Here is a 72,089-nt window from a genome sequence, read left to right as displayed (position 1 = left end):
ACGCCTCGACACCGGAACAACAGACTGATCTAGACCAGGCGAGTTCGACGTTGGCAACGACGGGACTGGGCACGTGTTATGTTCTCTGATGAGAGCAGATTCCTCATCTTCAAAAACGATGGACGGCAGCTTGTATACCGACAATTTGGTGAACGTTTGGCGCCTAACTTTATCCAACAGGTCCGGTCGTTTGGAGGTGGAGGTTTAATGGTTAAGGGTGGCATATGTGGTGACGTCAAAACGAGGCTTGTCGTAATTCGTGGAAACCTGAATGCACAGCGTTATATTGATGACATCCTACGGCCTGTTGTGGTGCCCTTTATTCAGCAACAGCCTCGTGGACTCCTTTTCCAACATGACAATGCAAGGCCACACACAGCAAGATTGACACAGAACTTCCTTGCCAACGCAAACGTACAGGTTTTGCCATGGCCCGCATGTTCACCGGACATGAATCCCATCGAGCACTTATGGGACCACCTCGATCGGCAAATCCAACTTTGCCGTGTGCCTCCAGTCAACGTCCAAGATTTGGAACGATGTCTTCTCGAGGAATGGCAACGAATCACTCCCAACGTCATCAGACGTTTGACGGCATCAGTCCGTAGGCGTGTTCTGGCATGTATTGATGCTCACGGTGGACATACCCGCTATTGACTTGACTTTGTGACGTGTGGTGTGACATTTCCCGTTGTTTCTGTGATCAGTGCTCTAACGAAATGTTCTTTTTTCGACCCCACCCATCTTTAAAGGCTTGTCATATTGGTTGTACGGATTTTATTGAAATGAAATTTTTGTACAGATGTTGTGAAAGGATTTCTCAAAAGCATAACACCAATCCTAAACTTCTGCATTGTTTAGTTTTTCTTTTATGTCGTTGCAAACAGGTGGTATCGTTTCTTTTGGACACTAGTTTATATAAGTTACATACATGTAAATCAAAGTCCTTGTATATTATACTATTGAAATGGAGATTGTGGTAATAGATTAAAGAGAGTGATAAGAGAAAGAGATATATACAAAGATAAGTGAGTGGTACCATGGGTCGTCTAGTAGACATGAGCAATCTTAGAAAATAGTAAAATAATCAAGTGAACAAAGAGATGCATCGTATGCCGTTTTTGTGGTATCAAACTAGTGTTTGTATACAGTGGTGTAACCTATTTTCGTGGATATAAGGATTCAACACCGAATTTCGTTAAAATGTTAAGAAAAGGTTAAAAAAAACGAAATTTTTTTTTTTATGTCTTAGATATTTCCTCAGATATTCTACAAAATAATTAAAATTGGTTTATTTCGATTTTCTTTATGAATCCTTCACTTTGACCCATATTTCACGAGCAACCAACTCGGCAACGGCGGCAGAATGCGTCACCTATTTTCGTGTACAATGATCTATAAATAAGTCGAGAAAAACATGTTGTATAGATACCCAGTGGTATAATTAACTTATCTTAGTATTTATCTTTAATATCAATTCATGATAACTAGTGACAATTTCTTCAAAGAACCACAATTTAAAAAAAATAGTGACTGGCAAAATAAGATACGTAGCGTGATTTATTGCTAAAAGTCACTGAAACAACATAAGAATATGGTCCACTTTGTTCCATAGAAATTGTCTGCTGACACGGAATCCGCTAGTTGATCACGTGACTTCATTTGTTGGACTACATTCTAGCAGACGACACTTGGAATTCCGATTACCGCTTGATGATAAGAAAATTCGGCCGATAAAAAATGGTTACGTTTGGTAATAACCGCCATTTTGTATTTGTCAAAGTATACATTAATACATTTTACCTTGCTTGAAACTACTGAATTCATTCTACTAGCTGACATTGTACAGAAAACCCATGTTTATCAAAACAAACTAAAGCGGAGGTCGCGCAAGGTCGCTCATGTAAATTATTATTCCTTTCCGGAAATCCACGAATAATAGGTTCCACGAAATTAGGTTACTTGACTGTATATCAAACTTGTATTTATTGGTATCGAACTGGTAGTAGTAATGTATCAAACTGGATGGTAAGTATCAAACTAGTAGTGGTAAGTATCAAACTAGTAGTGGTAAGTATCAAACTAGTAGTAGTAAGTATCAAGCTAGTAGTTGTATGGTGTCAGACTAGTAGTGGTAAGTATCAAACTGGTAGTGATAAGTATCAAGCTAGGAGTTGTATGGTGTCAGACTAGTAGTGGTGAATATCAAGCTAGTAGTTGTATGGTGTCAGACTAGTAGTTGCGAGTATCAGGCTAGTAGTTGTATGGTGTCAGACTAGTAGTGGTGAGTATCAAGCTGGTAGTGGTGAGTATCAAGCTAGTAGTGGTGAGTATCAAACTAGTAGTGGTGAGTATCAAGCTAGTAGTTGTATGGTGTCAGACTAGTAGTGGTAAGTATCAAACTAGTAGTGGTAAGTATCAAGCTAGTAGTTGTATGGTGTCAGACTAGTAGTGGTAAGTATCAGGCTAGTAGTTGTATGGCGTCAGACTAGTAGTGGTAAGTATCAAACTAGTAGTAGTAAGTATCAAGCTAGTAGTGGTAAGTATCAAACTTTTGTTGGTGGTATATATCAAGCTAGTATTTGTATGGTGTCAGACTAGTAGTGGTAAGTATCAAATTAGTATTAGTAAGTATCAAGCTAGTAGACTAACAATTGTGGGAATTTACAAAGTACCTTAGTGATGTGTACGAGACCTATGATAATATCTTGAAGCGTTTTGATTTAATAATGAATTCGTGTACCACTTTAAATATAGTTTCGATTTCAAATGTGGGGAGGCCTTGGTCACCAGAAAGGAGGATATGAATTTGTTTTTTCGAATTGTCAAGGTTTCCAATTGTGTTTTTCCTGACGTCGTGGTATAGTAAGAAGTTTTCAGCATCTTCAAGTAAATGGCCGCATAAACACCTGGGGTCATCAGATGTGAACATTGCAAACTTACGGGCATTGAGATCACTCTTTGAGTGCCTAAGACGGCAGTGTATTATCTGTGGGAATCTATTCCCAAAATAAAAATAGGGTGGTACCTTGCAGTCGTTATCAGTCAGATTTTGCTTTAGTACAGGGATTGTGGGGGCTAATTTGATATTGTTTGGTTGTTTATTCCATAGGTCAACTGCTGAGGGTAGGAAAGAATTGGAGGAAAGAGTTTTCGTATTGGACTGAATTTGTTGCAATTCTCTTTAATTCGTCTTGATTGCGGACGGGGTATGGGTTGACATCGGACACTATTGGTGGAACAAGAAGACTTAGATAAGGAGGAACATGTTTGTGGACCATTTTTATAAAACAGTATTATTTTATGACGTCTGCGTCTTTCTGTTAGAGGAATATATCCTGATTCATTGTAGAGAGGAGCGTGCGATGTGCCCCGAACAAGCCCGGTGATAGTCCGCAGGGCGTCGTGTTGCAAGTTTTCCAGTTTATCGCTGTCCGTTTTGGAGCAGTTATCCCAAATGACATCTGCATAATCAAACGTTGGCAAGATGAAGGATTTGTATATAGTATTTAGAGATCGGCGGGAAAGTAGTCAATCATTTTAATTGCATTTTATACTACGTGAGAAATATGTCTTGTCCATGATCCCGAGATGTCGAAGATTAAACCTAAATGTTTGTGGTGATTTGCTGATGTCGCAGAATATTGCTTTGACCTCAGTGCCACCATCAAGATTTTTTAGAATATAATCACTGATATCGATCAATTGCTGCATGGAAGAGTCATTGTGTCTAAAACCTGATTGGAACGATATTAGGATGTTATTTTCAAGCAGAAAGTTATAGATGTACTTAAACATGCATTTCTCAAAAACTTTAAGTGAACTTGGCAAGGAGATTGGTCTGTAATTTGAGCATGAGCAAGTGACCCCTTTTTTGTGGATAGGGATGACGTTAGCATATTTCCATTCGTTTGGGAAGATGGATGACGAATGTAGGACATTAAACAGTCTCGAGAGGGGCTCTGCCAGAGAGCAAAGTTTCAGAATTCGGTTATTAATGTGATTGGGCCCGTTTGCCTTTTTGTTTTTTAATGTATTTAAAACCGTTTCAACTTCTTGCTTAGTGTAAACTGGTTGTGCTATTTCGTTGGCATTAAAGGGTAAGGGTGAGGGGTTGTCGTTAGGATTGTTAAGGTTTTGACTGGTTGGTGAAATAATTAATGAGAAGATTAGCTTTTTCTTGATCACCAAAGAACAGTTCATTTTCCGACAATAGAGGTGGAAGCGTTGAATGAACATTTCCACGGTTTAAGGCATGAGATTTTAATATAGTTTCCATCAATCTTTTTCTCCAAAGCAGTTGCTGTTGATGTTAGAATCAAGCTTTTCATTGTATTGGAGTTTGGCCTTTCTTATCTCAGATGTTACGTGATTTCGGAAAGATGCAAAAGCTTTCCAGTCTGCTAATGCTCGCGATAACTTATATTTCTTATATTTCCTATTTCTTTGGCGGATTAGTTTGCGGAGATGTCCGTTGAACCGCAGGGGATCTTTGGGGCGGATTGTCACTCTTTTGTTGGGTATATACGTGTTGATCCCTTTGATGATAACATCTGAGATTTCTTTTGCTATAGTTTCAGGGCAGTGGGAAAGGAATATAGAGTTCCAGTATCTTGATAGAAAGTTGTTAGCTCTGCAACATTAACCTCTGAGTATTTCCATACATGCCTTTTGTAGGACTTGTCAGTTGTTTGTTTGAATTGGACATTGACACGAGTTGAAGAATGATCACTGATTCCATGGTCATTTACATCGACAGATTGGATTAAGTTTGGACAACTGACAATGATAAGATCTAGATAGGTAGCAGAATGATCTGTGATTCTGGTGGGCTCATTAATAAGTTGTGTGAGGTTGAAGTGGCTTATGATGTTGTGTAATCCACTGTTATGGGTGATTAGGAAATTAACATTAAAATCACCGAGGATGATTATATGCTTGTTTAAATTCTTGGCTTTTGAAACACTGTCTTCAATCTTAGTTCAGTACTCAGATGGGGCGTGTGCAGTCCGATAAAAGGAACCAACAAGAAAGTTTTCGTTTTTATTCTTAATTTCAACCCATACCGCTTCCAATCCTGCTGATTGGAGTTCAAGGCGATGTTCAAGGAAAAGACGTTTATTGACGTAAACTAATGCTCAAAAGAAAGTACCCACCTATATAATTTACATTACGATTAACAAAAATTAAAATAAAGTGATTAAACCACTGTAATACATCTCACACACGGTCAACACAAAATTTCACATGAAAAAATGTTGAAAAAAGTGAACGAATTACGCAAACGACGCTAAAAATAAAAAGCGACAAATTCTGATGTTGCACGAAATGCACGTGCATGATGAGGGTATAAATCAGTTTACTGGACAAGTTAGCAACAGAGGATAAAGAAAAACACAAAAAGTATGCCACGTTTGAGCCGGATTGAACGAGAAAGAGCTGTGGGAATGGCGCAACATGGAGCAAACATCACCTTGATCGCAAGAACCTTCGGCTGCTCCAGAAAAACTGTAACAAATTGATGCAGCGTTTGAGGCAAACAGGCAATACATCAGACAGGCCTAGGAGTGGTCGACCACGTGTCACAACGCCAGGTGAGGACCGCCACATCAGGACAATTCATCTGAGGAATCGTTTCGTTACTGCAACAGCAACGGCGTCGGCGGCATTGGGGCATCGTATCAGTCGACACACAGTGTACCGGCGACTGAGGGAACGTGGTATCCGAGCACGTCGCCCCTACCGAGGAGTGCACATGACACTTCAACACCGACGTCGTCGATTGACATGGTCCAGGAGAGTTCGGCGATGGCAGATTCGTGATTGGCAATGTGTGATGTTCACGGACGAGAGTAGGTTTTGTCTTTACAAAAATGATATTCGTGCTCGTGTTTACAGACGTATAGGTGAGTGTTTAAGACCAAATTGTGTTCAGGAAGTCAGAGCGTTTGGAGGCGGTAGTGTGATGGTGTGGGGAGGGATCTGCGATGATAGGAAAACACCACTTGTGACTATTCGTGGCAACCTTAATGCTCAAAGGTACAGAGACGAGATTTTGCGACCAGTTGTTCTACCATTTATCCGGCAACAACCCCGTGGCATTGTCTTTCAACACGATAATGCAAGGCCACATACAGCATGATTGACAAATGACTTTCTTCAAAACGCCAACGTCGTTGTTTTACCGTAGCCAGCTTGTTCTCCCGACATGAATCCGATTGAACACCTATGGGATTACCTCGATCGGCAAATCCGAAATCGACCGACGCAACCTGTCACTGCTCAACAGCTGGAACAATGTCTCGTAGAAGAATGGCAAAGAATAACGCCTAACGTCATCCAACGTCTTACATCATCAATGCGTCGACGTGTTGTCGCCTGCATTGCTGCTAATGGGAGTCACACTTGCTATTAATTAATTAATTGATAAATAAATATTGATTATTTTTTAAAGACAATTTGCTTTCTGAATTTCTGTAAAAGTAAACCCGACCCCCCTTGTCTTTGTGTGCCGGTCGAACAGTAAACACGGCTGACTGTTACTTAAATTTGTGTAAATTTGTTGTAGAAATGAATATTCTATTGGAATTACATAGTTGTTCATTTCTATCTGCTTTTGTTTTCTCCTAACAATTGGTCAAACCTAGTGGGTACTTTCTTTTGAGCATTAGTTTAGATTGTAACGCCCCCACCTAAGGTATTGGATCTGCTACAGAGGATGGGGAGATGGAAGTTTTTTACGGAAATTTCTTCTGGATCGGTGCTCAGATTTAGCCAGGTTTCCACTGACAATTGTGAAGGAAAGCTAGCTCTAGAGCTAGCTTTATTGCCGAACACGTTGCGTTTACACTGAGTTTTTCTGGTTCCCGAACGACTTTGGTCTCGATCATAAAGTTGCACATTATTGACAGCACGCGATGTACAAGACTATCGTTAAATCGGAAGTACATTATTGCGCATGATCAGTTAAGGTAAACAAAGCAATAATGGCGGCCAATTCGATGTTAACTTATAAATTATTTTTAAGTAGACCTTTTTGTCTCTGATGGTTCCATCCAACAAGGCTTGAATATCCTCTCTGCCCCAAATTTCTAAAAGGGAGAGAGTCTCTTCGTCTGTCCATCCGTTTGCTATGGAAGCTGCCATTTTTAAAGTTGCGCGCGCTGCCGGAAAAACAAGTACGCCCCCTATTGCCGAACGAGAAAAAGCCGGCTCTTTGTGTTTCCACTGAATAAACGAAAGCCGGCTTTCATTTGGCCCCCGATAAATTGCCGAACGAGAAAAGCTTCAATTGCCGAACCGTTACGGTTCCCGAAGGCTAACGGTTCGGCAATTTGTCAGTGGAAACACAAAAAAGCCGGCTTAGAGCCGGCTTTTTATGTCAGTGGAAACTCAGTTAATGTCATGAAAGGCTGCCTCGATCTGGCGAAGGTTATCCCAAAAAGTGCGGAAATGTACAAGTACGTTTGATTATTTTGAAAAGGACGGATACGTCCAACAATAAGCTTTGAGAAGAAAGCAAAGGACTGAATCCATAATATCTAGTCTGTGGAAGTCGAGAGAAGAAGATCAAAGAAAATCTGCAACGATTCAATGTTTGCAGCAAATATGTAATTGACTTAATGGTCTTGTCATTATCGTTGATTATAAAATCTGACACCATGCATTATATAGGAGTCTTTCTTCTAGAAACTTGAGTCTTTTAATATAAAATATAGAAACGAAATAAATGATGTTATTTCGTTTAAACGAATTAATTATTTCGTTTAAACGAAATAATTATTTCGTTTAAACGAAATAATAAATAAATATGTTTACAATTGCGCCTTAGGGGCTCCGTAATTTTATACTATGATTATTAATATGAAAGTCCCTATAACCATATTAAATCTGACGCCGAAGGAGAAAGATATTTTTTTGTTTATCCAACTGTTAATCTCAGAAATTATCTGACAAGTGTGGATTTTGGATGAGCTTCCCTTCGAAAACAATGTTATGTTATCTGAGAAAAATAGCAATATAAGTTGAAAAGATTTAAAACCTAAACCTACTTCCGGTTTTGTCAGGTGATAGTTATTTTACAACATAATTCATATACCTTTAGAGCCTTTTGGATCATATTCTGACACTGAATACATTGAGTGCTACATTGCAGTCCAATTGGACACCACTCACTCTCGTGTTATCTTTTTTTCTATTTTGATAAAACTTTACTTTTACACTTGATTTTGGGAAAGTGTGGATTAAGTGTATTTTAGCACCATGATGGTTTTCCCGTGCCAATGGTAGCTTACAGTATTGATTTTTCGTTTTTGAAGCATTTATAATTAAAAGAATTTAATGGAAAAAAATCAAAAGACTTCGAAAACAATAGGTTAAACACTAAGGAAATCGTTGAACCATTAAAATCGCAGTATGGAGATGTTATGATCTGAAAAGAAAATTTGATTTTATATCTGAGATTGTTTTTTCCCATTATATTTGAGAAATGGTGATAAGTGTTGTTTTGTTATTGTTTTTATATCTCAGAAGATAGACATGGTGAACAATAAATTCTATTTAGTAACATAACAAAGTAAAAATGTGCTGGCCTATAATTAAAACAATCATTTACGAACTATATCATAGCAAACTCTGATGCTGCTATATACAATCGTTTTCATCGTCTTGACTATTCAGGGATTCGTTGCAAAAACTATTCAGTCTAGGAAACAGGCCAGGGTTTTATCTTAAGCCACATTAAAAGACATAGTTGGTTATCGTCCCCGAATTTTTTATTTTTTTACAAATGCCCAAAAACGCGTGCCGAGTCTCCAAATTTCGCGCAAAAACCTAAGCAGTTCAGAATGCTTCGCGCTGTCCTAACTTACTCGAGTCTGCCTCGGTAGCACACGACTCAGTGAAAGTGCAGTCAGCATGGGTGTTTGGTATGTTTAAGGCATTTGTATGTATTTTGTCGTAGCTAGCATTGTCCATGAGGGCAATCATACCTTATTAAAGCTCTGGTGTGGAAGATGCAATGCCATTCTTTTCGAATTCTATACGCAGAATTCGCTGACGGAAAGTTTGACAACGAGCCACTACAGGAGGCATGCGTGTATTTCGACATCAATAGTTCAAATAGATCGTGTGCTCGATATATTTTTTAGATAAATATATTCGGGAGGCTTTGGTGGGCCGATAATTGTACTTCTGACAGCTATCGCTGACAGTGGTTTTGATGATTTTTCTTTTTTAAAATACAACAGACACTCATTCTTTTTTATATTTTTGACATTGAATTTATTCACATAAATAGATGTTGCCTATGAAATTGTGCATTGAAATGGTGTCCCCTGCACATCTACACCAGCAGGGCGTATATGGAGCAGTACTTCCAGCATTTCATAGACACCAACGACTCTTTCTTTTATGCTGGTCTCCCGTAAAAAAAAAAGAAACTAAAAAAACTGCCCCACTCCTACCAGCCTGCTCCTAGAAGCAAGGGCGATGATCAACTAATTTTTTTAAAATTTCTTTAAGAACTTAAAGTTTCAAAGTTGTAGTCGTCACAAGCCTCTGTGAGGAACATCGTGTGATTATGTCGTCAACAGCAATTTCTTATACCGGAAAGGATTTGACAACCGAGAGGAAATTGGTCCCACTTCTTTTATGTAAGATTTAGCATCGTAATGCAAAGTGTTTCCACGACAACGTAGCTAATTGAAAATACCTTTAAGGTGCTATGTAGAAATGTCCTCTTTGTATAAAACTAGATACATTATTATATATTTGATGTTTAATGTTTATCAGACAATAGCCTGTAATGGCTTTAAAAGTCTTTAAAGTTTTTAACTATATATACTGATTATGGTCAGTTCTTAACTTCTCTAGTTAGCAGTAAAGTGTCATATACTTAAAAACAATAAAAACTCCTTAATTTAGGTTGACAAATTTCATCAATATCATTCCATACAAAATAAAATCAGCACCTTAAATTCTAAATTTAAGCTTACGATTTCGTAAGCACAAGCACACAAGGTTTCGACCGAAAACATATGCACCACGAATAGAAACATGAAATATCAATATACATAATAAGCTTCAGCAATATCAGATGTATACAAAACAATTTTTTCATTATCATGTAAACCAATCAAGGGCAATTACTCGAAAGCCTTCCATTGAACTATTGTCATTTTCGACCATGTCCTAGTTCTCACAAACATGCACATGGTGTTAAACATCTTTCGACGAAAGGCTTCCCAATCCCAATGTCGAATTCATAAATCTTATATTGATAGCTTAATCTGGATTCGTTTCAGAGAAAAGAAACAAAAAATCGGATTTCTTGCAAACATCATCACTTGAAGTAAGCTAAAATTCAAACAAGATAATGATATCATAAGCTGGTCAGGTTTTGTCAGAAATCACATTAAATGTGGGACGGGGAATAGAAAAAATACGTCTTTTGAATCCTGATGAAGCCATATATCCATATTTTGTAATCCTGTATAACAGTAACAACTGTAAATTGTCACACAATTATATAATATTTTCTTCCACGTTCACCAATGACATACCAAAAAGAGATTCATTCCATTTGTCACTTACCGCCTTGGTTCTTATAAATCTTTTAGACTCTTCTGTTCAAATTTATATATGCTTCATCAATCTAACTACAGAAAATTGTCATCGCGACATATAGTGCTCGCTAAGTGGACATGGTTGTTCATATGAATCTCATAATTCTCTTTCGTCTATGTAAATCAAATGAAGATTAAAGAATCTAAAGAAATTGGAAAATGAGGTTTCTAGTCTCCCGCTGACTGTTATATATCAAATACATCAGTTGGGAACCGAGAAACTTTCCAATTTTTATCACTAATACATAGATCACTCTCAGATAGTGTTCTCTCGTCGGACGAAGGAGTCAGGGCTACCTCATACGTCACATTGGGACGAAGTACGTTTACTCCTGTACAGACATGCAAACTTTTAAAAAACTCATTCCATAAGGAATTCAGGGGATAGATGATTGGTCAATAGTATGTGTTTTTCTGATTCCGACTTCATTGGAATTATATGTATGCTTATTTTGACACCCTTTACAAATAATTTTGCCAATTGTTTTCAGAAACAATGTCACTCTAACTCGGAACTTCAGGCATTTCCTCCGATGAACTAAAAAATTGGTAAAAACGCAAGAAAATCCAAACAAAAACGGTGTGATTCGAAAAGATCTGTTATGGACATGAGTCAACAGATATTCGTTCAGCGAGGCCAAAATCAACACGGCTAGCCATATTCCACAAGTGAAACAGTATAAAAAACACATGACCTTAGCCCGCCTTATTTGGTAAGGTATTTTAACTTTGTTTTTCTTCATTGTAGACTTGTTTGCTAACATGGTATGAGATACACGCATGGTGGACAGGAAGCTCAAAATAGTCAATGTTGTTAGTAATACAAGAACAAAAGCAGATGTCTTTGAATAATAAGCAGATACGCTACATTTTCCATCATTCCCCATCATAACTTGTAATGGAACACACAGAAGTGTGCATGAAGTCCATTTTACATATACACATAATTTCGTTGCTCTAACTGAACAATTTACTCTGTGATAAATTGGAAACATAACTGCCAGGAATCTTTCAAACGCTAACAAGAAATATCCAGATACAAATGTGAACATACAGAAAAACGTTACCGATGTACATGTGAAGCATTGTGAAGAAGGGATGGATGCGGAATCACCAACAATATACACCGCCAAAACACACGGTAAACCAACGGCACAGAACAATATATTAATAATAGAAATGTTAAACACCAAGATATCACCGACTGAAAACCTCTTGATGATTTGTCTGATTATATGGATCTGTAAGCAGTTGAGAAAGAGTCCCACAATTATAAAAACTGCGGTGACAACACTTCCAAAGACTCTGAGATAAAACATTTCTGGTCTAATAATGGTTATATCTGCTTCTTGGGTAATGTTTCTATCCATCACTGAAAGGTTTGCTAATAGACAGATATTGTTATTAACGTATCAAAGCGCGCGTCAACTTATAATCTTGTTATCATTTATAATGGATAATCGTATGTCTATTATAGTTTCAAATAAATATTGTTGTGTGCGCTATTGAAAAAGTTACATTGTCTAACACTTATAGCCGAGTGGGAGAGGGAGATAGAAAATATCTCACCGTTTAAACCTATATTTTATGAACGGTTTCTTGACGATATTTTTATCATTTGGTCCGATACTCTAGAACATTTCTGGGAATATTTCGAAATTTTAAACAACCACCACCCTTCTGTGAAATTGACAGCAAATATCAGCGAAAACAGCCTGGATTTTTTGGACACCACGGTGTTCAAAGGCAACAACTTTCTTTCTTCTAAAAAATTAGACATTAAAGTATTTTTTAAGGAAACTGATACCCACCAACTTTTATACAAAAGCTCGTTCCACTCGAAGCACACATTATCTGGAATAATTAAATCTCAAATACTAAGATTTCATATAATTTGCACCCAACAGGATGATTTTGAATCCGCCTGTAAACTAGTTTTTGACAAATTAAGGGAGAGGGGTTATTCCAAAAGGTTTTTTTCGAAAAATTAAGAATGACACGCTTTCAGACATTTTGAGAAAAGAAGACCCCCCTCCACCTTTTATTGGATTCGGTTCATTTCCCAAACATACATGTTACCCATTATTTTCAAAAATAACAAGAACGGAAATTTGTTTGCGATGAATAACCTAATTTCTTGCGGAGATCAAAATATCATATACCTAATTTCTTGTAAAAAATGCGATGTACAATATGTTGGCGAGACTCAAAATGCTATTCGAACGCGATTCAATGGCCATCGCTATGATATAGTGCATGGCAAGGATAGACCAATTGCGAATCACTTCAACCTTCCCGATCATTCCATTGATGACCTTCTCATCATGCCTATAGAAACAGTTTCTACATCACCTAGCATAAAACCTAAGCTTAGACGTCTACAACGCGAAAGTTATTGGATCGATCAACTGCAGACTGTGAGGCCAAATGGACTCAACATTCAACATGTTAACCAGATAATACCCTTTATAACGACATTTGATTCTACAGCTACCAAAGCCTCCATAATAGTCAAACGCCATTACTCGTAACTTCAGAACAAATTTCCCCATGTATACACAAAACGTTTGGTTGTAGCTTACAAAAGAAATCAAAATCTTAGCAATTTCCTCTTTCACGGTAGTCTTGAACCATTGAACAATGTCCATTCATCCTAGGAGCATAGATTTCTTAATATAAATGTATCATGTTCTATCAATAAATTAATCGATTTCTAAGTTAGATTTCAGGGAATACTTATTTCAGGACTGGTGCCATGGCTATATACAGTATATTATATAACATGCAGTGTATGTTTGTGTGGGTGACTTTTCAACTAAAATCATACTAATGACTAACTAATTTTCACATAATTAATAGACTTATCTAATTGCTCTGACCTCGGCCAGTGCTTTCATTGAGACTCGTCTCAATACACCCTAACACTAACGCCCTCCCTGTACCGGCAACCCAGACACTGTGAGTAATATGGATACCGGTACACTAATTACACTAACCATTAACCAAAGTTGGGGAACAGGCAACAAGTTAGCACAAACGAGACAAACCAGACCTTTCCTGGTGATTTTAATTTCAAGGGAGGTAATTTGTACTGGAATTTTTTAATTGCATATTCCATTAGTAGGTTAAAGTGACTAACTTAATCAGATAATATCACTGGTTATTGTTGTTTATGTGACTAAGAAAATCTGAAACCTTGAGAGACAATGGTTAAATTATATATTATATTTGTCAATTATTCGTGGTGTCGACCATATAACGTTTTGATTGAGACTATCAATCTTGAATTACATAACTCTTTACAGCTTTGGAAAGTTCCAGATCAAGACTGACGCCTCAGAACTTATTTATTCCACTTGTTTTCGTTAGTGGATTAGGCACCTGATCCAAGGTCCTTGAGAATGTCTTGAACGCACTAATTCGGTGAAATAGAAACGCCAGTAAGGACAATAGCGTTTAGATTAAGATTAATAGATTAAGCGTTTTTCAATAATTACTTATTTTTATGAATTTTCAAATTTTTCAGATTTTACAGGGATTCTGTTGTAACTTTATGATACCAGGTAAGCTAACTGATGAATATAGACTAATATTGACCTTTTCGAGAACTTAAATTTTATGTTCATTCTAAGACGTACTTAGTATCACTTTAAATATTTTTGGATCTTTTTCTTTCAAAGTAATTCATCGTTAACTTCAAGTCTTACTATGCGAAATAACTTTTCCAACAAGAAAGTGAAGCCAACCGTCGACAGAATTTTGTTAACTCGTCTACAAAAATTCTACACGAGTTAACTCGTCTACAGTATGTACCGAGTCAGCTCGTTTACTACACTACAAAAGTAAATAGTTACAAGAACAAACGTTGCGAATTTAAAGAGCAATCAAGCGACCTGATTTCCAATTCATTTAACAACGAATAATCATTTTGATTTAATGCCATTAATGGACATATCGTCACTTTACGTGGACCTCTGTTAATTCCTAACAGGGTTTGATTGAACTCACTTTATTGACGAGTCAACTGTCGACGAGTTGACATGAAGACGACCTGACCAATCACAGTGGTAAGAAGGCAGAATAACGCAGAACATCTTATGTTCATTTTTTGGCATATTCGGTTCTCGATATTACCTTGGTAGACTATTAGGTGTGTGTGGTTTTCCAGATATAATAATGGAACGTGTGCAATGTTTCTTAATCAGTGATGAGCCGTGTGCAAAAGGAACAGTTACGCGCGACAGAAAGATAGAGAGACGTGAAGAAAGAGAGGTGGGAGTTGTTTTGGGTACGTTTAATGTATTAGTTCAACGTGATTTGTATTATGAATGTAAAAATCGCTTCGCCCGTTATCATAAAATATTATTCTCGACGAATTCCCCTGTTTTGGCTTTTAAGAATGCCAATTTACTACAGAAATAAAACTGGAAATACAATCACATGTCCGTCCCATTTGCTGCGCATATTTCCTGCTCTGAATTATACCTGTAAAATTTATATTTTAGCATGTATTTATGAGCAATTTTCACGTCAATGTGCAACTAAAGGTGATCTTTGATATTACCCCATGTAAAAAATTACATGACAGCTGGAATTTTAGGTGAAGAACACTTGTATTTGATAACACAAATTACTATTATTCCTCCGTATGTTCAGGACCGCGTGTTGCCATATTGGGCTGATGCGCATGCGTATTGTTTGTTTTGGCCTATTTTAGGCCTGATAAAAAAAATAATATCCCACGCCTGATGATGGTCAGCACTACCTAGTCAACACTACTGACTGTCCTATTCTATCACATTGTTTACAGAAACATGTTTTGGCAAACGTTTTAGTATGAAGTAAAATATCAATACTGAAGTACTAAATATTATTACTACTACAGTAAACTATATAACTATTCAACCTCAATGTTTACACTTGAATTGAATGACAGTGGTGTAACCTATATATGTGCATATAGTTATTCAACACCGAATTTCGTCAATTAAAAAACAAAAGTCACTGTCAGGATGAAGTACTTCTACATCTTTATATTACTCAATTTACACTTAACAACCTTTTTTAATTGGGTTATTGTCATTTTTTAATGTTTGTCATTAAACCCTTACTAGTTTGTTAGTTGTTAAGAATAATGAAGTTATTTTGTTAAATAAGTGTCATCATTGAAATATAAATATAGACAGAAAAATTTAAAACATTGAGATGAATAATTTGAATTAGGGAAAATATAACTTGTACAGATTTCTATACCTTTCATTTGCTTTCACAAGTGATCTATCCTGCCAAATGATATTGATCTAGTTATACATGTATATTTAAATAATATAAATACATTAAGGTTAAAATGAAATAAAATATGTGATCAAATTCTCCTTCTTTACATACATATATAGGGGAGGAAACCATTAGGGTGGAAATTGAGAAGGGGGAAACCACTATGGGAGGAACTTGTAAAGGGGGAAACCACTGTAAGAATATGGCCCTCATTGTCTTCCACAGAATTTTTCAGCTGACACATCGACTGGATTATTAGGTGACCTTGTTCACTGGACATTGGAATTCCGGTTAGAGCTTGGGATTATAAGGAAATTGGTCAATAAGAAATAGTGATATTTGGTAATAACTGAAATCTTCTATTTCGTATTGGCCTGTGTTAATCATAAATAATAGATTTGACGTGGCTTTGAAACAACGAGAACAATTCTGCAGGTTGACGTTGTAGATATAACACATGAAAATCCAGTGGAAGCTGAGTCATTAATCATTTCCGAAGATGCACGAAAAATAGGTTAGCACGAAATTAGGTTACTTGACTGTATAACTTATCGCCAATTTTATGTGGATCTAGTTAAGTTCACCATGGAAATGTCAACTCAAATAAAATACTAAGCTATATAGATTGTTCTGAGGTTGATGAAAATTAATACTGTACAAAAAAATTTATTTTACTGCTAAAAAAATTTGGATTTTGCATGTTTGAAATGTTGGTGAAGTCTAAAAAAAAAAGTACCTATAATGTTATCTTTGAAAAAAGTCAAACTCGTTATTGAACTGAGTATTTAAATCAATCCAATTGTTTTTACAGAGAGGTAGAGTTTGAATTATACTATGAGTTATAGAGACGATAATAGAAGTGCCTGCTACAGATGTGGTAAAGTAGGTCATATAGCTCGGGAATGCTCGGAGTCTGGTGGAGGTGGTGACCGTTATGAAAGGCCTGAAAGATCAGAAAGGTCAGATAGAGGGGGAGATCGATACGAGAAATCAGGATACAACAGAAGACAAATAGGTCAGTATACTGCCTGAAGAACCTGTTTAATAAATTGAAAGAAAAATTGAGTTTCAGTAAATTTGATGAAGTAATCTTTTACACCAGTATACCTTTTAAGAGACTTGGAGGCATTTGTATTGTAAAAGTGACACTGTTTACATTTTGAAGTTTAGCAAATTTGAAATAGGGTTGCAGGGGTGTCATTAAGGGTCGGCAGCCGACGAAAAACGATGCTTATTTGATTCCAAATCGCTGGTTACTTTCAGAACGGTCAGAAAATAATCGGTTTGAAATTAGGACCATCACTGGGGTTAAAATAAACACAAATAATTATGAATTGTATTTGAAAGTCATCGGGAATTATACTGGTCAATATAGATAATATACACAGGTAAATATCGATAATATTCGCCAGTTTCATACACAAGTGCATTATCACCAAAAATATTACGCTAATACAATATGTTGGAGAATGAGTTCGATATGATATACCGAAAAGGGAAGGCCTATACATATATATTTTAATACCCTGCAGAAGTTGTGACGAATGGCTTGGTCGTCTACTCTGTCACATTAAAATTGATTTAAAAGTGTTGGCCATAGACCGTAGCGGACAAACGGCATCATTTCTTAGTCGAGAAGGTTGTTTGCGTATGAATCGCAATCTGGGAAGGCAAAACAAATAGATAAAGTTCAGATTTTTTGTTCTAATTTTGTACAGTACTATAAAATGGCTCTCCCAGTATTTTGTTTATCTAAAGTTTGAGTCTAATCTGAACTAGAAAGAAACGGCGTCTGCATTCGAAGATTTGAAAGACAATTTTTATTGAAACCTATCATCTGCTTCATAATTGCAGTGAAGGTCGTTTGGGCTCAAGTCAAGGTCATCTTTCTATGAATATGTAACTATTTATAGTAACATGGGGAGTGATCTACTTTGCTCCTTACAAACAAACAATTTGATTGCTCGTTCGGTTCACGCCAGAAGTGATCAAAAGGGTGCCGAAATACCGAAATGTAAGTGTTTAGGAGTAGTTCATCGGGATTAAAAAAAGATTCTGAGCAATATTGTTCTACAAACTTCCTGATTAATCCACAATCTGATGGGAACTATTTTGCATTGCCCTGATTTCATTGAAAGTCGTAGACAACCAGATATGTGCTTGAAAATTCTGACAAAATGTAGATTTATTTATGGAATATTTTCTAAAGATCGTTTTTTGGTAAGAATTAGCCTTTGTACAATGCACTGCGCTGGTAGCCACCTACTTTGGATGTATAGCCACCTACTCTGATTCTTATTGACACCCCTGGGGTTGAAGTAGTACCAAGCAAGCAGTCTTATGAAGTTGCAGGTTCTATTGTTGATCTCTGAGAGATATAAACAAGAATTTTGAACCATGCTGAAGGTAAGGAAGAACTGACAAGGAATTAAATGGCTGTATTATTTTACCTATTTATTAGATTATATTATCCATTTCATTTCATTTATAACCTTTCTGAATTTGGAATAATTTATCTCTTAACCAGTAGGACATTGATGTATGTATTGAAAATAAAATCTGGTGTGACAAAAATCTGTGAATCACTTTAATGATTACCAGACATTGAAATATTACAATCTAGACATATAATTTCATATCCATGAGTGCATTCATTAGTCTTTGTAGTTTTTGGGTATTTACACGTTTTATGTTGAACAAACTGGCACAGAGACGATAAATTATTCCATAGAATTTCTCATCTGCAATGATTAACAGTTTAAAGCTTCATCTGTTTCATATTTTTCATTTAGACATTTTAATTGTATTTAAATAGTTCATAAAATTTTGGTAAAAAATGTCCTGAAGTTTATCAAAATAGAATGAATATTGTTCAAGCTTTATTTAAAATCAAGACATTTTTTGTATATGTGCAAGACAGTATTTGTCAAATCTAAGAAATGGATTCATTTTGATCTTTAAGGTACCAGTACTAGTACTGGTGTATGTATATGAAACATGTAATTAGTATTTGAATAAAACCTAAAACCAACCAAAACAAAAGAATAACTTTTTTTATAAGCAATTGATGAAAATTGATGATTTCAGTTCATTTTGAATTATATTGACATTTATTGACTTAAAAATTGTTGTCTTGCACATTAGTGTTTCTGTGAAGGAAGACTGCTTTGTCATTGCAGAAAAATGTTACAAGTGCAACCGTCCAGGTCATTATGCATCAACATGTAGGATGCAGGCAGAAAGATGTTATAAGTGTAATGAAATGGGTCATATAGCCAAGGATTGCGAGAGGGAAATCATTCCAGGTCATACCTATTTCCTTAGTTTATAATAGTTTGATATTTTCTGACACCTTTAATTAGAATTCAGGTGGTAGTGTAGACGAAGAGATGATATTAATTGAAGAAGAAGATGAAACAACCTAAACAATATTTTCAACAAATATTATATTGGTAACTGTAATAGAGAAAGCTGAACATTTTTTTCAAGTTTCTAGAGAGGCCCAATTTCTCAATATATGATCTGTTCATTGCAGGTGCCTGCTATAACTGTGGCAAGCAAGGCCACGTTCAGAGAGACTGTACAGAGGAGAGTAATAAACATTGCTATAGATGTGGAGAGACTGGTCATTTTGCCAGAGACTGTACTGAAACTGATAAAAGAGATGAACGTAAATGTTACAATTGTGGACAAGGAGGTCATCTATTGAGAGATTGTCCTGAAGAGAATACCCGTAGTAATGACCGTAGAGAACGTGGAGGTGGAAACCGATCATGTTATAGGTAACTATACTTGTATTCCAAAGATTGACATATTTAAACGGGAGGCCCTTATCGAAATAACCTTTCGGATAAAGGCAGCTATTACAATTTGATGTGTTCAAGTCCACTGAAAAATTTATTCTGAAGGCTTTTTTATGCTGTTATTATAGATAGTTACTAAAGCATTTATTAGAGGGTATGTTTCACTGGAAGAGTGTGAACATTGCTGCCATATAAAACTGGTTTACCTAGTTGGCAGTTAACTAAACATTGACTGTCAGCTATCATTGACTTATAATTCACCAAAATAAACAGCTTGAGTTTTACAAATGGGGAGTTACTATTTACAAGGAGACTACAGTTGCATCATTTAGATCAGATCAAATCATTTCATAATGAGTGTGTTTTGTACTTTTAGATGTGGTGAGAGTAACCATATTGCTCGTGATTGTCCTAATGAGAAAGAGATTATTTGCTACAACTGTAACAAATCTGGTCATGTTGCCAAAGACTGTGATGAATAAGACTTCGATGCAGGGTTATCTTGTGAAGCGTCATCTATAAAAGGCATAGTGCCTTCATTCAATTCTTATATATTTGTTAATTTGAATGAAGGCTAGTTTTCCTCGAATATATTATTTTCTTCATTATTTGGATGCTTATGGTCAAGGATTAAGTAGTTATCTTTGTTAATTGTATTTTGAATTTCATGGAAGTTCTATTCACTTTCTGTATATTTTGTTGTGTGAAATTTGTAGTGTTCATGTAAAGCATTGTCTAATAAGGGACTTCAGATTCATGATAGTTTTGAAATATAAAATAAACTAAAATTTGAAATTATTCTAGTCATGTTTCAAAAATAATCGTCAAAATTTATCATCAGTAATACAGACTAGACTAAGGAAATGCTTGATTTAGTTATGCATCATTTCAAATTCAAGTTTCAAGTTATTCCTGATATTTCAATTCTATTTTGAACCTGAAATAAATATTCATTGCTTTATTCAACCCTGGTATATGTAGATCTCAAAGGTTGGTTCAATTTGTAAGAACCTGAACATTTTAAAAATTGCATTTCAAGTATTCATCTTTAAAAAGGCATCATCATTAGGCTTCATGATACATAGTTTTACTTTATTTGTGGAATTGTTAATAACAGAGTCAATGCCACTTTTATTTGTCATGTGGATTTTTTTATGAATGGGCCTTATCAGGTGAAAAGATTTCAAACTGGAAACTATTTATTGAGCAAGTTTAAATCCCAAATGCTTGTGGATATTTTGCTTTTTCTGTCATTGTTCTCATTCATGTTGATCAGTTAAATAGTTGAAAATTCTGTTGCAAATTCTCCCCTCATCCATTATATCTAACATTTCAAAAACAAGTATGTGAAACTAGAAAAAGATTGAAGGGTTGTGCCTTAAAAGGTTTTTTTTTGTTAAGAATAAATCATTTATCATTATCTACTGAACTGAAAATCTTTCAATTGTCATCCTTTGTTTAAAAAAAAGTTAACATTCCCTTTGATCAAAACACAAAAGAGATAGTTCTGTAATTATTCTATGTTTTGGTTGACAAACCTTCAATTTTTGTTCATTTGCAATGAAATAAACAAGATTTTGATCTCATGGGTTGTGAAAATGTAAGTTTTGTCAGCATGTCATGTGAATAATTGGAAGATTATTATCTTTTTAGTTCATGAAAAATTAATAGTTGGATAGAACATTACCTTTAATGTTTTTTAAACTGTTCTGTTATTTAACATATTAATTGTTTGAGGTTTTGAACATTTATATTTACATCAGAGTTTGTCAAGTAATAATGTTATGAATGATTTACAAGATATTCGATTAATTTTGTGTCTTGGTTGTCTGCCCGACACTAGTCTAAACATTGATATAAAGTGAAACATGTTAATGTCAATGAAGGTATATCAATGACTGTTCAAAGAAAAACATTACTTTATAAGTATATCCAAAGAACTTGCCTATGTAAATATGAATTGTTAAAACTTCATGTTCATATCACATCTGAATTTATTGTTCATCTTTGACTTTTAATTTGCATTAATTTGAAGTTGCATCCCTTTTCATCTCAATATACATGCAGAGTGGTGGATTTATGTAAAATATCATTGAATTTACATTGTTTTAATTTAAAAAAAAATTGTTGAAACATTCATGAGAGAGCGACTCTATTTTTGTATGAAAACAAATATGCTTTTATGCAATTATTACTTATGAAAATATAAAAAGTTGTGTAAAGAGGAGGAAGCTTAATAGTGCTGTTAGTAGTCAGGAGGGTCACAGTATCATTACCTCCATTAACATTGAAGTAATACATTTTATTATTCAGTTCATTTGAATATCATTTTTATAAAAACACCAGAAAATATGTGAAATATGAACCTCACTTATATCCATTACACTAAATTGTGTGGTTGTCTGCACTTACCAGCAGAGGTTTCTTTTATTCACTATTGAGTTATGCATAATTTCATTAGATTTGGTACAGTTGTGTTGAACCAAGAAAACTTGAATGTAAGGAGCAGGAGAGAAAATTAAAAGTCCTTGCAGAAACTTGTTACTCAGGGTATAATGAAATAATCTTTATGCTAAATAACAATTACCAGAGAGAAAAACATCACTTTGTTATAAAATGTTGTTTATGAAATTTAAAAAAATGTATTATCTTGAGCAAATGTATTTTACCATCAAATACACAAAATCACAATGTTGTAGCATATATTTTGATCTGTCCCATTGTTTTTAAGACTACACTATAAATAGTTGTTAATGCTCAAATCTTGTGGTTTTGTGGAGAATTTCAATGAGGAGAGGAGATTGATAGAATAGAGGATATTGTTAATTCTCTCAATTATCATTCTATAACACTTTTAAAAGGCAGCTGCTGTATTAGAGAAGGGGAGAGTTTGTATAATAAAACATTATTCAATGATCATAGTGTTTGTTTTGATTAGGAAACCTGCAAATACATGCTTGCTATTCCCTTGTTCATAAAATGCCATAGTTAAACAACCTACCTGAATATTGACTCCAGAGGGTCTTATCAAATGTGAAGTCCACTGGTCGCCGGCTGAATTGACTTTAACTACTACAAGAACACATAGAACGTCTTGGTACTTTCCGGGGTTTTAATTTCAGGCACTATCTTTTACATTACTTCCTTATCAGCCGCCTTGTTCTGTGTCCTTAAGGGAGGTAGTAGATTTGAGTTTACCAGAAATCGCCTCTTCCTGAGTAAAGTGTTGGGCTCGTTGGTTAGCTCAAATGAGAGGAGACCTTGCCCGTTGTAGTCTTGTCTTCATCATTTACTTTTCTGGTGTGGCGAAAGAGTTTCGGTCATTGGCAGACATTTTTGGTGTGTCTTTTGGTAATTTCATACTAGTATCCTAGTAGGTCATGCTAACTAGTTAATCCGACTGAGTCTTCGAGGCAACAGTTGTGGCCCTTTTTATTCGCCCGCATAAAGTGAAGGGCGTATATTGCCGTCATGTCCGTTCGTCAGTCCACAATTGCTCGTAAACACTCGACTGCTTTTGACGAAACTTGGTATGATAATGAGTGTTTGTAATCACCCAAGGATGAACCCTATTGAAAATAAGAATTTTGTTGAGTTATTACCTTTGTTCTTGAAATAAGAATTAGTTTGAGTTATTACCTTTGTTCTTGAAATGCTCGCAAACACACTAGAAGGCACCATTCTTGACGGATTTTAATGAAACTTGGTGTGAGTCTTTGTTATCACCCTATTGAAAATCAGAAAAATCGAAAAGTAATAAGTATGAGTTATTGCCCTTGTTTATGAAAACGTGTTCAAATTTAGCTCATAAACACTCTAAAAGGCACAATTCTTGACAGATTTTGACGAAACTTGGTGTGAGTGTTTGTTTTCATCCATGGTTGAACCCTATTGAATATCGTAAATTGTTTTATACGAGTTATTGACCTTTGTTCTTGAAAAAGCTTTCATGATGATGATTTTATAGAGATACTATACAAGTCTTAGAATTAACATAAAATTTAAGAATTTTAAACTTAGCGAATAAGAGCCAGTAGATATACCTGGTGTCATAAATAACATAACAGGATACTTATATAATCCGATAAATCCAAAAAAACTTAGTAATTATCCATAAATATGCAATTAACTATTGAATTATTGACTAGTTTTCAATAATTACTTAGTTATATCAATTTTCCACATTTTACAGGGATTCTGTTGTAACTTTATGACACCAGGTAATCTAACTGATGAATATAGACTAATATTGACCTTTTCGAGAACTTAAATTTTATGTTAATTCTAAGACGTAGTATCACTTTAAATATCACACAAACTCGTTGCCGTGTTTTTATCTTATACATACAGCATACACTTACTTTAATATGAGATTTCCTAACGTTTGATTCTGTGCATTTATTTCGCCTCTTCTTTCCGAATAATATAATTGGGTTAGACTGATGACCGGAAAATACTTGATGTAACATACGGTTGTTGGAGGAAATACTTGATATTAACTATTTAACTTATAGCAACTGTTGAGCAATCTTCTCAATAATAGAAGGCGCGAGTCGGCTCCTGCTCCTGAGAGGCCTACACAGGTAAATTTTTAATTATTAGATCGTCTATAGATCAAATAAAAACTGTGGAAGGAAGACAGAAATGTTTAAAAAAAAATTAATTTAAAAATGGGTCAAATAGAATTTAATCTCTCCGGACGAGGACAATGTAAAACCACCAGGACACTGCATCTGGTTATCGCTTCGAAGACTGATAACAGATGGGAATCAGTGAGGTACATAGGACGAGGGCAAAAAAATGTTTTGCACTGCAATAAGTTTAAACGTTTTGCCAAAATATGTAAATATATAAATATATAAATCAATTCTTTTTTTTCGAAAATTTTCTTGGAAGAACCCTCTCAGAGGCCCGCGACAATGACTACTCAAAAGAATTGCCGCAATTTGAATTCGGTGTCGCAAATTATATTCTGAAATATCGACTCCAACATATAACATGTCATTGTAGATTATAATGGGTTTGTTTATATAGATCTTGTAAACAATTGATAATTAGTAAATACCTGGTAATTAACACAATCATGATTAATTAGATCTTGGATGTTTGCATTCTCTTGAATAGTTTTGTGTTTCTTTGCCGACCGGTCACGTGAACTTTATAAGTATATAAAGTGAGATAGGCCAATAGATCTATATGTCCATACGATTGCGAGCAAGATATTGCAGGTAGGACGACAGGCACTAACGCGCAGCTGACAATTAATTATAACCTCGTAGCCTTCGGTGACCAGTATGACCAGGCCATTTTCATCTCAATCAGTATTGGGAAATTATTCATTTTTCAATCACGTGGCATTTTTATTAACAGCTAGAATTAGGTTCGTTTATCTCTAAACTTTTACTAAATATTACATTGGAGTTTTATAAAACTTGTTCACAAATTTTATATGAATTACATTGATAATGAGAAAATAATTTATTTCGGTCTGTAGTATATTATATTGCGAGTTATCCCCCTGTATCTCGCGTGACATTGATAACATGCGTCATCAACCAAAAAGAAAACATTGGACCTGGAAGTAATCTTGTATCGAAACTTTTACATTATGAGTGTCTGTGTCCATTAATCGTAAAAGGAACACTGTTTGTCCGGAGACAAGGTGATGTTTTACCATGTCCAAGTTGTGAAACTATGATATTGCTCGTAACCTTCAAGTATGTGTCTAATTTTATTGGAAATTTGCTTGTTTCCTTGTTTGGCTTGGTTGAATGAATGAGAAATTATTGACTGATTTTGAGGTGAATGAATAGAGATGAATGGCTCGATGGTTTTATTTGAGAAGATTTATGTATATGCTTATCTTTTCTTTATTCCTAGCTGGTTGCTTTACATACTGTATTATTTTGTGTTGTGTATTGAAAGAAAAAAAGTAACAATAAGCTTATAATAAGACCCATACAAACAAAGAATTGTTCATTCTGCTTATTCACAACACAAGCTAGCTGCACTCTGTGGCTTTTTTCTCTACTATTCATTCATACTTCATGACATTTTTTTCTTCAGATGGTTTCATTATTTGACTCCCTTTACTGAATGAGGCTGGTTTTGTGTGAACTCTATTTTGTAAGTAAGATAGCTTAGCACTGTTGTGTCAATGTTGTACTGTTTGTATATCAAGTCAAGTAGTAGTCCTAGTTTAGCATGCTTGAAATTTTTGCCTATAAATGAGTTTTTATATCTTGCATGAAGACCTTTTTTGACTTTTTTTCTATCATGTGAATGAGTTCTGTACCAGTATTTATGATTTTGATAGAAATTGACTGAAACTCTTACGTTATCTCAATGTCAAAATGCATAGAAACCATGTTTGATCCCACCAATCAAAATCTTGTCTAAAGAATGGCAAAATCAAAGTGAAGTACCATCAGGCGTTTCCAAAAGAGTAAGCAAGCTCTGCTTCGCGCAACACCCACCACTTCTACAATGGTCAAAGTTATGAGATGCAACCAGATCAATTCATGCTTGACCAAACAAATCAGCTAAAATAGGCTAATATTCAATAAGGATGGAAAATAAAAAAAGATTTAGAGGGAAACATATTACCCATTGCAACATTACCTGTATTCATATGTCCAGTCAGATAAGGATGTTAATCTCAATTAAATATTTGGTTCTAAATCAGGCCTGTGCAATCTTTCTGCAACAGCGGGTCACATTTGGGGGAGCGAATAGGCCGTGGGCCACGTAACCAACCATCAATGAATCATGGTATTAACAATGAGAAACATACAAGTCATTTATTCAGCAACATATTTCAATATGCTTGGCAAATAACACTGTAAAATCACTGCTTCACACGAGGTCAGGTCAGACCTCCTTAAGGGTTTGATTTGTTAGATTCATTTTGACATCATACTTCGATATAACAGCACGGATATAACAGCTTTCGAAATTAGAATAGGCAGTGACATGAGCAAAGAAAGTATTTTCTCTTGGGCGGCATTACCCTCAAATTTTACATGACGCCGCGGGTCGCACGAAATCATAGACCGTAGGTTGCACAGGCCTGTTCTAAATGATGAATACCATAGCAATTTTATTTTTTTGATGAACTGTTCTATGGAGTTAAAGTTAGATATGGTGTGATTTAGTTTAATGATCATATAAAGATTAAAATGTTGATGTGATGAGATTTACCCCTTATTTTGCTCCAACCAATATTTACACTTTAAAAACTTAAAAGTCATAGCTGCCCTTCACAAAATGTTAAATAGGTTGGAGCACCGTAATTTGCATTTGGGCATTATGCAATCCTGAACATTACTGAAATATTGATTCAGATAATTCTAATCATGTTGACTGGATGGGAAGCTTTATGGAAAGCAATTATTGTACTGCTGTGTATTAAAGTTTGAGTTTCTGCCAGCATTATAGAAACAGACTCTATCCTGTAGATCTCGGTGGTCAATATTATATAGATTTTCCTTGAAGTTGTGAAGTTGATTTGGGTTTTTCCATGTATAAACTTGATTTGGTGATACCTTTTTGAAAAACAGTCTGATTTTTTCTTTTTTTTTCTTTACCTTTTTGTTTTATTTACAACTCTTTCATCTTGACTTTGATATGAATAATACCATACTAGGTGCCAAAGAATGTCACAGTCAAAATCGGAATCTGGTTAAGCATTGTTTACACATTCAAACAACATTCTGCAATTTTGACAAGTATGTGGATTAGTGCTAGGAAGAGCTGGGTTTTGATTATCAAATTGAGATCTATTATGGACAGCATGTTATCAATCAATAATTCAAATGTTTTAATTAAGAAATATTCTAAATGAAAAATATTTTTGTTTTATGGAAGCATAATAAATTGAATATTCATTGCTTTAATCAGTTATACTGTGCTGAAGGGAAACTTTGTGAAAGAATATATTACAAGTAGTGGATAACTGACTTGTAACTTTCTCTTTAAGTCAATGCACAAATGCACATTGATCATCGATTCTCACCAATACTGGTATTTAATCCAGCCCTATTGTTTCGGTTCGCCAATTAAGTAAGGATGATATGGATATGTATCTCATGTATGATTAGATACATATCAGGATATGTCAAGATCACACTAAACATGTATCTATTCAGTGATACATCCTGAAAGCACTGACTTGGATATGCTCTATAACTTAAGCTTACCAAATAAGTTTTGAAGAAGCACAAGTTTAATTTTTCATGCTAGACATGAACTGGCTGAACCAGTGAAAACAAACCAGACAAATAACATTGTAACCCTGAAGTTGAACCCCCTATAGCCAAGCGTTTTATAAGCACACTTTTATAGAAACTTAATTCTTATTTAAATGTAAAAAGCCCAAGAGAAAGACAAAACCATAGTATATTTAAGTAAGTAGGAAATTGGTAGTTGATGAAAACCTTATGTGGTAGAAGATAATAAAAAAACAGATCTGATTATTGACTATCACTATTATCAGTCTGTAAGGTTTGACTAGCTCTTATCTGTTTCTGGTACAATACATGAAATTAGGTTAATAAAACAATTTGGGTATTAACTGTAGAACCAGTTATTGAAAATAATATTGATGATTGATATCTGTTGCTGGGCTACTGCCTCATGGTTCTATTGCAATCTAGGGTATAAATAGAACATTATAAGATGCAGATAGCTTAACCAATAACTACCAGTTGATGATAATTCACGTAAATGCCAGTCTGTTTACTTTTGGAATCTGGCTCTATTTCTGCTAGTCATAAAAAATGCATTGCAATCAGCAAGTTGAAAACTTGTGAACTCTGTACATTATTAAAGGATATCAGCTGCTTTGAGTTTTAGTGTGATTGGATTATGAGTTTGATATACAGCGATAATGATTTATTCATAGGTATCAAGGTCATTCTAATATACTTTTGACAGATTGATATTGTAAGTAGAATGTTGCATTTTTTGGAAGTATTAACTGATTGGTTTTATCTTTTGACGTGTTGTATATATTGTACTTGGTGCACGTAGTCACGGAAATCTAAGCTTAATGCTATATTTTCTTATAGCTTATAGTCTTGCTTTCATTAAATTGTTAATTAAAACAGGATTTTCTGTTGGAAGATAATATAAAAAATTTGTAAGCCTACTAGTATTGGTATAATTCTAAAGGTAACTGGGTGAAATAAGTTTGAATAAGTTTGAAGGTGTGGTGTGGGATTATATAATATGCACTAGAAAAGAGAAGAGGTGAATATGTGTGTAGTGCGAGTCAATGCATGATACTTACAGGCTCTTTCTTAGTATTGTGCCTAATTTTCCAGACACACGAATGGTGGAATTTTTGTCGAGACACGAACCTTGAGTAAAATCTTCACGACAAGATTTAAAAAGAGTTTGATATTTGACGCTGACTGTTTTATCGTCTTCAAGACAGGGTCATCATCCAATCAGATTCATTTTCCATTCAATTGCATGATCTGCACGTGATTCTCGACAAGTTGAAAACGGCCAACTTGCAGCCAGTCTGTGAAACTATTGACGACAAAAATCGCCGACAAAGACTGTTTGTGTGTTAGTGGACAGGATAAGACTAGTAATATTATCTGACTTCAATAAAATATATTATATGTAGTCTAGGTTTTAATTTATATAATGGTATATTATTTTCTAACTGACTCTCTCTCATTAGTTTTTCCTATCAAATTAAATGGAATCAATTACTTGATGATTTTCTTGTATTAAACCATTACCTTAACATTCTGATTGTTGTTTACCATATTACTTCATATAGAATTGAATGTAATCTAGTTTTAAATGTTGTATGCTTTTCCATTCTGTTTATTTGATTTAAGGATATTGATTGAATTTTTTTTGGTTGGTCTGTGGTTTATTTTTGGCAATGGTTTGTATAGATCATGTTACTATCTTGTGGAATTCAAATTATGTTTGGTTAGCATCCACTAATTTGAGTTAAATTGCTTTGCATTCAGGTCATAAACCCACAAAACTTTCTTCAGAAAAAATACTTTTTCAATAAAACTGTTTTTCAGCAATGAAAACTTTTCTATCACAGTGAAGTCATAAAGAATTAGATGTGAAATCCAATCTTTTAGGTCAATAGATGAAGTAATCGATTTTGGATGAACATAATGTAAAATTCATTTGGGTTAAATTGTTCAAAATCAGTCACCAGATTTCATTTCATATTTAATGTTGGAACAAACTAAATGTAAATCTTTTTAGTCCTTTTTTCTTTGAATATCAAACCTGTGTTAATTTTAACATTTGTTCAGAATAAATGAAACCAAAAGGTCACAATAATATCTCAAATTTCTCTAACCATTGCACAAATAAACATTGTATCAAATGCAAGACTGCAGACAATTTAACCTGTTTGATAAGATTGATCTATTTTATCTATTACAGGTATGATGTCCTCAACTTTAGTGGAGACAGTTTCTATCAATTATGATGATTTTAATGATAGTTTTTTAACATGTGGAACTTGTTTATGTTTATATGATAGTGTAGAGCACAACCCTAAATTACTTCCCTGTTCACATACAGTCTGTAAACATTGCTTAGAGAGAATTGTAGCTGCACAGAACTTAGATACAGGTTCCTTTAGATGCCCAATATGTCGAGAAAATATACACCTACCTCAAGGCGGAGTCATAGCTTTTCCACCCAGCTTCCTTGTCAATCAACTTTTAGACCTTATGGCTAGCCAGAGACGAGATGTTGTCCCCAAATGTTCTGTACATTCTAATCAAGAACTGTTGTTTTGTGAAACGTGTGATATAGTCTTCTGCAGTCTATGTAGTGACAACAACCATAATGGCCGAGGTGCCAGTGAACATACTGTGATACCATTTGCCATTGCGATCAAAAGGATGTCAGAAATCCTACTTTATAAAGCTCATTTGTGTATTAAGAATCTCAACGGTGCGTATGAAAATATCTCAGATGAGTTGCGATCATTGGAACAGTCTGTAGACAAAACACTTGATTCTATTAATAGATCTTTTCAAGATGTCATGACAATCATTGAAAAAAGAAGACATGAATGTTTGCAATGGGTTCGAAAGATTCGCGAGGATAAACGCACAGTCTTAAAGGAACAACTGGATTTGATCCAAGCTGAGAAGGATAAAGTTCAGTTAGATTGTGGTAATCTTGAATATCAGGTAGAAGTGAGGAATATTACCAAACGTATCAGTGATTTGAATGAGAAACTAGATTCTACCAGTAATCTGGCTGAACCCAGGGAAAATGCATTCATTAAATATGAATTCAAGCATAATGATTCTCTCAAACAAATAGAAACAGCAGTGGCTAAATTTGGCCAAATCAAAATAAGTACAACTTTTCCTGCTCTATGCACTGGTAAAATTGGAGAGGCAATTTCCCATTTGCGAAGTTCAGCGCAAGTCATGACGGTAGATTACCATGGCAACCCTCGGCTAACAGGAAGTGACCCTGTTACAGCAGATTTAAGAACTGATAAGGGCGTATTAGTCGAGAGTAAAGTTAAAGACAATGATAATGGAACTTATGATATAATTTTTGTCCCACCTACCTTGGGTCGTCTCAAACTTAGTGTGAACATATTTAACAGAGCAATCAAAAATAGTCCCTTTATGATTGAAGTCAGTGACCACATCAATCCAGTGTGGAAACTTGGCTCAAGAGGGTCAGGAATTGATAATCTCAATCAGCCAGTTCGGATAGCGTCTGGGCCTAATGGTTTGATCTTTGTTTTGGATACGGGTAACAGTCGCATAAAAATCATCAATTCTGATGGGCAAGTAGAGAAACATATAGGACCCATTGGGCTAGAAAACCAAAGTGCTACAGGACTTTGTCTTATGAATGAGGGTAACCTTGCAGTGATAAATTGGAGGAGTAAGCAAGTGTCCATCATCACTCCAGAAGGAGAACTAGTCAGACAATTTACCACAACTGAATTTGTTGAGCCTACTGACATTGCTGTTAACAGTCGTGGTGAGATCATTGTAGCAGACAGTGGTGCTTCCAAGATCTTTATCTTTGGTTCTGCTGGCAATCTGATCACAACATTTGGTAGTAAAGGTATAAAGGATGGACAATTTAAACTGATCTCATCTGTGACTGTGGGAAAATGTGATGAAATATTTGTTACTGATCATCGAATCCAAGTTTTCAGTAAAGATGGTAAATTTTCCAGGTGTTTAAGTGACAGTGGCAAGGGGCAATATGGTGGTATAGTTGTTGATAATGGTGGCTTATTGTTGGCTACTAAAACTGAGAAAGGCAGAAGTTTTGTGCAGGTAATGGTTTCTATATATAAAGATTTTTTAATGTACTCATCATGAGCATTGCAATGGATCTTACTTAAAAATTGAAAGAATCATATAGTATTAATATATATGCATTATTTTACTATGAATACAATTTAAATGAAGATATTAAAATATTTTCAATGATTACACAGAAATTTTATTAATTATGATTTGACTCATGAGTAGTAAAGCATTGATAATACAAACTATAGTAGTCGTTAGGACCTTATCAAATCATATTCATCGAGAATTATTATTGATATGTGCAATATATCCTATAGGTGTGATTTCAATGTTGATAATATCGAATGCTACAGGGAATTTTTTATTTTGAATAAATTATTTATAACATTTTCACTCATGAGCTGTAAAGCATTGATGCTTTCAAACTATAGTTATCAATTGGACCTTACCTTGTAAACAAAACATGTACAATTATAGTACAATTTAAATATTGATAAAGATAAATTTGAATACCCAAATGAAAAACTTTATTCATGAATATTTTTTGTACTGTATTACATTTTAGATAATGAATTCCAATGGTAAACTTCATAATATTATAGACAGTAATGAGGAGAAGTTAAAACGTCCCAGTGGAATAGCTATTTTACCAAATTTTCATGTGGTAGTTGCTGATTTAGGCAATGACTGTGTTAAAAAATACAGATATAAATAAGTAAGTAGCTGCCTTCTAAGAGTGGATAACCTATATTATCTCATATAATCTATAAGTAACTGGATTTGTCATGCAGTTAGGAAACAGGAGACATCTTAAAACTACAACTACAGTTTTTATTTTCTGCCTGCATTTTATCATTCAAAGTATAAGAATGTTTCTGCGGTAGAAATTCAAACCTGTGTCAAAGAATATACCATAGAATATAACTATTTTTCACACAAAACCTATTAATCTAAAATGAAAAAAGCACAAGTTCATTGCTCAAAATGTTTACATGTAATATTTATAAATGTACTAAAACCATTTCTTTTTTATTTTCAGGAATCAAAATATAGCTATAAATGTGATATCACCCTAGATGTAATGCAAAGAAGCTTTGCAAAGTGCTAGATTGCTGAATGTAAGCTCTAGATATTAAGCTATTCAGTTATATCAGATTTTCCTGGCATATTGTCATGATTGTCTGTCATTCAATGAAACATTATTATCTCTACATCATACCATACTTGACACTTGTTAGACATCTCATTTGTATTGCAGTTCTATTGAAGATCATAATAACATAATGTCAACTCTATTAGATCATCACCTCAGCTTTAATAGAGCCTGTGAACAATTTGTTTACTTTTTGTTATGATGGTCACATAACTGTTAGTTCCCATTAAGTCTGAGGTCTTCACATCAATATAATGTCAACTCTGTTAGATCAATATGCCAGCTCTAATAGGGCATGTGAACACACATGATAACTATACTATTTTATTGTAATAACAACAGTAGGATGTAAACTCTGTTGGATCATCATCTCACCTTGATCATCTTAACCTAACAGCTTTTCTAAAACCCCATCTGACAATTATCTTAACTCCATTATTTCACCATTATGCCATTGTTCTATTAGATCATCATCTCAGTCTTATAGCTCTGCTAAACCTCATTATCTGAACTCTAATAGTCAAAGCATCATCATTATCTCCATTTGACATTCATTACCTGAGTTAATGAACATCTCTATTATGTTGATGTCATTGTGATGTCAGCTCTACTAAATCATTGGTTATCTGCCTTTTTGTCTACCTTAGATCATTGCTTCTTGCTTCATCTTTGTGTCTTTCAACCACATGTCCACTTTGTTTATATCATCTTGCCATGATGTTTACTCTATTAGATCCTCATAATTAAGATGAGGTTTACTCTATTAGATCCTAGTTCATAATATTGTGTTTACTCTGTTAGAGCCACATTATTAACATGTTTACTCTATTAGATCCTGATTATTAACATGTCTACTCTATTAGATCCACATTATTGCATGTCAACTCTTTTAGATCATCTTACAATGTTTACCCTATTAGAGCCACATTGTAAACATATTTACTCTATTAGAGCCACATTATTAATATGATGTTAACTCTATTAGATCCTCATTATTTACATGATATCCCCTCTATTTGAAATTTTTGCTCATCTCTCTCTAGATTTCATACTATGTTAATCATCACAACATAATGTTAACCGTATCACATTATTATACTTCCTATGATGTCAACTGTTTCATTATTAAATGTAAACTTTATTATTAGATGATCATCATACTACGTCAATTTATTTATTTGATAATCATCACATGATGATGTCAGCATTATATAACACAATGTCAATTTCTTAAATATTTATCACATTGATGATGTCAATTCTGAGCTTATCCTCACATGATGATGTCAATTCTTTGTTAATTATCATCTAAGGATATCAAATTAATGATTGAAGTCTCTCGCTGTAAAGTTGACATCCACTCATTTGTCTTTAAGGCTTATAATATATGCTGATTTGATCATCCATAATAATTCTATCATTTCACTATAATATTTAAGCTAATATCATTAAATATCAGTTCAAACAATTATTCCTATTTGTGATGTTCTAAACTTTCTCAATAGCTGTGCTAAAGAAGCTTATTTATTTATAAGCTTTTACTAAATTATTATGGTTGGCATTTCAAGTAATGAAAAATGATGTGTTTAAGCATGCAGTTGAAAAATAATTTAGAACTGCAATATTTTTCCTTAAAAATCTGCAAATATTAAATCATTTCTTATAATTACACAAACTTGATTTCAAAGTTTCATGCAACCTTAAAGTTGTTCATCTTAACCTTTTTTCAAGATCTATGTAAATTGATGCTTCAGGTATTAAGATCATATCAAGTTATCATTGTTTCAGTTTTAAAATATACATCCTCCATAAATGTGTGAACATATTAATTAAGCTAAATCTCAGCATTGCAACAAATAATATGATATATTAATCTGAAAATAAAACTCAAACACTTTTGTGTAAGAGAATAACTAGAAGCTTTAGTATTATTTCGTTTTGTGCTGAAAATATCTTGAAAATACATTAACATACATTTGATAAGTTTTGACCAGATTTAGTCCCACTGTGTTGTTGTAATGTCAGATATTGTGTTATTTGACACTGATAATGTGTTCTATCAAGAATATTTCTAAGGGAAACAACTCCATAATTTAATTTTTGTATTTAATTTAAGATTTGCAGTGTTTGGTGATTTTTATTAAAAAATACTTTATCATCAAAGAATAGAACATTGCACTATCTTTTAAAAAAAAATACATAAAAAGTTAAAACAAATTAGACCTAGTAATAATATTATATCAGATTTTGCAGATAAAGAAATAGTGTTGCACAGGTATTTGACATAGTTCTACAAACACCATCTTAAAGTATGATATTATTATCTATGCATATCAGTAGACTAGTATTATAGTTATCATACAGTATTAGAATTGATTTGTTATTTCTTCTTTAGGGTTTATGACACCATAGCTTTTATCCAGGTTGAAATAGGATATTAACTTTTATGTACTTTCACATGTCATGAAACTAGATCCATTTTAGGTAAACTTGGACATATCACTTTTTCTCTGATCTTAATAATTAACTTAGTTTCCATAAATTTGAATTTTCAACCTGTTAATTGAGTAAAACATGTTTCATATAAGATTTTAGAGGCACAAACAGAAAGTTTTTGGAAAATAGTAGGATAACATTAAAGCTTAGGAATTTTAAGATTGGTATTGTAATATATTTTATATGATTTACATCTAGAGCTATTGTTTTTTTCTGTACTCTGATTAAACATCTTGTATTTTGTATCAGGTACCCAAGACTCTATGGCAGTCAAATAAAATATAGTTATACTCAGCCTATACATGTAATGTATTTCTTAAGATTTCCAACTTGATACTTCAATGTTAAACTGTGTCTGTTGAACATTCTATATTAGTCCTCAAGGTTTTTTTTATTTATATTATTTGATTATATATATAAGTTTGTGTACTAAGTACATATTAAACAGAGTATTGCATTTATACATTGAAAAATATCACACTATGATAGCTATTGAAAAATTATATATTAACAATGCATGTTATTTAAGTCAATCTGCAATATTTATTTACATCTGCTGCTGTTTTCTAGAAATATAGTTGATCAAACACATCTTTGACTCAGAACTATTCATTATAATAATTTCCCCCTTAAGTACTGCACATTTTATTAAATAGAGTGAGAGAGAAAAATACTGAAATGAAACATCTATGGTGTATTTTAATTCCAATGAGAAAATATGGTTGGTTCAGCAAATGTGTTAAATTGGATTAAGTGAAATAGTTCTGAAGTTGCAATGATTTGCTGATATTTACAGTTATCCATCAAGTCAAACTATGTATTAAAAGAATAATCAGGTATATTGAGATCTCTGTATTAATTTTCTCATTCAATTTATTGTTCCAATCCTTAGCAAGACTTTAGCCAGAACATTATGACCTACTGCATCTATTTGACACAATATTGCCATATTATTTTAAACCAGTGGTAGGATATTATATCCTAAATTGTAGGGCTGGTAAGTTTTACAAACCAGCAAACTAGGCAGAAAAAGTGGATAAGTCAGTGTTGTTGATTTAAGAAAGTCATTTAAAGACACAAACTTATCTATAACCTAGTTCGAAAATATAAATGTTAATGGAATTTCTGATGTTTTTCCAAAATTAATTGTATTAGGTCCTGGAGAGTTTTGAAATTTATAATGAGAACACTCCTTTCTCATTCTAGGTTACATTGCATTTGCAAGAAACATTGGGGAATCCAAAGATGCTAAAATAAGGGGTAATTTAATTTATGCAAATAATTAGATCATGTTATTGTAGTGGTATTTCAATATTCCAATAACCAAGTATCTATAATATTGCGTTATCCACATTTTTGCATATTAGCTTGCCTGTTTGCCTTGGTTTGTAAAACTACCCCTTTTGCTTGATATATTATATAATATAAAGAGAATAATTATTTCTTATGTAGCAAATTAGTTGATATTATTTATTTGTTTTAAATACCTATATATGTTATTTTATTATTATTTTTTTTCTATTTTATTTACTATTTATCATAAAAAGATACTTTATGTTTTGTTTTATAAGAGAACTGAGAAAGACTTCAGTCTTGTGTATGTAAAATTAAATATTTATTATAAATGTTAAACATCAAATCCTCAAAATGGGTTTATTGTCACCAGGTTTTCATTTTGACCTGACCTAGAAATTTGAACAAGGACTAGCCTAGCATGCTGTTTAAAAAATCCACATGTTCCAAAGTGCTACTAATGAAAAAGATTGCCCAAAGTTCTGTTTTGAGATACTGAATCCTCAGTAAGCTTGCTATAGTTTCAGATATTTAAATTGCTAAAAATGCTGTTATTAACTCTTCTTTAGTCATTTAATTGGCCCTGAAATAATTTTATTGTTTTATCCATAGATCTATGGCTCTCGGTGCTGCTTACAGACCAAAATCAATCCAATTAGGTCACACTTTGTACTGGCATGGTAAAATCATTTCATTTAAGAATAAACCACCGCCATAAAAGTAATGTTTTGCCTGGCCTTCCATGTCAAGTCCCATTTTGTATTACATTATTATATTGTTGAGAAAAAATATCAATCCCAATTCTGCATTTATCATACTTGTAAAAAGAAGAAATTACTCTGTACTAATGACCTTTATAATTCCAAAATTTTTGAAAATCTGTAACTTTAGAAATTTAACATCGTAAATGAGACTTGATCTTTCCTTTAACAATCCAAATCAGATTATGCAATATAATTGGCGTGCAATCTTGATATTTTGTTATTAAATTTCTTTGATATAGTTAATGGAAAACAATTTAGGAAAAGACAAGAGCTTTCGTTATATTTACTCATTTCGTACATTAAAAGAATAATTATTATGTTAACCAGCCACCAGAGCCGAACTTTATCTGCTTGAAATATATTGAAATTACGTTCTAGAAAGTGATACGCTTGGCTCATTATGTGCCAAGAAAGTGTTAGACGCTTTTGAACTGAAAGTACTAAGGAAAATGCATTTGTTGTTGTTAAGTAAGCTTATATAGAGAAAAGGCTATGTTTCACACTTAAAAAATATTAACTTGTATCTTGAAAACAACTTGAGATTTACAATTGAAACTGGAGATGGTTGGTCTGCCTTCTAACCATTCGTAAATAAGCGTGATAAGTTTCAAATCGAGAATTGAATTTGTTTTTGAATATTTATTTTACTGCTATGTATTTATGATATTTGATGCACTAAAATTGATTTGCACGAAATAGTGTCGTTCATTCATAGACCAGTAATTGCTTTCATGCTTAGACGAAGCCATAACTATGTGAAATGGTCTTAGTCAAACCATTAACAAGTGAAATGGTCTCAGTCAAGCCATACCAACCTCCATGAGCCGGTGAAATGGTTTCCGTAAGACCTTTGACAAGTCAAATTAATCTGAATCAAACTATTACAAACTATTTAAACCATGTCAAATGGTCTCAGTCATACCATTACCAAGTGAAATGGTCATGTAACCAATTGAAACGGCCTCAGTCACATTGTCAAATGAACTAGTCGCGCCATAACCAAGTGAAATGGTCTCAGTCACATCTTCACCAAGAGAATGGTTTCAGTCACATCATTACCAATTGAAATGACCTCGATCACACCATTACCAAATGAAATTGTCTCAGTCAAACCATTAACAAGTGAAATGGTCTCAGTCACACTTTCACCACTTGAGAGAAATGGTTTCAGTCACACCATTACAAATTGAAACGACATCGATCACACCATTACAACGTGAAATGAGCTCGATCACACCATAACAACGTGAAATGGTCCAAGTCACACCATTATTGGACGAAATTGTCTTGGTCACACCATTACCAAATGAAAGGGTCTCAGTCACACCACAATAAAATAAACAGGTCGCAGGCACACCATTAGTTCAATGACCCAATTACCACAAAAAGTCGTCTCGATGACCTCATAACTTTGTGAAATGTTTTAAATCATTCCATAATCGAGTGACCTAATCTCTTAGTAACCGGGTGATTTAGACCATTCCACTTGTAAACCAGTCGATTGAAACCTTTTCACTTAGTTACCGGGTAATTGAGATCATTTCACCTAGTTATCGGGTAATTTAGATCATATTACTTAATTATCGGGTAATTGAGACCATATTACTTAGTTACCGGATAATTGAGACCATATTACTTAGTTACCAGGTAATTGAGACCATTCCACTTGTTAACTGGTCGATTGAAACCTATTCACTTAGGTATCGGGTAATTCAGACCATGTTACTTAGTTACCGGGTAATTGAGACCATATTACTTAGTTACCGGGTAATTGAGACCATGTCACTTAGTTACCGGGTAATTGAGACCATTCCACTTGTTAACTGGTCGAGTGAAACTTATTCACTTAGTTACCGGGGGATTGAGACCATATTACTTAGTTACCGGGTAATTGAGACCATATGACTCAATTATCGGTTAATTGAGACTATATTCTTAGTTACCTGGTCATTAAGACTATTTCAGTAATAACTGAGTGATAAGACCTTTTCAGTAGTATAATAAAATCCACATTCATCGAAATAACGCAACTAATCGAATTATTGAATCAGAATGCAGGGTCCTTATTCTCGAAAACTTAACTTAAGCTGATTTTAGTGTTTCGGTCATCTGATTGATCATAAATAAAATTGAATTTATAGTTACTTTTATTTTTCAATCAGATAACTGTATTTCTTAAAATCTGAATTTTATCTGACTGAAGTTTTCGAGAATAAGGCTCCAGTACTACCAGAACCACAAGATTTGATACCTAACAGTTAATTTAATTACTTTTAAAGTGGAATCTTTTCATTAATTCCGACTGCTACATTCCTTATCTGATTCGAATAGCTGTGAAAGGTTTTGTGTAAAAACTAAATGATATAAAAAAAAGAAATTGAGTCAATGTTTACTCTATAGATGGGTTTATATATACTGTATGGATGTAAACTCCTTAATCAGTCCTATACACAAACAGGCAGGGTAGAGTTTAGAGTGATATGGTCAGTGAGTTTGATTGTTTAATAATAACATGATAATTAGTTCACTGTCATCATTTGAATTGAAAAGTTAACATTCCATACTGGGAGGAAATGGAACTTGATACTTTTACTGACATGAAAAGAAATACCCCAATTTAAGAATTTGGTCAAGTTTAACATTTTAAGAAGGGAAGAGATTTTGAAACTGTAGCCAGAATTAGAAATTCGGCTCCGTAGAAGGAACACTATTATATTAAAAATTATGATCATGCCATCCGAATTCATTTTTTGCAAAACTCCTTGGTTATTATAAAGATTTATATTTCTGTCATTCAAACTGAAATTAGTTATTAAATTGATTCATATTCAAATTGAATATGGTTTGCTCTCCAATATAATTCTTGAAATGATTCATTGTTCATTGCTTAGTTATTTGTTACTCAATCTGAATATATTAAGTTTTAACAATGCTATGACCTGTGTCTGTAAAAATAATTAGGACTGTAATAGCCTTTTCTCATACTACTAAACCAATAAAGACTTTTTATCAGATTGTCCAAAACTTATGCTGATGCGATTAGAAATTTCAGTAGACGTGTACTTAAATATTGGATGAAGTCAACTGCAGCTTCAGTATTAAATCAGAATGCAGACAATTTTACTTGAATTCATCACTATTGATATTATTTTGACCACCACTGTTTGGCTCATTGTGCTAAGTTGTTAAACTCCTGCTAGAACTATTAGATTTCGTTTTAGTCAGCATTTTAAATACGTTCTTAGATGTTTTTTTCTTTCCCCTCTTCAATTCCGCGTCTGTTGGCTCTTCAAATTTTTCAACTGGTGTATAATTCACCTAAAAATACAATAAAATACAATAAGATAAAACTGTATCTGGAAATTTCGTTTGTTGACAACAGATAGAACCTTATCAATAAATAAGATTAATCGTAATAATTAAAAGACTTACCTTGCTTTCTGTCTTTTTCCTTTTCGATTTTCTTTTTTTTTCCCTCCCTGTTGTTTTAGTTCCTAGAGGTTCTGGTGTTTTCCAGGATTTGTTTCTATCAACAGAAAACTTGGAATCTGGTTTCAGTTGGTGATTTATTGAAGATTGATTATTTGGTGAGATACTACTACAGCTAGCCCCTTTATTACCAAAATAAATCTCTAACGCTGGACAATGACCACTTGGCAATTCCTTTTCTGCACATTTTGAGTGGCGAATTACTACAGCCCCGGAACTTTCTTCTTTTAAAACCTTCCCTGCATTTAAATCAAACCCTATAACTGAACTGGATGATCCTTTGTTATAGGATCGAACTTGAATCGATCTTGGTGTTACACTGGTCACCGAAGATTTGGTTTCTGTCTTAAGATTTAATCTTGAAGCAGAAAGATCTGAGGGAATCTTTAAAATACTTTTACGTGGATGTGGTTCATTCTGCTTTAATTGAAGATGCCCTACTTTGTCATCATCAGAATCATAATCCGTCACCTATAATAAATAATAAAAAATATATGCCTGTTTTTTAATAGATATATGTAAATTGGTTGAAATGAACAAGTTTTACATTTACCTGCTTAGTATGATTTTACAATATTTTACATGCAATTTTATTTTAATATTCTGATATGAAAAAGGATTGCTGAAATAGTTATATTGGTCGGGATACAGTCGAGAAAGCAACCTCATAAGGTTATACAGCTAAGATTACCTCTAAACAATCTGTTTCAGTCTGTTCAGAAACCATAGAGTGTTTTAGGACAGATTGAACATCAGTAACAATGGGCTGTTTGACAGTAGATCCACCTTTTAGGATTTTCGCCTTATCCTCACTTGGAGAAGCACGTTTCGATGAAGAAACCAGTGTCAGGTTCTCATCCAATGATTCATCCCTTCCCGCAATTTTCCATCCAGTATAATCATCGTTGATCCACATATCTGATGCTGGTTTCACATGAATAACACGGACATTGATCTTTTTTGTTGATTCAGAACGGGTTTTTCGTAACGAATCCATCTCAAATGATTATCGGTTATAATCCTATATATCCAGCACTGCTAAGGCTATCTATAACGCATAAGTGAAAACCTTCTTTGGATCTTTACAGCTAAAACTACTCCATCCATGTTGTGATTGACTATTATCATAAACTTCCATAAATTGATATGTCTAAATTAACTTATGACGTCATAATAAAGCTACTTTTGAGTTTGTAAAAGGTGTTGTGAAGGAACCTGCTTGCACCCAAGAAAGTTCAAAGTAATTTGATCACAGCACTACATGGTCCGGCAAATTAATTTAGTGACGATGAATTTGGCACAATTGGACCGATCCCAACCGACAGCGTATGTACTTAGTGTATCTCCATGTAATATGTATGGACTGTTTTATATAGATTATCAGTATATCACATCCGAGGAACAGATGGAGCCTGATATTAGGCTGTCATGTTCCTGCATCTTTTTCAGGTTTGTGAAATAGAGGTACAAGAAATATTGTGCCTTGGTTGGAATGAGCTGTACCAGAATTGATGACCAATCGTATGAAGGATTGGGGCATTTTAGATCAAGAGAATCCCACAATCGAGACTTAATGTGCAGTAATATTTCTACATAGTTCTGGCATACGGTTTACGTAGTTGTTGCATTGCTTTTCATCAAGACCTGTGTCTCAACTCTTAATTGTCGTCTGATAACATGTGTATACATATGAATCAGGCATGATACTGCTATCAGATGCAATAGCAATATTAGAAGCATTAGATAGACAACATCACAATATATGTATACGGTGGTTCATTTACGACCGTGGAAATGACCTTCTGCCACAATTTTGTTTAGGTATTTTACTTCCAACTTTTCATATCTGCTTCTGGTAACAAAGAAGGGTAAGGTAATGCACTTGGCAATCAGTAAAGTTTTACCAGTACGGCGATATTGATTTAGTTTACTCATTTGTACCGTAAACTATAACTGTGAACTTCTTAATGAAAACAAATTAAACAGTTTACCGTTAATATCAGCTTCGGCTATAAAGTCGATTAATTCTCGGCCTTCTAATCCTAAAAATTAAATTGTTAAAACATCAACTGCTGTAGCAGCGGCAAAAGCAGCACCAGCTTCAGCATCACCGTCTAACAATTGACTACTGGAGAAATAATAACTGTTCTAATAGCTCTATCAGCATCTCTGATTAATCTCCAGAACTGGACATCTTGGCCCATCATCATTACCATAGCAACAGCAAGGATTACAGCGAGTTTCATCCTGGCGATATAAAATAGCCTTCATTAGTAAACTTTTAGAACAGTTATGTTGTCGCAAATCAACGAACACTTCACTGATGATAATCCTTTAGCGACATTTAGGGGTAGAGATCACATTAAATAACGGACACAATTTTATGGTATACTACTTCTTAGATTTATTACACACTACGTTTCAGCAATCTACATTGTCATCTTCAGGTGAATGAAACTAAGGAGTAGTATACCATAAAATTGTGTCCGTTATTCACTGATGATGATATTGTTGTTTAAGGTTTATCACATTTAAATTCAACCATCGAGATTTGCCAATTATTGTCATGTACTCGAAGGATTATATTCGAAGAAATGGGCGTGTTTTACCACTTAAGACCACATTCTACAGGCCAATGCCGATTTCAACTAGGTTACTCTTATACTTTTTCCAATATCTGTTCCCATTGCAACAATGAGATAAAATAGAATAAAAAAAGTTTAAAAATAGAGCATACTAACATGTCAGTATATAATATCAAAGACTACAAACTGAAGTGATGGATTGTTTGGATAGATATAAGAAGAATGTATACTGGAATCATTAATTTTTATTTTTTATGGGCTACCTTTCAAAATTTCTTTTTACTTTTACTAAATACTAACAGCACAATAGTTGACTTTTATTGAATAGTAACTTTCAATCACCCTTATCTCTACAATTTATACTTTATTCTTATTACAATTAATTTATGTAAAGCAAATTAAATTTTTCGTGAAAACTGATAAAATATGTATCCGGTTGGTAACAACAATATAACTATTGTATCCGGTTGATGCTATGACCCTTATGAGACGTAGATAATTTTCTCATTTCGGCAACATTCTTGCTTTGCCTCAGATAATATTCTGTGACAAAGCATTACTTCTTCAGGTACTATGCTTAACATCCAGATGACCGAGACATTAGTTTTTGAAAATTGGACTGCCCTCAGTGGCGGCGCAAGGATACCGAAAATGTCCTGGATTTCGGTTGAAGAAGATATTCCAATTCATAGAAAATTATAGGTTAAATATGCCCTTTCTCGTGGCGAAGTCTCTAAACAAAAGACAAATGTAATTTTTAAACGTGGATATTTATTGCCTCAAGGATAATTTAACAGGATACGATAAAAAAACAATCAAAATCCGAACACGATTTGTCAAGTACGCTTATCAATTATAACAATAAAATAAACTGCGAATGTATTAATATTGACTGTTAGAATAATTAATGTTAACACGCTTAGAGTATTTATTGTAGAGAGAGAACTATGCTGTTATTTTACAACAGTTCGAGCTCTTTGATATGTATGTATGCTCTATTTTTATTTCATATTCATGTTTTGTGAAAAAATATCGAGATGTTCTTTAAAAATGTTAATCCTGTTTAGCCGATTTGAAACGACTGGCGCTAATTATAATCTCTGACCACAGGGAGGTTAGAAATGATCTTTTTCAGTTATTTGACACATATTAAAAGTAAAATTCAAAATTGCATGTCATTAACCTTCTTATCTCTCAAAGAAATAACTGTTGAAAATGAACCCGTTGTAAATTTTTTACAGTCTAAGGCGCAGTTCTATTTTTTTAACACATTGGTTGGCGTAACTTAAGAGTAGGTGAAATCTGTATTAGATTGTTTTTACTGTGGGTATTTTGTGACCTATTGGAACACATCCTATCCATATATGTCGAGAAGTCTCATTTAATCTTACAGAACAGACATCATTAAGGCATGCTTGTCTATTTTCATTATTTTTTCAGATGATCAGAATGAAGGTCGCTGTAATCCTTGCTGTTGCTATAGTAATGATGATTGGACAAGATGTCCAGTCCTGGAGATTAATCAGAGATGCAACTAGAGCTATCTCTAGAGCTTTTACCCCGGTGGTCAGAACCTTAACCAATCCTAAACGATACCCTAGAGCAGTTGTCAGACGATGGAGTAGAATTCTTTCAGGTAAACGAAGCGATGAGGCTGAAGTCGACGCTGCATTTGCCGCTGCTACAGCAGATGATATGTTAACAGCTGATGAAATCAGTGAATTATTGGGATTAGAAGGCCAAGAATTAATCGACTTTATTGCTGAAGCTGATATTAACGGTAAACTTTTTGTTCTTATCGCTACAAAAGTTTTACTCTTTTTTGAATTGATACATTAGTTGATCTTGATATTTTATTGTAATTTGCATATTTCAATAGCCAAAGCCTTCTACCAATAGAAATGTAAATGTGAAAATCACATAAAAGAAATAATATTATGTCTTAATGCCTGGTCTTTTATATTATCTTGTTGATTATAATTTCTATCGGAACTGGAAGATACTATTAGATTTTGATCATAATTTTATAAGACTTGTTGTGTATGCATCAATATTAATATTAATGTTCCATACGGGTATCTCCCACAGGTAATGGTCAAATTGATCTTGGAGAATTTATTGCTCAAAAAGCCCAAGGTAATATTTATTCTTTTTCGTTAACGATTACTTTCAGCATTGTTCTAAAAATATTTGTCTGTTTGATTCAAGATACTAGATCTGAATTTCAAATTTGTTAAATTGTGACTTTTATGATTTGTATCAAGGTGATACCCGATTTATACCAAGTTTAATATATAATAGCATCGTATTAAAAACTAAAAACAATTCGACTTACAGTTTGTTTAGAACACTGATATCTTGTTGTATATAGATATTTCGTTATCCGATTAATTCCATAAATATATATCACTATTACTTTATTTTATCGACAGATGATTAAATGGTCAAGAAGTTGGAGCGTGAAAGGTGATGACTTGGAACCAGTGGCGGCTCCAAAAGGGAAAACTTTAAAAAAATCTTAAAAAAAGCCTTATGTATATGAAGGTGTGTCTGAAAGTGTCAATGGTCAATGTGATCAAATATATAATGAATAAATTCATACTTGAAAAAAAAGTTAATTTGTTATGTTTTATGTTGTGAAAATATTTTAGACTATATCATCGGTGATCGGGAGATTGGTGTCGGCGTGTATGTGCATATCTCAGGGTTCATTTATTAATAGTTTACAATCCAACTTTCCTATGTCCGTTATGCAGCTAAAGATGCTAACAGTAGTATAATCATATCGACAGGTTACATCTTGGCCTATAGCAGTTTGTAACGAAAAACGTATGGTACACAGTCTGTGAAAAGAGACTATAGCTAGCTCCCTTAGATAGGGTAAATTAATTCGTCCAGTGGTGGGGTGGCAGCCGCCATTGAATTCGTCATCTAATTCCTGAGAAATATTGCATATTGACCAATCACTAAAAATGATTGTATAAGGGGCATGTTCACCATCGGTTCCAACAAACGAACCTCGAAAGAATCATAGAAACGAGAAGCGAGAGCCTTCTTATCCATGTGTACCCATGATTATCCACCTTTAAAAGTTACAGATGACTTTTCTTTTTCATGTAGAAGAGCATCATATCTGGATTTTATGATAATTACTTCTTGATCTAGGTTAGATGTATGCGCACATCATGACATCTTTGCAATCAATCAGAATCTCAGAACGCAAGAACACCTATCCCTAGCACCTACCCAAACATCCGCAGTTTCTGAACACATCAAAAACAACCGACGACACAAAATTGGCAATATCGAAGCCCTTACTAAACACCAAACCAACAAGAAAACGAGACAATTGACCGAAGCCATTCACATAAGGAGATACCAACCGCAACTCAACAGAGATACAGGTGTTTATTTATCACATGCCTATGACCCTTTAATTAAATAAAATAACCCCACCCCAAATTTTGTATTTAGATTGTCACCGGCATCTTACTAGTTTTCTATGTTTTATTTATCATCACATGTACGATTAAAATCACCACCACCCCACCATTATAATCAAGAAATAATTTACTACATCCCCTTTAATGGTTTCTCTAATCACACACCCTTGTGATTACCCCTACATAATTGATTAATGTATTCCTATTGTTTTAATCCTTGTTATTGTTGCCCCACACTATATATCCTGAATGCCTTGTTATTTTGTATCATTGCTTGATAAAGACGAAAGAATCATCGTCGAAACGTCGCAAGTTATTTATTAAAGTAATTGTTATCCATATAATTGTGTTCGTGTTAATATCATCAATTACTAAATGCCACTCAAGGAAGGAAGGAAGCAATCAGAGGTAGACACAACAAACTGGCTTTGACATTCTTTTCATCGCGTAGCTAAGCGATGCGTAGCAAATCAAAGCTTCGCTTAGCTTCGTCAACTGAAGTAAACAAAAATGTAATACAAGCTTTGTATCAATAATTCTATATCGCTCTACAGTTGCTGCGACTATTTTAATAGTGGAAATATTTTATTATTGCAATACAAATTTTAAAAATATAAGTAAATCTTTGCTGATTATCATACATAATGTTTTGTAAAGAGTCCAGTTCTCCTCAACCTTTATGACCTACTTGTCCACTGAAAAACAGGCGCAACCATCACATTGATCAATAATTTGCTGTCAAATATTGAACGATAATGATATTACAATGAAATGGAGTAAAACGGTAACATTTGTTTTTACTTTAAAGGGGCGCGATCTGATGCCCATTTCTGGAATGGGGTCGTTATTTGAAAAAGATTAGGAACCTCGGCTCTAATTCATAGCTATTTTGACTAATTTTTATACGCCCACATCTCTCTATGTGGACGTATATTGTCGGCACCCCTGTCCGTCCGTCCGTCCGTCAACATTTGCTTGTGAACGCTTTAAAAACTAGATTTTTTGATGGAATCAAATGAAATTCTGTATGTGCATACATATTCATAAAACGAAGATCAAGTTCGAATTTGAGCTATTTTCGACCATTAGAAGCAGAGTTATTGCCCTTGCCCCAAAATCTAGAATGTGCTATTACTCTCTTAGTTTTCAACCGATTTTGATGAAACTTAAAATGGATGTTATTGGACCTACATCGAAAGGTTTGAGGAAGTTTAGTTTACTTCTGATTAATTTTAAGGTTTTTTCAAGATTTTGACCTCTTATGTCAGTTTTGAGGAGTTATCGCCCTTTAACCTCTATACAGTAAGTGCTTCTATCAACATCAATTGCTCGTAAACACTCTAAAAACTAGAGTGTTTGAAAGAATCAAATGAAATTCGGTATGTGCATGCATATTTATGAAACGATGGTCAAGTTCGAATTTTTATACGCCCACATCTCTCTATGTCATATCGCACCCCTTTCCGTCCATCGGTCCGTCCGTCAACATTTGCTTGTAAACGCTCTAAATTCTAGATTTTTTGATGGAATAAAATGAAATTCGGTATGTATATACATAATCATAAAACAAAGATCAAGTTCGAATTTGAGCTATTATCGACCGTTAGAAGCAGAGTTATTGACATGCCCCAAAATCTTGAATATTTACCATCCGCATGCCGTGGTGGGCGTATATGGCTGTGGTCCACTATCTTTTATCTGGATTTGGAATTTCATTGAATTTTTCTTTTAGATTTTCTGAGATGATAAGCGATTTACTGCCGAAAGGGTTATTCTAGAAGTAGTCGCTATGTGAACAGTCCGTGGCAACTGGATATTGATTAAATGTAGTGGTCTACTTTCAATTTGGCTAGCTCACAATTTTCATGGTCATGATATATTGAATATTTGTCGGTTGGTCAGGCTTTCATGCAACAAATTGGACAGTTTTCAACGAGGCTTCTGGAAAAAGTTATAGAAGGTTGAATTTCTTGACGTTACGTTTAGAATATTCTCACCGTGTCCCATATAATTGGATAATAAAATAGAGTTACGCCCCTTTCTAATTAATCCATTTTCTGTAGTTACACCCTTGTACAACCAAAACTGGTTGGCGTATGTCCATATCAGTGCTTCTGAACACAGTCCACGTGCAGGCCCAAGGGTGAATTATAAACGATCGGTGGTTAAAAATTGGACATAGGCGAAATATGCACAAAACAGTTCCCAAATGAACACACTGGTCTTCAGAATAACCCATCAGCTTACAAATTCGTAATGCATTCTTTGGGATCGTAACTAAATCGCAATCCTAATTCGCAAGCATTCGTAGTTATTCTTAACGCATCCCAGAGCCAAAAATACAGCTGTTCTACGTTGGCGATCCATTTTGAAGCTGATGTCCAAGCATGGGAGGGTCTTTATATAGTTATTTTGGGTGAAAACCTCAATAATTGTCAAGAACCGTCAAGAATTCATTTTTATTCGTACCTAATTCGTATAGGCCTTCGGCATATTCTTGGCTGATTCGTAACCGATTCCTAACTTTCGTGCAGTATTCATATTAGCTTTTTAAAAATTGTTGTGAATTCTTGACAATATTCAAGCGAATATTCGTTACTCTTTAGTAGTTGTATTGTAACTAGAACGTAGAGCTTCGCGAATCGAACCAGAATACGTGCTAAAATTTCACGAAACCTTTGAAATCTAAAATTTACAAATCTTGGTGAAACGTGTTTTGTGTGGAATGAATAGTATTGCATTAGATTGTCGCCGAATTGAGAAATGTTGACAGTGACAGTATCAACCGTATATAATTACAAGTCGTGTAAAAAACCAATATCCTATATCAGCCCACTGAACACTCCCCACCACAGTGACGATGGTGGAACATATTTTAGCAGCTTTAATGACTATTTATTTCACACTGTAATAATTGAATTTTACAAGATTCATACCAACGTTTTCAAATCAATTTATTCATATAATATTTGATCGTCAACATATTTTTCCGTTAAACAGGATCAAATGATCCAATTAGTTTTTAGTTAGTTGTTCGGATCTTTACCTTCGGTTCCAGGGCATCAAAACCCCTGCTTCAAACATGTATGACATTTTTACATATCGAACATCCAACCATTTGCCGGCGATTAAGAAGACAATTTTTCGAAATAAGAGAGATGAGGCGTCAAGAATATTTAGCAAAAAATCGTTACAGATTATAGCGGCCATTAAATTTTGTTTTTATTGATACATGGTCACCATTAAACTTAGAGATCTCACAATCTTCACAAGGCATACCCACTTTCATTCTAATCTGATTAAAACTAACTTCTAATTTTTCTACTACTTTGCGCCGTGTCTAACGAACAAAATAATTCTAAATTTAATTTAAATGAAACAGACAAAAGGCTAGAAAAATGGCATTTACACGGCAAGGTTATAACTATCAAAATAATTATTGTGGTATTGACCACAAAATGTATAATTGTTAATTTTGATTATATATATATAACACTGTTTAATAAGCTGCTAATCAAAAGTAGCTTAAATAAAAGTTCGTATATTGTACAAATGTTCTTTTTAAAATGCAAATTTCCATTCAGTTATAGTATATCGCATATAATAATCATTGTGCAACATGGTTCGCCTTTATTAACATTGGCGTATAGTCTACCTAAGACCAGGATTAGCCAGTTTTTAAATGATTGTATTTTGGATTAAATTGTTTCAGTCACATGCGATGGCACCTTTGGACTCGTTTTCAATCTTTAGTGTGAGAGAATTTCCAGTCCAATAAAAATATAAATGGTTGGAATATCCATTTCTTTTTACAAGGGCTATTGGTCGAGTGCCTTTTTATTGATAAATAGGTGTCCAGTAACAATACGCCGAGCTTTCAAATAGAATGATTGGGAATCTGACATCATCTGACATCATCTGACATCACCTGACGATACATTTTACGATTTGGCTTATCTGTCAAGTACACACTACTTAGAATTCATAGCAGAATGGAGCAATAATCACGAATACCCCTTTTTTAGCTAGCACCCATATAAGAATCATTGCTTTCACATATAACAGCAGTACATATAAAACAAGAGGTTACTTACGGTTATAGGCGTTCACAGCACTTTTCAGGGGGAGTGGGCAGGCCAATAGCCAGACTTAATTGCAGTATATCCGGAGGGGCAATTGGGGAAAATTGTAATCACAATTTTAATATCACTATTTAACACACGGGGCTGCGGTTTATTAAGTGTCGAATTTGGACCCTATTTTGGGGCCAAAGCCAAGAGCCAAAAACTCACAGTTGAGTAAAAACTATCAAAGCGTAAAAGAATCAGTGTTGATCTTCAAGCTGATTTGCGACTTCACTAACCTTAATCGCAAAAACTTTCTTATTTCTATAAGCATTTCCATAGTCCTTAATACGGTGGTTCGTATACGACATCATTTTTTTTTTTTAAATTTGAATTAAAAAACTGGAATATAATTATAAAACATAATTTTGAATTTAAAACTTGTATTTTCACCCAGCTGAAATATAATATTCACCCGGGTGAAAATTTCTAGAATTTTGAATTAGAAAATTGAAAAATACATGTTTTTAATTCAAAATCATTTTTTATAATTATATTCCAGTTGTTTAATTCAAAATTGAAAAAGCTGCCAAACCATGCAAAGCAGGAATATCTCTCGATGATTTCTTTTTGTGACAACCCTTTTTCTATTACAAACATTAGAAATTGGGATGGATGTTCTGAAGGCTCTACATTTCCCACAGCAACCAATATAAATAACTCGAATAAAGCAGACATAATTTAATAATTATATATTTATCATGTCATAGAAATGTCGACACTGTTTTTAAAATTAATCGTAAATCGTTCAGATCTCAATGACAATCAATGTCTTCATCCTTTTACACCCCATCTTCTTGACAATTTAATCATCTGCTAATAATAATTAATAATTAATATTGAGGAGTACAAAAAGTTAATTCCAGAAAGTTAACGGATTAAGCTTCAATGTTTATGATAATAAATTTCAGGTTCTTGTAATTCGAATGATAAACCAATATTTTTCTAGAGCATTGCTTGGTTTAATCGAGAACGATATAAAAGGAAGACTTACCCTTGGCTATAAATTCTTCAAGATCAATTTGACCATCACCTGTAAAACATACCCGTGTATAACAATTGTATAAATATGATTCAGATATATCTCTATAAGTTTCAGATACAATATGAATATATTACAGTTATAATGAACTTTATTATAACTTAACAACACAGTAGGTCCGGTAGTAGAAACATCCTGCTTATCTGCAGGTGATTGCAGTGGCGGCGCAAGCCTCTCGGCACAAATAATGGGCAAACTGGCTCAATGGAGGGGCGACTATCAAGTCTGAACTCAAAGTATGGAGGCATCATTGTCGTAAGCCTCATTGACTGTCTCAGAGTGTTCTCCCACATTGAATTGATTTGGTGCATTCTGACACATGTTTTGGGAAAAAACCCTATAAAAACCAGGCTAACTATGAACTTCTCAACGAAAAGAACAAAAAGTTTACCGTTAATATCAGCTTCGGCAATAAAGGCGATTAATTCTTGGCCTTCTAATCCTAATAATTCACTGATTTCATCAGCAGTTAAAACATTATCTGCTGTAGCAGCTTCAAAAGCAGCATTGAATTCAGCTTCACCGCTTCGTTTACCAAGAATAATTCTACCAACTTCACTACCCCATCTTGTAGGAGTGACAACGGTTCTGACCACTCGAACAACTCTACGAACGCGGACTCTCCAGGACTGAACATCTTGTCCCATCATCATTACCATAGCAACAGCAAGGATTACGGCGAGTTTCATTCTGGAGATTTAAAAGATAATCTTCATCAATAAACTCACATTGATATAGCCTCCCATTGACTAAAAGATGATTAATAAGCATTTTGGTGCTCAAGTCATATGTTTATCCCTAAGCTGAATTTGAAATTTAGCTATGTCATGGAGCTATTCAAACAATTCCTTCAAGTCTCTCTTAGGTCTACAGAAGAGTTCAGATATATTAAACAAGCGACGTTTTCAGTGGCGTTTCTACGTGGGTGGCCAACAATGCTGGCCCGCTAGCTTTGGGGGCCTCTGGCAGCCCCCAGTCCCCAGGCGTCAAGAGGCTTCGGCCATTCTCTAGATACGCCCCTGAATATAGGAATCATAAAAGTTTAAAAATAGCGCACTTACATGTCAGTATATATCAAAGACTACAAACTGAAGTGAAGTGATGAGAATTTCTCTACAATTTATACTTTATTCTTGTTAAATTCAATTAATGTAAAGTAAATTAAATTTGTCGTAAATACTGTTAAACATGTCCATGTTTCACCTTGGTTATTGTTTTGCTTGCTGACCGGACTTGACAACTTACACTTAGCATCTGTGTTTGGTTGTGACTGGTGGGCTGACACCATGATTACCATCCAAACAGTTTCTGTTGTATAACCTTGCTGAATTGATTCCTTTCTTACATTTATCATATAATTTATGATTTTTACCTGACTTAGACCTTTGATAATTATGGAATAAGATGTACCTTACAACAACTTGACATTACTTACTTGTGTACAAGTTAGACAAATGTCCACCAGGCGGGTATTTTTACTCAAACTACGTTGCTATCTTTATAAAATTTGTTGAGCATTTAGTTGAGCCAATGAAAATTCATTTGATTGGCTGAAATTTTCAATGACAATGAGTCTTAAATAAAATGGCGACTATCTTCAAAATAGCTCCACGCTTGAATATTTTAACTTACATTAGATACAACAATTAGTGGTTTATTCTGTCATGGTATGGAGCTGACCTCATAACATAACAAGAAAATTGTCAGTTTTGGAAAAAAAATCTCAAGGAAGAGGAATATTTCAACGCAACCAAATTGGTTGCTCTATTTCAAGATATATTCATAGTTGGTTTTCTGACTCTCGTCGACGGCATTGAGAGGCAGGATGTTTCGGTTTACTCCGATTAATACCATTTCGAACCAAGGTCTCATCAATATATGGCCTACATGCGTATACCAAGTTTTATCAAGATCAAATAAAAACTGTAGTCCATAGGCCTGTCGTGCCTGCAAAGACAAAATTGACCCATTTGAACTATGTAAAGGGCGATAACTCGATTGTGCCCAATTTTAAACTTGGCCGAGATCTCATCAATACATACATACTAGGCCATGTTTCAAGCAAGTGGGCCTAGGCTACTATAACAAATTTGAAAAGTTCAAGGGACGTAACTGAATAAAAATATTTTTTTATTTTTTATCTAATTTCCATAGTTCGAGGGAAGAAACTGATCAAAGCATACTTGACAATGAATATGTCTGTTGATAATAACCTTCCAACGCTTGAGTGGCTTACGGATCTGCAAGCACAAGGTTGACGAAGGATCAACTTCAATTTGGAACAAAATATATTTTAACCATTTTCAAACCAGCTCTCGCATCTCTAATGATTTTCCAGTGACAGCCTCCAAATCTGTTCTGAAATGACGACACACAGAAATATTACAGTTCTATGAACTGAAGAAGCTAATTCCATACACCCTCCCCGCCCCATTTTGCCTGGTCATAACTTCTCAAGTGAATAATATAGTAGGCCTATAAACCTATTTTCAATATGATAATCCATCGGGAGTTATTTTTGGGATGGTAGGGGAACTAAGAGTGCTGTAGAAGCCAGGCCATGTTATGGAACAATTATAGACTTCAGATATTGTTTTCATTTTGCATTGAACGAACCTTCCCCGAGAAGCCCTAAAACAGATCATTTCAGACAAACCCCTCACATCTTAGGACCAAACTTCACCAAATATGATCCTAGAGGTATAATGCCCTGTATCTTTTTACCCGAAAACAGATTTATTTTTTTTCATTTTTTCATATTTTCGACGAGAGAACCCAATTCTGATCCGAGAAGTGAAATTATTGTTTCAAATGAACATGCTGTGATAGTCGAACCCAATGTACGAACTTGACATTTCTACTAAACAGATTTCAGATTATGTGTGCGCAAGTAGTTCGAATGTAACTGAAAATCTTTAGTAGTTTTTCCTTTGTTAATTCATTAATTCGTGATGATAGGCAGTTAGACTGAAAAGGCTTATTGATTGGTAGCATATCGTGAAAGTTTAACATATTATGCATCCATTTCAGTCGAGTTTGGAAGCGTGGCTGCACTTTAATTAATGTAGCAGTTAAACATTGCTAGTTTAGAACCTGAAGTAATTTTGAACGATAAGCTTTATAATAATCTCTTTTATCAATGGGTAAAACCTTCACCGAAATTGAAAGCAAGGGCATATTGCATTCGATTAACAAGCGACTAATATGTAAAAAAAAATATTTGGCCCGCGTGTAAATTACATGGACAGATTATGTTGTGACAGTGAACAAACTATACATATAAACCATTATATTATGCGGACACGAATGTAAATGTAAACATAGACTGTATAGCCTGTAAACTATATTTAGATTTTCGGTGATTATCATAACCTGTAACTCCTTTGAGTGTCAGGGAATCTGACTAAAATTTAATGCCAATTTGGAACTTTTTATAAAAACAAAGCCCGTAGTCTACCTGTATGGAGGGGGGGGGGGGGGGGGGATGGAGGGGGGTAAAAAAAACTTGCTATACAGATCCATGTTTTGTACCATATATAGATAAGGCGAAAACTTAGATCCGAGTCGTACACTCGGTTAAAACTAATCCCTGTGCCCCATAAAGTATAATTATACCCATGATATAAGGGTTCGGGGGTAAAGTATGTATTCATTTTACAGTCAATTAGCACAATCAAATTAAATTTATGGCTAATTAATTTTCAGGATGTTACATTTTATGATCTATATTGTAGTCCAATGAATATCAGTAGCATAATGATCACGATCAGCTGTTTCACGAATACGTCACATGGTAAGAGGTTCAAAGGTGAAGGTCGAATCGTGAAGGTCATCATTTTCAAGATGTCAGCGTCCAGTAACAACGTCCAAGCTCCTCCAGCTCAGATCCCAAAATCTGTCAAGTTTCTCTTCGGAGGACTGGCAGGGTAAGTAGAAAACATATCACAATAATAGCTTAAGAGGTATATCCATATGGAGACGTATGTTGATTTTTGTCTCTTTAGAAATAAGGCTCTCTGAATTATTGTATTGAATGGAATCACGGACACTTGTTCCTAGTTTTCGTTGATTCCGCAGATTCTTATTCAATGAAGATAAAAAAAAAACAAGTGCCAGTGAGTAGAACTCAGTGAGTATTGATTTATGTTCTAGGGGTTTGATCTTATTTTATAAGATTTAGGACAGTAAGGCCTAGTAGCCTACAGACCTGTTTGCTATTGTTGTTAGCCTACTGTTGATACAATTATTGTCAAAATAAGAAATGTGTAAATTTGCTTATTTAGCATTTTATTTCCAAAATCAGCCATTGCAGCAGTTTTAACATGGTACATTATTGTATTAATTTATTAATTTATCATTTTATTTTTAGAATGGGTGCTACTGTATTCGTTCAACCACTAGATCTAGTCAAAAATCGAATGCAGTTAAGTGGTAAGTTTATGTATTCAGATTCTAACTAAGCTTATGTCAACATAATAAACTATTGTATATAAACTACATTATATTTACTGTTACAAGGAATTTCGCCAATAAAAAATTTGCTTTACTGGTTGTAAGAGCTCAATTTCAGTTATCTGTATCACTAAAATATGAAGTATGGTTCTCTTACGGTAAAAGAAAGCTGCACAGTGGAGCCAGTCGGCACTTTCATACATTATACGCAGTTATTGCTATTGAAGTAATGTTTTAGGTAATAACTGCTTATGAGAATCTTAATAATAGCGTTAAGATGATGACAAATTAAATTTCCACCGTTACTGTTGAAGTTTTAGTGAGCTCGATAAAGGATATTATCCCTGAAGCGTCACGTGGTGAAATTGAGCTCTGATCAGATGGTTAAGTATATATTTAGACAACTATAGGGCCTATCCCTTTTAGTCAACTTAAAACTGGTTATTTTTCCTGTCATTCTATTAGATCTTCAGAATGGTTTGAGATAACCATTTGTTGTCTTTGTTTAAGGAACATTTTCTTTTTGACTACAGTTTTATAGTTTCTCATTTATTAAGTTACCTTCACTCTGTTTTGAATTTGTAGGTGTTGGTGGAGGAGCAAAAGAACACAAAACATCATTTCATGCTTTAAAACATATACTGAAAACAGAAGGTCCTTTATCTGTTTATACAGGGTAAGTATTCTAATGGTTCAACTAATTGCTACTTTTATACCCCCCACATATAAATCTAGGATGTTGGAAATTCGCTGTAAAAATCAGTTTGAAACCGTAAGGGTTTGCATACAGTTCTAGTACTTTTGAAGACAATTTACATTTTTTAATGAAGCCCCAAAATCAACCCTTGAATATTTCAATTGTTTCCCATTAGGAAAAGCTATTCCCAATACTTTCTACTTAATTTATATGTGAGGTTGTAATTTATATTCTAGGTTATCTGCAGGTTTATTAAGACAAGCTACTTACACTACTACCAGGTTGGGTATTTATACAACTTTATTTGAAAAAGCTTCTGGAAGGTAAGTGCCTTTTGTTGTTTCAATGATATTGATTATACTCATTATTTATGAGTAATTACAAATTTAAACAGAATATTAATGTATTATTCAAATAAATAGTGTTAAATATATTTTGAAATGAGTTTTGCTTTATTTAAACCAATTAGTTTTATGTAGTTTTCACCTGATTTTCAGATGCATTAGGTACCACTTTTAATCATGAAACTTTGACTGTGACAATGGTCATATTATTGGTATCTGTTTGATCCAATAATAGTTATGGCCTGACAACTTCTGTTACTGTCAAAACATATGTGTATTTTTTATCTTATTGAAGATGAAGCTTAAAGATCATGATAAAACATGTAATTAGCTCAAATCTATCTAATACAAAGGGGAATATTTAGATGACTGTATTTCTTTATAATTAATACAATCATGTACATTGATTGGATGTAGAATTAGGTCAAATTGAGCACATTGATTGGCAGGAACTCATTATCTACATTGACAAAGAAGACTATTATATGGGTGGGTGGGTGACCGCTTGAAACCTCGTATAACGATATCTGACTCGAAATTACTCTTCGAGATAAACGCAAAAAAACTATTTGTATGCGTATTTTGTTAAAATCTTTTTTATTATTTTTTTTTTACCGCTATACGTGGTTTTCATTCTTTGAAAATATAAATAATTTCAGTTCTATTGAACCAAAAACTCGTATAATAATACAGTATACAAGGTTTTTAATTTCATCCGCAGAAAAAGGAACATTGAACCTCGTATAATAATATATTTTACGAGTTAATTTTTTCTTAAGTGATGGGAAACCACCAGGATTTTTAACTAAAGCAGTAATAGGTGTTACAGCAGGTGGAATCGGAGCTTTTGTTGGTACACCAGCAGAAGTTGCTTTAATCAGGATGACATCAGATGGCAGGTTTGTTTTTTATTTTTCTCTTTTTAAACGCTGATGAAGATTGGAACCCACAACCACAATTTGCTCAATGTAACGAAGCATATGACATCATGTAAGGTTTGCAACCCTCTAATTCACAGCTACAGAACCCCTCAGTACAGTGTTATTTATCATATAAGTTCTGTATGTTATTATGAACATTATGTTATTAATTATACAATTATTATTTTTTGTACAAAGTCCTTAAGTTATTTTAAACTTTGAGATATTTATCAAACATGACCATAACTGATGTTCAAGTTAGTTATAATATCAGGTTTTTTCAGAGTGCTAATGTTGTTCAAAGATTTGAGTTTTCATGTTATTAAATTTATTGTGTTTGATTTATTGTAGACTACCACCAGATCAGAAAAGAGGTTATAAGAATGTTATTGATGCTTTATTAAGAATCTGTAAAGAAGAGGGTGTTGTTACTATGTGGAGGGTTAGTATTATCTGTGTAGAGTTTATTTGTTCACAAGTGTATGTATGTATGTATAATTTTCAAGGTTCGAGTGTATAATCATTTATCACAGGCACAAAATATCAAAATATCAAGTCCACCATTGACAGAAACTGAAGAAAACAAGTGACTGAAAACACATTTTTTTAAATTTTGATTATTTTTAATGGGCTCAAAAAAGATTAAGTATTATTTTTGTCACCACCTTCACAGGCATCATAAACAGGGGAATCCAGTTAAATAATGCGATTTGTTGAATAGTAAGGTATAATTTGATGGTAATAATGGTTATTTTCAGGGTTGTATACCAACAGTTGGCAGAGCAATGGTAGTGAATGCAGCACAATTATCTACTTATTCACAGGCCAAACAAATACTTGTACAATCAGGTAAGTTTTCTAGAATTCTTGTAAATAAGATATTAATGGGAGATGACTGGAATGCAGGTCAGGTGTATAATTTGTGTTTTTGCCATCAATGATCTGATTTTTTCAGTTGAAATTTTTTTGTTTGCTTAGCATGAATTATAATAAATCATAACTGAATCAAATCAAACTGAATGAACGTGGCTTTTAAGAATTTCTCAGATCAGGTGTGGCTAGTTTAGTAAAGAGAAGAAAAACAATACTGTGTTTGATGATTATTGAATGAGCCCAAATTTTATCTCATATACCATGATATCATAGGCATAATTTCTGATATCAAAAATTTAGATATTGTTTTTAACTTTAGGTTACTTCCATGATGGTTTGTTTCTACATTTCTGTGCTAGTATGATCAGTGGGTTGGCTACAACAGCAGCATCTATGCCTGTAGATATTGCTAAAACTAGGTAATATAAATTGATCATTTTCAGCTACATGTGTTGCTTTTATGAAATCTGACATTCACTTTGTCTATGATTGAGTAAAACTTATTTATGACGGTCAATAGATTAAAGACTTATAACAAAACACAACACATATTATGGAATATAACACACTTCTTTAATAAGGTTAGGCACATAACATCTCAACACAATATACACATGTCGTCATCAGATGTAATGTTAGATTATCTTATATACTGTTATAAACCTTCTGGCCTTAGTAAAAATAATGGTTAATGTTTTCAACAGCACTAACGGCCATTCTTCTTACATTACTATGATTTTTATTCTGAATTGTTATTCTGAATAATGAGCTAAATTTGAGCTCTAATCTATTGGTACAACACAGTTTTAGACAACTATAATTTTAATGTTTGAGGCTTGTTTATAAGAATAAGTACATTGGAGATGACTTTATTTATTAGGGACAAAGTAGAAGGAATATAATTTCTTTGTTTATATATTCTGTAGAATTCAAAGTATGAAAATTGTAGATGGTGTACCGGAATATAAAGGTGCTCTGGTGAGTGAATTATTTCTTATATTGATGTGAGACTAGAATAATGATATGGAGGTTTTCTTTTATATCTAAACACTGATTGCAGCCATTTCAGGTCATAGACCTCCTTCAGCCATTGTAGGTCATAGACCTCTTTTAGCCATTATCAGTAAAAGACGTCTTCAGCCATTATAGGTCATAGACCTCTTTTAGCCATTATCAGTAAAAGACGTCTTCAGCCATTATCAATCTAAGACCTTCTATAGCCATTATCAATCTAAGACCTTCTATAGCCATTATCAATCTAAGACCTCTTTCAACCATTATAAGTCCAAATACCTCCTTCAACCATAATCAATCGAAGACCTTCTTCAACCATCATCAGTCAAAAATGTCATTCAGTCATTATCAGTCAAAGACCTCCTTCAGCCATTAAAATTAAAAATTTCTCCTTCAACCATAATCAATCTAAGACCTCCTTTAACCATTATCAGTTAAAGACATCCTTATCGGTCCTTAACATTAGGATCAAAGACCTCTTTCCATCATTATATCCAAGACCGAGTCAGTATTAGCTGTAGACTAGGCTTCTTAAGTATTTAAATAAGATATAATTTTTTTTCAGGATGTTTTGGGTAAAGTTATAAAAAATGAAGGTTTTTTCAGTTTATGGAAAGGATTTACACCATATTATGCCAGACTAGGGCCACATACAGTTCTAACATTTATCTTTTTAGAACAAATGAATAAGTATTATAAGAAAATTGTATTAAAGGATACAAGTGGTGTAGGTGGAGGATTATAATGTAGGTGATTATTAGGTCACAAATAAATCTTACGCAATGAAGGTTTCACAACAGCACATTACAATTACAGTACAGTTATATTGATATAAATATTCAGAACTGTTGAGCATGTGAATTTACACTATATGTGATATGACAGCAAGTTGCTGTTGTGAAACCTCATGTTCAAATGATAACAGATAGTCACTTATAAATTTACTGGTTATCACACTTCCTGTTAGCAAGAGGTCTGTGTGGCATGGATAAGTAAGGTATGAACAGATATTTCTCTGTTTACAGACATGATAATTTAATTCATATACATGGAGCAACAGTAACAGCTTACAGAGAAATATTTGTTAACACCATGTACTTGTTTTTGAAGTCATACATGTTGGTTGTAACGGTCTTTTTGAACTATTGATATTTTTAAAAGATATTGGAACTATTTTTAAGGTGCTAATTGTTACTGAATGACCTCACAAGTATTTTTGTAAATAATCTCTTCAAAAAGAATTCTCTATGACATCCTGAGTGCTCTTGATATACTAGGACCTTTTAAATATTAACATTTTATCATAATAAAACAAAAACTTTATCAGTGATTGTAAAATGGACTGTAAAGATTAGACATTAAATATAAGACTATACATTTTCGCAATATACATCAAAATTTTGAGGTTTTTCGCAAGTAATCATAATTTAATTGTTTTCTTTTAATGTTATAATTAGCTAGACTAATCTAATTGTTTAATTACTGTAATGTTACTGAAACCATTGTTTATTAATCCCTTTTAATTTAATAGTGATTTATTCTTCATAGGGAAGTCAATTAATAGCTGACCCATGCACTCAATAAAAATTTAATGTACATGAATTGACATTTGATACATTGAATATGAATTGACATTGATGTACATTTGTTGGATTATTATGAATTGGCATTTGATTCATTTACATTAGATGAATATGAATTTACAATAAAGAAATTGCATTTGATTCTTTGCATGAAATGAATATGAATGGACATTTGATTCTTTACATTAAATGAATATGAAATGACATTTGATTCATTCACTGAAGATGAATTGACATCTACTTGGATTAAATGACATTTTCTCTATTTTTGTTACATGAATTGACATTTAAAACATTTTCATCAGATAAATTATCATTTAGATTTTAGGTTTGTGATTTAAATACATGTATATCTATTATCAAATTTTGATCACTTTATTTTTTAGATGAATTTAGCTTCATGTAATCATAACATATCTGTATAGACTAGTTAATTTACACAAAGATTTTAGGAATTTATATTAATGACCACAGTTTATGAAATATAGAAGAAAATGAATTTTAGAATAGATAATTGAACTTGTCTCTGTATAGTATCTTTCACACCAATTAAGATTCAAATCTAACAGTATTGAAAGATTCTTGTAATTAATGATAATTATTATATAAGTCTTATATAGTTACAAAATAAGACTGTTCTTGTTTCATACCTAACTATGTTATTGTGTCTAAATAGGGAGCAAAGTAATCTTATCCTGTTTTTCGTGAATATCTTACAAATTGTGTAATTTATAAGAGGTAAAGAGTACAATATGTCAGGATATTGGATGTCTATATCCAATAGTAATTGGACAGAATAACTGTGATTATATTTGTTATAAACTGAATTTCCTGTTGTATACAAGCATAATAAGAAATATATTCATGATAAGCTAATCAAAATAATTTTGATATTTTTGATGACATGATAAGCTATGTTCTATTTGATATTGTATGTAATGACTAGTCAATTACTGCACATAATTAGCAAAATAAGCAGTTGACATAGAAAGGTAATTTATAACTAAGTCATTATCAAGAGTTGAAGTTCATATTAGGCATTTGTTGTGAAGTGCAGTTTAAGGGGGCAGATGCAGCATTTAGGGGGCTTGAATATATGTAAAAAGAATTTCTTTTCCTGTTTCTATAGACACACATGGATTTGAAAGCTCAAATTTAGATGGTGAGCTGATTGGCTTAGCTTAAAAAAGTCCCAGTTTCTGTCCCTTTAAATTAGTCAATTATTTAGCATTATAGATTATTAAAAATCATGAAATATAATAAATGTGTATTGATTTGGTATGTGTGTTTATCAATGTATGGTATTTGTATAATTTATGATGAACTGTATATTTATTATAATGGAATGTTAACAATGAAATACCAATCATTTGTTGTTGAAATATTTTATATTATATAGTTTGACTTGTGATCAGTAATAATCATGTAATATATCTGTGGTGGTTTGTGTAAAATGTAACCTTGTTATAAAATGAAAAATGAAAATAGAAATCCAAAATAGAAATTTTAAAAGGAAGTTCAAGTATAGTGAATGGTTGTGAAGATGAACATGGGTAGTCTACCTTTTTTTGGCGTATATTACAGTAGCTTTAAAGACAAGATTTGCATCGTGTTAATTGCTGTTTAACTGCCTACAGAATAAGTGAATTTCAAGGAAAAAACAGCTGATATATGTAACCAATGGTTGTCTTAAATGCCTGGAATTGTCAGTAAATTCTGGAGTGATTTTACTGAAAATTCCAGGTATTTCATGTAATCACTGGGTAATTACATCAGCTGTAACATTCATAAGCTGGAAGTTTGGTTTGAATCATCCACAGATGTGTATTTTATTTTTTATTCTATACATGGCCAGTAACAATCTCCATGTGATAAGACAAAAACCCACAAGATATGATTTGTATGTCTTTTATTACATATTTGTGTTCATGTTGTGAAAATATTGGATTTAGTCGAACAATGATATTTGTGTTCACCTGAGACAATTCAAAACAATGTTAAAGTCGATTGTTTTGAATTGTTCCCAAATAAATATCATTGTACGAGTATAATTCTATCTGAAAAAGATCTTTCAGGAAAAATTTCTAGTAATATATATAAAGATTTATTGAAATGAACTTTGGTTGTTATTTAAAATGTAATAACCAGTTACAGCACATTCAATCTCTTATTCTTACACTAAATCTAATTGATCCAGGAAATTATTATTGGTGAAGAGGAATTATACATCAGTACACCACAGGATTCCATAGTAATTAACCTTATGCAATAAACGCTATCTTGTTTGGGTAGCAAAGTGAATTTTGTACTCTGAACTAATAACGTCGATACAGTGATTAAACGATAACAAAAGAGGGTAAACCTAGGCCTAGATGGCGCCGACTTCCAAATATTAGAGGATGAGGGTCTTTTCTCTCAAGCTCCACTGCACAATATATAGTCAAACAATATTCCGATGTTTGTGCACATAAAACTAATATGACTAGTCAACTATTTCAGAAGTTATAAACACAATAACTCTATTAACTTCAGGACTAGAATGCTGCTAGTTACCCTTGTAAATTGAACTGAGATCACCATATTGAAAATAAAATAGGTCGCTTGTTTCCATTCAAATGTCTATTTTCAGAGCTACAATAACAAAGTATGTCATTCAGTTTGAGAATCTATATTTATTTAATAGTTACTGCATAATTTATATTTTACACATACCATAATAAAAAAATCAAATAATTATTTATGAAATATTGTATTTTTAGTAGAAAAATTTTTTGAATTGAAAACTATTTTGTCTTGCAAATTTTAAAATTACACAGTGATTTGACCCTGTGATTCTAGCCAATCACAATCAATCTGCATACAGAGTTATCTGCTCATGCCTGTTAACCTGGCAAAATGTCAACCTTTCATTACTGAGACAATGTTTAACTCACAGAAACTAATGAACAAGGTGAAGGTTGAGCTGAATGAAACACAATATAATTGTTGGTCATGTTCTTTCAATTTCTATTTTGTTTTATTTTATAATAAAGTTTACTGTTTGTGATTATATAATGTTCAGGATGTCAAAAGACGTCTTCGCTGAACATATCTGGGTTATAATTTCTATATATTGATAGATAAATGTGAATTTACAAATAAGAAACACCCCTGACAGAAATAAAAATATATATTCAAGAAAGAATATTTCTAGAAATCATCCAATTTAAATTCTTTAACAACATCACTAATTCCCTGGCCTTCTTGTAGTAGTTTTCTCTTTCTTTCCATTCTGTTTACTGAAGGTGGCTTTGGTTTTGTCTTGACTTTTGTTTCAACTTTTCGAGGTTCATCACTTTCCTCATTACTCTCTGGATCATCATCATCATCATCATCAATATCTTCATCATCATCATCATCTTCACTGGCTGATTCAGCCAATTGTTCCAATTCATCGCTATCATATTCGCTGAAATTCAGAAAAATTAAACCAGTGTTAAGATAAAATCTGAAATATGTCTTTAATTATATTCATTTTCAATCTACATATATATTATTATGAATTTTCACAAACAGCACCCGAGACAGTTGTCTTGCACCCACCTTAAATTATCTCCACTAAAGTCTTCGACAGAATCATCATCATCATCTTCTTCAACATCAATTTTCTTCTTTTTATTCTTCACTTTATCAGCTTTAAATCTTCAATTATATTATTAAATCATCAAGCATGTAAAGCATAATGCCATTAATAATTATTGCTTATTTTATTACCTCTATTCACAGACAAAAATAAAGATGCATTGTATCAAGTGAATCATTTGAAATGTTATTAAATATTGCTAAGAACTTCTCAGTTCTGTTGATAATTCAATTAAAAAGGGGTGATAACTGGTATGTGGAAAAATAAACTAGTAGAAAATTTCAGATCTGTTTGTTTCATCTTGTGGGTCTAAATTTTTTGACTGACTCCGTACTCATAAATATCATGGAATTATTGTTGACCTTTGTTTAAACTAAACTTACCTTGTTTCATCATCTTGAGAATCCTCACTATCTGAGTCAAATAATGCTGAAAACTCCTTCTTTTCCTCATCTGTTGGTTTGATAGGTCCTTTAGGTCTCTTGATAGTTGGTAATTCTGTTACATCAGTTAGCTTTAAATATCAAATATACAATGTCTAATAATATTACAATAGAGTATTACATCAATACAAGATTCCTATCTTTAAAATAAAGCATGAAATCTGATGCAAAAAACTGAGAGGAAAACAGGCAAACAAGTAAGAAATTTCAAAAATTTGTTATGTGGTCATATTGTGGCAGGGTCAAAGAACCAATGTAGACAAGAACGTTCTCACTTATTCATGTAATATGACTATGAATATCAAATAGTTGTATTTGTATAGAGACAAATTTTGTTTCCATAATTCAGAACAAAGAAGATTCAAGAGGAGCAGCAAATAATGAGCAGAGATGTGTCTTGTCAATGTTTTGATAAATATTTGAACTGTAAGTATCAACAACTAAATAATATTTCTCACCCTATCTTTTCCTGATATTTCATGTTGTATTTCTTTATCTCTTAATACTCTCCATGCCTTATAGAATTTACTGATAGGTGTACCTTCATCTTTAATCTTCCTTTCCCACGCATCCTGTAACAGCATATTCATTTTTATAACCCAACATAGAAACGTGGCCGTATATTTTCATGGCCCTTTTTCATTGGTCTGTTCAATAGAGACTACAATTTATATCTCATTTCATTTGATTTGGTGTGATCATTTAGAACAAGTGAAAAGAAGACAAATTTTCAACCAACATTTCTTTTATTATTATCAATAAAAGAACCCAATTACTAAGATAAGAACTGCATAATGAAATTCAAAGTACAAAATTTTACAACTGAATTATAATTGGTATTCCATAGTTTTGTGAAATAAAATGAACACTTACCACAGCATTATCATTCTCTAATGTAAAATTAACATATTTTCTCTTCTGTGTTATAAATTTACTATTTTCATCAATTTTATCCACTATCTGTTTTATTTGTTTACAATAATTAGCTATTTTACATTTCTTTAAAAATGCTTTCAGCTGAAAAACAACAGAAAATATAAATGGTGATATTATTAGATACACTAAGTTTATTTTCAAAGAAGAGCATCAAGCAGATTTAGCTTTAAACCAATGGTTTGGATATATACTCTTGTTCTATGTATGGATACATAGAGTGGAATTATTTGCATTTCAGACTTAAAACGCCATAAAGGCACACAGCAGTAAACTTATAGGTATAGTAATCATAAATAACTTGACAGGAGATTTGCATAGAACCTGTAGTATGATAAGTGGGCAGGCAAAAGCCGGGCCACCCTCTATTTTGAACCACCTAAAGAAATTCCACTAGATTGATAGGTCCAATATGATATATGATTTATTGTGATAATATATACCTGTAAAACTGCTGGTAATACCAGTTCAGGAAATCCAATAGAATGAGAATGAACTTTAAGATGATCCATTAACAATTCATATAACTGGTCTATTAAGCCATCCTGTAAACAAACAAAATGTAATTCTTAATTAACATGTTAATCAACATGTTTCATCAATTCAACTTTAAATAGCCATTTTAAGACATCACTATTGCAATAGCTGCTGATATTTAACCCTTTAAACCATACCGGCCATATTACTGGCCACACACTAACACATTATATACCCGAGCAGCCCGTATACCAGCCATTACTAAGTGACGTCATACGCTTTTACTTTCATTACCTTGAGTACAGGGTTATATTTCATTTACACTCAGGGTTCAAAGGGTTAAGGGCCTTTGTGACATTGACTTCCTAAAATGCTTATTTTTAGTAGAATTTAAAAAACTGCAAACATTTGACTGAAAATTGGATGATGAAAAGCCATGCTATCCTTGTCTTGAAGTCTAGAAAGATTAAATCACCTTGAATGCCTTCTCTTCTGTTTGTGCCTTGGATAACTTGAGAACACATGAAAAATTCAAAGGTTTAAAACTCTGTGTCTTGTGCTTTTTATTAAAATCTACCTGTTCAAAAATCTGAAAAGATAAAGAAATATGATGTAATTAGTTATATATCAAAAAGGTAATAAAGAAACAAAGTGATGTTTTAACACTATACCGATTGATATGGTTGTTGTCTGTAGTATAAATTAAGATACTCTTATCAAGATTTATCTCCCCTCTACAATGTTTAACAGTATATTCTGTCAGTGATTTTGTAATGAAATGTTAAAATAAATTAATATTAATACAACTATGCCATTAGAAATGTGAAAAATATTACATCAATTTGAGATGACATGTAAATAATGATACAAAAACATCAGATGAATTGTAAATAATGATGAAAAGTGTAAATAATAATTCAACAATGTCAGCTGAAATGTAAATAATGATGCAACAATTCAGATGAAATGTAAATAATGATGAAAAATTCAGATGAAGTGTAAATAATGAGATACAGTGTCAGATTATATGTAAATAATGATGTAACAGTGTCAGATTATATGTAGAAATGAATTATGTTATAATTCTAACATAGAATAATTGCAGCTTCCTTTTTTGTATCTTGGTTCTCAGGTTTTTTTTCGGGTCAAATTTGATTGGCAATGATGTCTGGAATATATGATTACCATGTAATGTATGGGTCGTAGCACAGTTGTGGGTTGTTATCTCAATCAACATGTGGCAATCTGGTGACCTTGAATAAGTTAGGTTTCATAATTATTCCAGACAACCCAGCATTGAATATGACAGATAATCTGGGAAAGATCAATGCCAAGGAAAAAAATCAGCTGCTAGACAGGATGCACATGAATCTTTAGTTCTTATTTTGGTAAAAAAATATTTTTCCTTTTTTTAATTTTAATTTTGTACCATCAGAAATTGAAAATGTGATTATCGAAGTAAAACTGAAGTTCAGGAACATTATTTGGCACATGAGCATAGCTTTCTTTTCTTGCAATCATTTTAGCATGTCATGTTTATAGTCAAGGAACATTGCTAACAGGGTACTAGTGTATCTAGTTAAAGACTTATTTCTATAACTATCACAGTCAATCTAATTAAAATCATTTCAAATTAATTCTCTATTAAATATTAATTCTGACCTTGAGGCAATAGGTTTTAGTCACGGCATAAATTCATGTCCTTAGATTCACCTTCTTTCACCTCAATCAAATATGTTTTGACGTCACTGTAAAAACAAAGTGGGGTATGAGGCAATGACATGCTAGGTTAGTGTGAGGGCAATAGAGCACATCATTCACACTAGATATGAGAATGATATAAACCAGACAGATTGACCAGAAAGGCCAGTATGATTAGAGAATTATTATTATAAACTACAAATTTTAACGTGGACATCACACCTAACCTAATGAGAGAGTTGTCACACATTGAATCATGGTTCATATACATCATTTTTTTTACAATGTTGGCATTATTCACCTGCAATATTATATGCATGTATTGTATATGTGCATAAAAAAATAACAGAATTCTAATGAATCACCACGAAAACACCACCACATACTCATCCAAATTGAAACCTGAGTACCATTAAAGTTATAATTGCTGTGGCACATGTTCCAAGGGAACAATCACCAGTCAGGAATATTCTGTGTCAGTGGAAACTTAATTATTACAAAATAATTTGTCAATCATCCAAACGAAAGCCATGCAGAAACTGAAACATGTACCTTGTATGTGCAAGTTACTGCCATCTATTTATCAACCAACAGCACAGAATCTACTACTACGACTACCAACAACTACCTAGTTTGTGTTATCAGCATCCAAATGTTAATGACCAACCAATCTATTGCTATCTAATCTGACAAGTTTTTCATCTCTATGGCAATGAGTTTGTGGAACTCAAGTCACAAAAAGCATTTTGATGTATATGTTGGTATAAACAACATCAACAACTAAGACATATCAACTAAGAGATACAATTAATTTTGATTTCTAACAAATAATGAAAGTAAATAACAATACAAAATATATTAAATAATGAATAGATAAAAAAAAATAAGAAATAGTATAAACAAACATATTTTTTTAATAAACAGAAAATTTCATTTTCACTTCTTTAGACAATTATCACTACATCAGTTTTTTAATCTCATTTATATAACTTAAAACATAATATTAATATTAATAATATATAGACACAAAAATTCACCAAATTCTTACTAATGATGATGTAATATTCATTATCCATCATACATTCATACATCAAAATATTTCATGCACAACAAATTTTATTAAACGTTTTTTTTACATTCATCAATATAAATAGTATAGATGCTAATAACACCTACTATATATTCATTTATTTAATAACTTTGAAACAATTGGTATTAATGGAATATTCTAATTAAACATTTATGTCTGCTTTAATTAGAGATGGGAATCTGAATCAGCAAATGGAAGTTTTTGCACAGAGGCAACAACCTTCTTTTTATTGAAAAATCAGATATTAAGAAGACATTTTAAAGTTACCAATAAACACCAACTTTTAGTCAAAAACTCATTTCAACAAAGCACATATTTTCTGTATTAATTAAAAAACAAATCAAATTCTTCATACAATATGCACTGAAGAAGCTCAATTATAGATCACAAACTGATAATTTGTAAGTATAAAGACTGTGTGTAAATAATCATAGTTTTAAGGTTAGTAAATGTCAGGCTGTTGTTAGTTAAAATCACAAACTGATTATTAATAGTCATAGACTGATTAGATATAAGCCTCCCTGACTGATTGTTAGTAGAATCACTGACTCATTGTTAGTTAAACATCCGAATGATTGTTAGTAAATGTCATAGACCAATTGTTAGTAAAATCACAGACTGATGGTGAGTAAAATCACAGAATGATGGTGAGTGAAATCACAGACTGATTGTTAGTGAGCGCCACAGACAGTATGTTAGTACACACAATAATAGGCATTACAGTCAGATTGTTAGTACACTATATTTAATCATCATAAACAGTTAGCTTAGAAGCATTACAAACTAATAAAATACATTTTTCATCAGAAGTCAAAAAAATAGGTTGTTTATTAGGTAGTCTAGAAGGTATTTTTACCATCAGACTTTTTTGCTTCAATAATGAAAATAACACTTCTGACATCGTGGGTCTGGCATGTTCATCATGTAATTACATGTAGGTAAGGTATGATATGACACGAGAATGGTTCTAAACAACCTTGCTCTACATACAAAAACTATGTGTCTTTAGTCTATGCATTATATGTACATTGCAACAATAATATAGTACCAGTATACAGTTAGATTAAAAAATTACAGATTTTCCACTAAAGTTTGTGATCTTCCATGGTATTCCAAATACTTCACTATCATAATTCTTATACCATTTTGAAAAAAAGTTAGGAATGAATACTTATTAATTCTCAGAAAGCTTGCCAGGCAAGGTAATATACGCCCACTGGTAGCTTTGATTTTGAATCAAAATATTTAGTAGTACAGTTACAATCACCAGTATGAAATATTCTTTAGGGCAATACTGAATAATATTAAGTATGAGTTATTCTTGAAAACGTGTTCAATTTTTAGGCAATTATTCAATCTTCAGCGCGGGACTGAATAATAAAACCAAGTTTTGTCAAAATCCAGCAAGAATCATGCCTTTTAGTGTTAAAGAGCTAAATTTGAAAGCAATTTCAAGAACAAGGGCAGTAACTCATACTAAATACTTTTCAATTCTTATGATTTTCAATAGGGTTCATCCTTGTGTGATTACAAATACTCACATCAAGTTTCATCAAAAT

General features: G+C 33.2%; 6 protein-coding genes across 6 annotated transcripts; 3 read left to right on the top strand and 3 right to left on the bottom strand.

The window, feature by feature from the left end:
- Nucleotides 1-25,261: 25,261 nt before the first annotated feature.
- LOTGIDRAFT_182605 (hypothetical protein) lies at nt 25,262-32,701 on the top strand (the record flags this gene model as incomplete). Its single annotated transcript, XM_009059783.1, has 4 exons — nt 25,262-25,422; nt 25,772-25,831; nt 30,134-32,022; nt 32,558-32,701. Coding segments are annotated over exons 3-4 (2,031 nt in total), but the record flags the coding sequence as incomplete, so codon positions are not given.
- An 8,174-nt stretch (nt 32,702-40,875) lies between these two features.
- On the bottom strand, nt 40,876-42,184 carry LOTGIDRAFT_153770 (hypothetical protein; the record flags this gene model as incomplete). The annotated part of the gene is made up of 3 exons (XM_009059782.1): nt 40,876-41,016; nt 41,131-41,658; nt 41,879-42,184. 3 exons carry the CDS (start codon nt 42,182-42,184, stop codon nt 40,876-40,878), a joined length of 975 nt encoding a protein of 324 aa, XP_009058030.1.
- Nucleotides 42,185-44,745: 2,561 nt separating this feature from the next.
- LOTGIDRAFT_228794 (hypothetical protein) lies at nt 44,746-46,377 on the top strand. The gene is made up of 4 exons (XM_009059781.1): nt 44,746-44,756; nt 45,213-45,552; nt 45,861-45,908; nt 46,205-46,377. Exons 2-4 carry the CDS (start codon nt 45,213-45,215, stop codon nt 46,210-46,212), a joined length of 396 nt encoding a protein of 131 aa, XP_009058029.1. The 5' UTR covers nt 44,746-44,756; the 3' UTR covers nt 46,213-46,377.
- Nucleotides 46,378-52,007: 5,630 nt separating this feature from the next.
- On the bottom strand, nt 52,008-53,462 carry LOTGIDRAFT_228793 (hypothetical protein). Its single transcript, XM_009059780.1, has 4 exons — nt 53,443-53,462; nt 52,773-53,071; nt 52,334-52,372; nt 52,008-52,155 (listed from the first exon to the last, which is right to left on the bottom strand). Exons 2-4 carry the CDS (start codon nt 53,068-53,070, stop codon nt 52,145-52,147), a joined length of 348 nt encoding a protein of 115 aa, XP_009058028.1. The 5' UTR covers nt 53,071; nt 53,443-53,462; the 3' UTR covers nt 52,008-52,144.
- Nucleotides 53,463-56,224: 2,762 nt separating this feature from the next.
- On the top strand, nt 56,225-61,704 carry LOTGIDRAFT_209667 (hypothetical protein; the record flags this gene model as incomplete). Its single annotated transcript, XM_009059779.1, has 10 exons — nt 56,225-56,307; nt 56,751-56,812; nt 57,419-57,509; nt 57,767-57,853; nt 58,654-58,773; nt 59,146-59,236; nt 59,553-59,643; nt 59,987-60,086; nt 60,594-60,645; nt 61,247-61,704. The coding sequence occupies 10 exons, from the start codon at nt 56,225-56,227 to the stop codon at nt 61,424-61,426; spliced, it is 957 nt and encodes a 318-aa protein (XP_009058027.1). The 3' UTR covers nt 61,427-61,704.
- Nucleotides 61,705-64,916: 3,212 nt separating this feature from the next.
- On the bottom strand, nt 64,917-70,016 carry LOTGIDRAFT_228791 (hypothetical protein; the record flags this gene model as incomplete). Its single annotated transcript, XM_009059778.1, has 8 exons — nt 64,917-65,712; nt 65,847-65,945; nt 66,270-66,400; nt 66,788-66,901; nt 67,203-67,346; nt 67,706-67,807; nt 68,215-68,328; nt 69,993-70,016. 8 exons carry the CDS (start codon nt 70,014-70,016, stop codon nt 65,454-65,456), a joined length of 987 nt encoding a protein of 328 aa, XP_009058026.1. The 3' UTR covers nt 64,917-65,453.
- Between the last annotated feature and the right edge of the window lie 2,073 nt (nt 70,017-72,089).

The sequence above is a fragment of the Lottia gigantea genome (assembly GCF_000327385.1).
Source record: "Lottia gigantea unplaced genomic scaffold LOTGIsca_4, whole genome shotgun sequence".
Taxonomy (NCBI): Eukaryota; Metazoa; Mollusca; class Gastropoda; family Lottiidae; genus Lottia; species Lottia gigantea.
This window is presented reverse-complemented; position numbering and strand designations above follow the sequence as displayed.

Bases quoted from the DNA above. Each gene is read 5' to 3' on its own strand.
- LOTGIDRAFT_228794 (XM_009059781.1), top strand. From the start codon at position 45,213: ATGATCAGAATGAAGGTCGCTGTAATCCTTGCTGTTGCTATAGTAATG. The intron at 45,553-45,860 runs GTAAACTTTTTG...TATCTCCCACAG, and splicing joins TGCTGAAGCTGATATTAACG to GTAATGGTCAAATTGATCTT.
- LOTGIDRAFT_228793 (XM_009059780.1), bottom strand. From the start codon at position 53,070: ATGAAACTCGCCGTAATCCTTGCTGTTGCTATGGTAATGATGATGGGA. The intron at 52,373-52,772 runs GTAAACTTTTTG...TATGTTTTACAG, and splicing joins TGCCGAAGCTGATATTAACG to GTGATGGTCAAATTGATCTT.